Source organism: Arachis ipaensis, chromosome B3, assembly GCF_059453495.1.
Source record: "Arachis ipaensis isolate K30076 ecotype BB chromosome B3, ASM5945349v1, whole genome shotgun sequence".
Classification (NCBI taxonomy): domain Eukaryota; kingdom Viridiplantae; phylum Streptophyta; class Magnoliopsida; order Fabales; family Fabaceae; genus Arachis; species Arachis ipaensis.
The window spans coordinates 27554022-27613184 of record NC_142438.1 but is presented as its reverse complement, the minus strand read 5'-3'; the positions used below and the strand labels follow the sequence as shown (position 1 = coordinate 27613184).

At 34.4% G+C, this 59163-nt stretch overlaps 4 protein-coding genes, 1 long non-coding RNA gene and 1 pseudogene across 8 annotated transcripts; 2 read left to right on the top strand and 4 right to left on the bottom strand.

Annotated features, from left to right (window-relative positions):
• The first annotated feature begins 18687 nt into the window (after positions 1-18687).
• LOC107630133 (putative histone H2A.1) lies at positions 18688-19859 on the top strand. Its single transcript, XM_016333188.3, has 2 exons — positions 18688-18939; positions 19436-19859. The coding sequence occupies exons 1-2, from the start codon at positions 18751-18753 to the stop codon at positions 19649-19651; spliced, it is 405 nt and encodes a 134-aa protein (XP_016188674.1). The 5' UTR covers positions 18688-18750; the 3' UTR covers positions 19652-19859.
• A 723-nt stretch (positions 19860-20582) lies between these two features.
• On the bottom strand, positions 20583-22421 carry LOC107632841 (putative CCR4-associated factor 1 homolog 11 pseudogene; annotated as a pseudogene).
• A 1062-nt stretch (positions 22422-23483) lies between these two features.
• Positions 23484-24078, bottom strand: LOC110270062 (uncharacterized). The gene is made up of 2 exons (XR_002359068.2): positions 23957-24078; positions 23484-23873 (listed from the first exon to the last, which is right to left on the bottom strand). It is a non-coding gene; the product is annotated as an uncharacterized LOC110270062 (long non-coding RNA).
• On the top strand, positions 23816-28278 carry LOC107630132 (uncharacterized). The gene is made up of 7 exons (XM_016333187.3): positions 23816-24459; positions 24549-24625; positions 24971-25038; positions 25997-26082; positions 26387-26544; positions 26644-27606; positions 27731-28278. Exons 1-6 carry the CDS (start codon positions 24348-24350, stop codon positions 26788-26790), a joined length of 648 nt encoding a protein of 215 aa, XP_016188673.1. The 5' UTR covers positions 23816-24347; the 3' UTR covers positions 26791-27606; positions 27731-28278.
• A 488-nt stretch (positions 28279-28766) lies between these two features.
• Positions 28767-42391, bottom strand: LOC107630135 (putative CCR4-associated factor 1 homolog 9). Of its 4 annotated transcripts, none has more exons than XM_088509793.1 (7): positions 41423-42391; positions 39650-40424; positions 38771-39563; positions 38480-38682; positions 37796-38031; positions 36138-36972; positions 35745-36034 (listed from the first exon to the last, which is right to left on the bottom strand). In XM_088509793.1, exons 1-6 carry the CDS (start codon positions 41585-41587, stop codon positions 36154-36156), a joined length of 2991 nt encoding a protein of 996 aa, XP_088365919.1. In that variant the 5' UTR covers positions 41588-42391; the 3' UTR covers positions 35745-36034; positions 36138-36153. The 4 variants fall into 4 exon arrangements, with proteins under 4 accessions (XP_016191972.3, XP_088365921.1, XP_088365919.1 ...); XM_088509794.1 differs by having other exon boundaries at positions 35745-35954; XM_016336486.3 differs by lacking the exons at positions 35745-36034; positions 36138-36972; positions 37796-38031; ... (2 more) ...; positions 39650-40424; positions 41423-42391 and adding exons at positions 28767-29679; positions 34373-34594.
• An 8816-nt stretch (positions 42392-51207) lies between these two features.
• LOC148570136 (uncharacterized) lies at positions 51208-54632 on the bottom strand. Its single transcript, XM_088506863.1, has 2 exons — positions 54408-54632; positions 51208-51612 (listed from the first exon to the last, which is right to left on the bottom strand). Exons 1-2 carry the CDS (start codon positions 54630-54632, stop codon positions 51208-51210), a joined length of 630 nt encoding a protein of 209 aa, XP_088362989.1.
• Positions 54633-59163: the final 4531 nt, after the last annotated feature.

Here is a 59163-nt window from a genome sequence, read left to right as displayed (position 1 = left end):
TGCACGATGTATCCAGTTTGGACCCGGTTGTAATTGAAGCATACTTATATCATATCGCCGAAAGCAAGAAAGGTGGGAGGTTAGGAGATACACTGGTCCTCATACTTGCATGCAAACTTTGATGGGGCAAGATCATCGTAGGTTGGATTCAAAAGTGATTGCACAACACATTATCACGATGGTCAAGGCCGATCCGACAATCAGCATCAGGGTTTTACAAGGAGGTGTGGAGAATCACTTTGGTTACAAGGTGTCGTACAGAAAGGTTTGGCTTGCAAAACAGAGAGTCATCACTAGAATATATGACGATTGGGAGGAGTCATACAACGAGCTTCCTCGGTGGTTATTCGCTATACAGATGTACTTGCCAGGTAAGATTTATTTTCGGTTTATTTATTCGCTATTAAATAATTCAGCCATGTACAAAAAGCTGAGTAATGTATGTCCATTTAGGTACTTGGGTGCAACTAGTGACATAGCCTTGGCCTACCTCCACCGACACTGTGATGTTTCATCGGGTCTTTTGGACGTTTCCACCGTGTGTTGAGGCCTTCAAGCATTGCAAGCCACTTATCTCTATTGATGGCACCCACCTATATGGTAAATACGGTGGAACTTTTTTGATGGCCATAGCGCAAGACGGGAATGCAAACATTCTGCTCGTTGCATTCGCAGTTGTTGAGGGTGAGACAAAGGAGGCGTGGTTGTTCTTTCTTTCGTACTTACGGGAGCATGTTACACCACAACCAGGGGTGTTAGTGATTTCAGACAAACACAAGTCCATTGATGAAGCACTAAATGCCGAAGGGAGTTTATGGAAACCGCCGCATGCCTTCCAAGCATTTTGTACAAGACACATTGCAGCGAATTTCATGACCCAAGAACAAAGACTTGAAGAAGGTTCTTATTAATGCAGCGTACTCGAAGTCGCATCATGAGTTCGCTCATTATTATGGCCGTCTGAGGGGAAAAAACGTAGCTATTACAAACTGGCTTGAAGAAATGCCACGGTCACAGTGGGCACAGTATGCTGATGACCAGGGAAAAGCGACGAGCATCAAACCCATCGGGCCGTACTAACGGAATACGGTGGTAGGCCCAAGAAAGCATCAAGCTGACGCATCCTCCCAAGTTGCGCTGACCATGCTCCGTGGCCTGGCACATCTGGCGGTACAGCCATGCCAACACAGCCGAACTCCACGACAACCTGCCACACGCATCAAGGTCCTCCAGCAGGGGAAGCCACCTGATATGCACCTGAGAGTCAGATGCATCGGAGAAGAGGATACCACCTATCAACGACATGATGTATCCTCTCGTATACCTCATCAACCGATCCTCTTTGGCATCTTGCTCTACCTCTCCACAAACTGTGTTGTGGAACCAAGTAAGCTTCACAGTCCACTTCGTCTGTGACTGCCTGTCCTCTGGGCTGGGAACAACACCTAGTATTTGCTCACATAACACCTCAATGGTCCATCCCTGGTAGTGTTGCTCCCACCCATCTATACATCCACTAACAGGATCACCGTCAATCCTAAGGCCCAACTGATAGGCCACGTCCTGCAGGGTGATAGTCATCTCTCCGCACGGTAAATGAAATGTGTGGGACTCAGGCCTCCACCTCTCTATCAACGCCGAGGCAAGCGACCAATCATGCTCAAACTCGACCATATATGCGACGTACTCAAACCCGGCTCGTCTCAGATATGGCCTAATCTGCTTTGGCGGCCGTGTCATCAAGTTCTGTCTGGTGCGCAAGATCCGAGGCGCCTACGAAACAGAAAATTTTTTTTAATAAAAAATGGTACAGTGAATAAATACAATAGCAAGTTCACTTTTTATTCAATACAATAAAAAAAGGTTAAAAAATCATACCACTCGATCAAGCCTCCCAGCGATGTGCTCAGCGTGATCCAATCTATACATCTCATGCTCATAACCCAATAACTGATGCTCCATCGAAACACAATCTAGTAAAATAAAATCACATACTATATTATTAAAAATAAAATAAATGAAAAATAGCTTATAAACCTACTAATTTTAAGCTTACTCTATCTAAATGACGTCGTCATGTAACTAATTAATTTATAACTAACTCAACCCTAAATTTTATTGCTCACGTTTCTTTCTTATCTTACTTAACCTAATTGATTATTCGATTAATTACCTTCTAATTCACAACGCTATCTAATACCTCTGACTAAATTATCTGATAATATACTTTTCTATATTCTTTAATATGTTGATAGACACCCACTATACTAAAAAATGGCGACATAAAATAATATACCTAACATAACAACACTATAAAGTACGTCTAACTAACTAACATGTAAACAATAAATCTGTTATTCTAACTAACAAACGATCTATACCTAACAATTTTATCTAACATGTAAACAGTAAACCAAATAATTCTAGTTAACATAAAAAAAATAGACTATTATTTACTAACCTGGAACTGAGAAAGTCGCTCGCACTAAACTTCACAAATGTCGAAAAGGCACAAAAAAAGTAAAAGAGAAAATTTGAAAGAAAGAATTGATGAAGAAAGCGACAAACCAAAATGGTCCCACTAGTATATATAGTCTGTCGAACTCATCATAGAGTTCGCCGGGGGGCGAACTTACTCTTAATCCAAAAAAAAATCGTATTCCTGAAAATAAAGATGGAAAATCTTTTCTGGAGAAATAATTATTTATTTTATTTTATAAAAGAAAAAAATCCTAGAAATTTGTTATATAAAACATAAAAATGTTACCATAATAAACACATTTGAATTTATCTCCCTGTCATATTTTAAGACAATTTATTGTTTAGGACTTAGGAGTATACAATTCAATTTTAGAATAATTTTGTTTTAATAAAATTCTCTATTTTTGAAGTAAAACATAAGAAGATACCAAAAAAATATTTGTACCAATAACAAAACATAAAAACAAGGAGAAGAACATGTTTGGAGATAAAAAAAAAAAAAAGAAGACAAAACATAAAGAAAAAGTAGAAGAATAAGATATGTTGGGAGAAATTTTGGTACTATGCTTGAGAAGTTTTAATGATATTTTAAAAAAATTTCGGTGCAAATTTTGTTTTTAATAATTTTTAAGTAGTTAAGAATTTTTTGTCATTGTTAAAAAATTTTGGTATCAAAATTCAAAAATTTCTTATGTCAAGCTTAAAAAATATCGGTGTTATTTTTCTGATAAATTTAGACAATTCAAAATTTTTCTTTTCCTCGCCTTATCGTTATCATCATCTTTTTTTTCTTCTTCTTCTCTTTTTTGTTTTTTCTTTTTATAATTTTTCTTTTTTTAAATAAGAATAAAAATAAAAAAAAAACATCAAACAAAAAATAATAATAAAAATATTGCAATAATATCATAAAGAAGAGAAGAAATAAAAAAATCGCAACAACAATAATAAAAAATAAAACAAAAAAGAGAAAACACGTGAAGGAATGCAAAAAAAGAAATGTATGATTCACATACACTTTATGAGATTAATAATTTTTTATAAGATGATAATTATAATTTTATTAAAAAAAATATGATATTCATATTTCAACTCATACATAAAACAAAAAGAAAATATAAAGTTATGTATTATTCTTTGGTCTACTTACAAAACTTATATTTTTAAGGATTTCTAAATCTAATGCCAATCTAAATCAACGCTAATTCATTCATAATAGAAAAAATAGCTTTTTTATATAAAGAGAGCTCAATATTACCATATTTTCTTAAACCAATGTTTAAAATATGAATCTCCTATTCTTATTAATATATAAATCGTCCCAAGACTATATATATTAGATAATATATTAAACGCTACACCTTAGGATGATTTATGCATGGAAGTCTTAAAAAAAGTGCACATAAATCGTCCCAATGTACTGAGCTTCCCAAAATGAACATAAATTGTCCTAAGGTAAGTAGGTTTACACGTTTTTACCCTAAAATACATTAGGGTAGGATGATTTATGTGCATCCACAATACACAACATCCTACTACAATTTATGTGCAATAAGCTAATGCATAATAGGCTGTGACGATTTATGCATATAATCAAACTCTCAATAGCTTCCCATGAGCAACATTTGCCAAAGAGAACCTCCATTGACGGCGAGGAAAGTCTTGGAAGGAAGGAAAGTTAAGGAAGAAGACGGTCCACAGCAAAGGAGGAAGAAGAATCCTTGGAGTCAACGGCAGAGCAAGGCAGGGGCAAGTGGGTACCAGTGCATGGCGCAGCCCGAGGCAGAGGACGGCAACGGCAGCTACAAATCGTTGTGGCGGAAGCGTCGGTGGGCGGCGGAGGGAGAAGTTTGCGGTAGTGCCAGGCAGGGCAAGGGGATAAGCAGTTTTGGTGAAAGATGGTAGGAAATGAGGGAGACATGTACCGATTAAACGGTATTGCGCACTGAAGGTTCCAAAAGGCTTAGAGAGAGGGGGTCGAATCTATGGCCTTCTTTAACTTTGATTAGTTAAGCCGTAAAACCAAAAATTAATCTTGGCTTTTGTTTGGTCTGCACAGCAGATTATGCAGGAGAAAATTTTGTTTTGTCTCATAAAAACTAGAAAAAACAGAACTAAAGCAAAGAAGAAGAAGGTGACACAACCATATATCCTGATTCAGTTGCCTTGTGCAATGCAACCTACATCCAATCTCCACCACAACCTTGGTAGAATTTTTACTATCTTTTAAGTATTACATACACCAATTCTCTAGGAGTCAACGTAATCCTATATGAGACACATCAAGTTTCAAGATAAACTTGATTTGGTAATGCAACTAACATAAGTAGACACATCCATATCAAGACACTTCCATCAGAAGACAATTCCATTATTTCTCGACTCCTACGAACAATACATGACTAATACATGACTAACATAAGTAGACACATCCAAAAATAATACCTTGAAACCTCAACATGTTTCACCACTGAAAATAAAAATACTTCAAAACGTCGCAATCATGTGCCAAAAAAGACAAACCAATATCTAAAAGACAAGATTCACATCCACATTACATGCATTCTCGTTGAATTGACCAACAAAGCTCAACAAGGTTCATAGAACAAGTAAACACTAACAACATAAGAATCCAAAACATACAGTTAATGTGTGTAAGACGAGAAAAATATCAAGTCCCAACAAAACATAGATAAACATGTGAGTGTATCCCTGGCCTAGGTAAACAAAAATGTAATAGACATCTCTTTTTTTTGCAAGTTTAGCTCCTTTTGATGGGCTTTTTCTTTAGTAATCCTGCAGCTAGGGGTGGAAACAGGTCAGGCCAGGCCAGGCTTTGCTCTTAACAGGCCTGCCCTATCATGTAGTCAATTAGCCTGAGTCTGGCCTGCAGCCTGCTATAGACTTTTTTTAAAGTACTAAACCTGACATGTTATTCAGTCTAGCCTGACCTGAAGCCTGTTAAAAGGCCTAATAATTTTTTTTTACAAAAATAAAAATAATATTTAAAAAATTTATTTTTCAATAAACATATTTATATGTAATATGTTATATTTAATATTTATAAAAAAATTTTAAATTTTAAAGTATTTAAAATATCTCATAATTTTGTTAATAATAAAAAATTATTTATATATGTAATTATGTATTAACAGGCCCAGGCAGGCCTGACAGGCCAATAAGGCTAATTAGTGAGTTTGGACCTGGCCTATTAACATAATAAGGCTTTTATAAGAGTCTGAACATGTGCCTATTTTATAACAGGTCAGGCCAGGCCAAGTCAAACACAGGCCAGGCTACAGGCCCCTGGGAGACTGCCTGACCTTTTTCCATCCTTACCTACAACTCGCTGAAGCATGCTCTTTGTGCTAGGTGCTGTGAATAGTGTCCTAACATCCTTACGTTTGTTCATTGGTTGGTTCCGGCGGCATTCAAAGCATCTCCAATGGCTAAATTTTTATGACATAGAAAGATGTCAAGCATTATTTCCAACCTATATTATTTGATGGTGTCCTGCATGTGAAAATCAATGTTGAATCACTGCATTTAAGAACAGAAAGTGATGTGTGTTTAAATAATTAGTTAGTTAGCTATAGAATTTGGAAGCTCACATAATTCCAGTCATTCAGATTCCCACTGTCGATCCAGTACTCCATGAATTTTATGGCGTATACACCACAATCAAAACTATGTGAATGGAAACAACAGGCTGTATTAGGAGAACTGGTATGCATCTCAATGAAACTTACCAACTAAGATATTGCAAGAATTTGAGGGGGACTCACCTATTTGGTTGTATTGAAATAGAGGCATATGTGCAAGGCAGGCCTTTTTTATTGGGCTTATAAGTGGGGATGACCACCTTTGCGATGTCTTCAATGAGCCTTCCCTTAAAACACATTCAAAATTTAACCGGAATTCAATAATAAGGGTTAAATAGAGCAACAGAGTCACGAGATATTGTGGTACCACATATGCATCTTATAATACCGTCACTATCAGAATGTTATGCTTCCGCCTGCGTCACTCTAATAGCTTGGATATTACGACGACTCTAATTATATTTAATACTAAAATAGGAGCTTGTTTAAAACTTAAAACTCGCATAACCTTTCGAAAGACTTTTTTGTTGAAAACATATATATACATACTTACAAAGAATACATATATACATATAGTATCAATATACAAACTTTACATATCATAAATCCTATCCTTCTTACAAAATTGGTAAAGATAAAGGCGAGAAAAAAATATAACATCTAAAACAATACAAAAATATCGTATAACAAAACTAGAAATAAAGTCTTCATAACTTCTTCGTCCATGTCCTGAAAAAGGGAAAATCTGTAGGGGAGTGAGAACATCGTCCTCGCTGGTTCTCACTATAGGGTTACAGAATTGCTATAATAAGAGACGTAAAATAAAACTGTTTTCAGAGTACAGTGATCGTTGCTCGCCTTATGTATCTTTTCAAAAACCGAATGTTTACATTCAAAAATCCAAAAAAATCCTCTTTAAAAGAGAACTTAGTTAATTCCTCAAAATCCAAAACCTTTGTCCTTTCTTGTAAAATCTTAAAAAATTTTCTAAACAATATGAATGACCAACCTATTTCAATCATAGGTATCTTAAGTCTATACTAAACCAATTTGATTTTTCATACAGAACTAGACATCAAACACAAACCAATCATGGCATCAGACCCAAACAACTCAATCAGCATCCAATCCATCATAATTCAACCAATTTCAGTCAAAATACACAAGTAAAGAGGTTCAAACACAATATAAGCAGTTACATCAAGTATAGCAATTAGTAATTAAACATAATTATTCACATAGGTAAACCAATTACAATATGCACATCAAAACAATGTCACATAGATGCATATGATGAATGTCTATCCTACTGGCTGTGATATCACATTGTCGGTTCAATTGTCAACCCGACAGATTCCCATGAGAATGTTGCCATTCGGTCACGAATAAAATAGGTACCCCCAGGGATATTGTGCCCGGCACATGGTCCAAAGATATAATGTCCGCACATACTCTTATAATTTCGAAAGGATGTGAGTGGGATAATCTGCCTCCGACCTCACATAACCCACGGATATAGTGTCGGGCACACTCTTGCAGCAGAAGATCTGCTACACCAGGGATATAGTGTCCTACACACTCTTTCAATAACCAACAAGTCCTTCATTACTCATCATTAATTTCCAATTTCTCAAATCAATTTCCTTTAAAACCAAAATCCATTTCTTTGGTAACATTTTTTGAAAATTCCAAACCTTTCAAAATCATATCAATTGTAATTTTCTTTCAAAAGTCATGAAAAATTGTTCATTCTAAATCAGAATTTGGTGACAAAATTTTTCAGTAGAGTCTCAAGACTTTAGGGTAGAATAACCTATCTCATTTCTTTAAATTCATTGAAAATCTCTAAAATTTTAGCTTCTTATTTTGAATAAATAAAAATAGAATTTAAACCAAAACCAAGTTATTTAAACTGAAAGCCAAAGATTATTACTAGAATACTAATTCCAACAAGATTATTTAGATTATAAAATAATGTTTTAGCTTAACCACTTTAATTTATAAACACCAGACTAAAGATTATTTAGACCAGTTTAACCTTTAAATGAAAAGTAATTTTAATGGTATCAATTAGGGGTGTAAGTTATCGAACCAAACCGAAATTTATCGCAAAACCGAACCGAAATTTACAACAACTGAATAAAAACCGAAAAAATTTGGTTTTTTTGGTTTTTTTCCGATGTAAACCGATCGGTTTGGTTCGGTTTTCGATTGGCTCGACAGAAACCGAACCGAACCGAACTGAACCACAGAAGTGGTTAGTAATACATTGAAATGGAAATTTTAGACTTAACAAATGTGTTTGTTTTATGTTTAGTTGTTGGAATGAGTTGAAATTGTGTTGAATTTGAATGTAATGTAATATTATTTTAATTTATTGATTGTTTTGAACATCATTTTACTAAGATTAATTTTCTATTAGTTAGGATTTAAAACCGAAAACCGACCGAACTAAACCGTTTTTGGTTCGATTCGGTTCGGTTGGTTTTTGATCCAAAATCGAACCAAACCGAACCGATAACACCCCTAGTATCAATGAAGTCCAAAATGATCTTGAGGATGAAATTTCACCAGACTTTATTACTGGGATACTAGTTTCAACAAGTGTATTAAAATCCCACCAAAGTTAGATCCAAAGATATAATCCTCCTCCTTCAAATTAATCTGATGGATCAAATGGTGCATATCATCCGAGACTGGTAAAGCACACAGGCCAGGAATGAAAACAAAGTTGAAAATTATTAGAAAGTGATATATTTTGTGAAAGTCCATAAACTAAATATCAACTAAGGAATAAAAATTTTCAACATCCAACTACTAATTTTTGCTTAATCAACACAATCAAAGTTCGAATGATTAATTAGATTTCTACATGTAATCATTTGAAAGCAACATCCATTAACCATATTCACATCAATAACACCTAACGTATCAAAACAAACACTAATCAGTGATAATCATACATATTAGTTGAATCAAGGAACGATCTATGAAAATTAGCTCTTACTCAGCAATACAAATCATCACACTCCATCACTCTGAAGACACATCTGAAGTAACGTTCAATAGCTGCGATTAAAACTACTATTTTTCATTTTCCTTTTAACTCAGCAATACAAAATATCACTCCTAATTTACAGTGCGGTAACGACCAGAAATGATCATGACCCAATTATACGTTGACCACATTCAAATCATTTTCAACCCGGACATATAGACACATACGAATTAATTCACCTTTTTTCCTTTTCTAAAAGAATCCACACACTCAAGGAACCATGTTGTGTCAATCTTAAACCCTATGAAATACTGACAAATGAAACCCAGTACCAGCAATTAATGGAAATCTTGAAGAACCACTTACCTGTTAGTGCAGCGTCAGCACCGGAGGGAAGACACGCTGCGCGGTGGGCTCGGACGCGAGACAGGTAGCGGCGGTGGGAGGGGATGTAGAGGCCGATTAGCAACGGGCTTGCTAGTGACTCCACGACGCCGGAAGAGTTCAGTCGTGGCATGTGTTAAGGCGAAGCAAGGAGGCGGCATCGGGTTGGAAGCCGGACGATTGGACGCGTCTTCAAACATGCAGTAGAGGCGGCGACGCTTGGGCGACTGCGGAAAGGTACTCACGAGTGGCGTTGTTTGGTTTTCCGGCGGCGTTGACTCCCGTTGATGGTGACGACCGTTGAAGACTGCAACGAGGATGGGTTGTGCGGCGCTGAAAGTGGAGAGGGAGGGGGGAGTGGCTGCACAGTAACAAGATGTGGGTAAAGGGAAATTAGGTTTACAATAGTAAATTCGTGACATTAGGATTAACTTAAGTTAATTGGGAGGCGAATGCTAGTGTGTAGATGTTAAATTTTTTTTATATGTATAAATATATAGGTATCAAGATTTTAGAGTGCTGGGGTATGTGAATTGTTACCGTGACTAATAAAATCCACATTCTTAAAAATTTGTTTTTCTTGGCGCCATATTTAACTTTGCTTATTGTTAATTATCAGCTAACAAAAATTAATCACTAAGATTAGTAAAAAAAAATAAATATTTTTAAATTTTATTTATGTTTTTATTGTCATTATTTTTTATTTCTTTAATAATTAATTAATAAAAACATTCCTTTAAAAAAAATCACTTGATAGAGGCACAAATATTTTTTTAAAATAATGAAATCACTTTTAAAAGTTATATAATTTCTAACAAAAATAACTAATTAAACATTTTAATGTACATGTATTTATACTAAAAAAATAATTAAAATTATGTCTGGAAATTATCTACGAAATCACTTTATACTAGTTTAATATGTATAATAATATTACATAAAAAAAAATAAATAAACGATATATAAGTATACTATCTTAACTAATTTAAAAAAAAAACTATTTAATACTTTATATATTATCTCAATTAATTTTTAATAAAAAATTAAAAACTAAAAAACACTAATAACTTCATTCATATTTGATAAATTAAATAAACTTGTCTTTGAGTAATTACCTATTATTATTATTATTATTATTATTATTATTATTATTATTATTATTATTATAGCAAAAAAACTAATATTAATAGCAAAAAAAACATTAAAAAAGACACATGACATCTTTTTATAATCATCTAATTAAAGTATGTTAAATTACTTCAAAATCTTTATTATTAAATAACTAACTAATACTATAAATATCTAAATGTCTTGATTCGCTACTCTAACTCTTTTTTACAAAATAAATTTTTGAATGTGTGGGTCCCAATGCTATAAAAAATGTTGTCTTTGATTTCTGTGCATTGTAACAAATTGTATTATAAGTTTGACACCTGTTATCTATATGTAGAAAAAATTTAACATCTATACGCTAGCATTTGCCTAATTGAGAATGTGGCTTTTTGAATGAAATGAGTTTTGGGTCCATCCCAATAAAAGTTGACAAGACCACTGTTGATAATGTAGCAGAATTGTTATTATTATTATTATTATTAACCAAAGAGAATGTCGAAACAGAAATCAGTTCCGATATTTACAAGAAGATACATATGCAACTATGTATGACATTTTTAATAATAATAATAATAATAAGATAAATTTTATTCAATTTTCTCTAAAATAAAGAATAAATTACGTCTTGTGATATGATTAATATTTATTAGATAAAATTAGTTAGTTTATTATGTAATAATAAACAAATTAAATAAGAAATAGGATAAATTTAGAAAAAAATAAAAATATTTAATAGTCAGCAAATATATATTTTGGTAAATTTTTTTTAGTTATTGATTGAATTTGACCATTTCTTACTAAATAGAACCGTATAAATAAAAAAATAAAAATCACATTATCAAATAATGAGAAAAAGGTAGGTATTCAGATACGATTGAAATATTTCTTTTAGGTTAAAATCATATTATCAAAATTTAAGTTAGATAAAAATTCGTTCATAAAATATATAAGAATGACTTTATCAAATGATGTACTTCGATATAAGAATGATTTTGTCCTTCACATTCACATTCTCTTCAACTTCATTCTCCTCATTTGTATCCTTTCCACTTGCATCTTTCACATTTTTTTCCTTTTGTTTCTTTGACTTCCTGGATTTCTTAATCCTCACAACAACATGCTTACAATCACACCTGATTCTTCTTTGGTCATTCTCTATGTATCTTATTTCTCCCTTCATATATAACATGGTCCTTCAAAGTATTCTTGAATGTTTCAATGGTTGAAAATTCCATCCCCAACTCAAAATAAACTTTACCAAACCCAGCCCCCTCATTGATGCTGGTTCCTCTACCTCCTCATCGCACTCCTCATCTTCTTCATTATTTTCATCAACATTAATACCAGCGGCTCCAAAATGTGGTCCATCAACACCAGCAGATTTTATTGTTGTATTTGTAGGCCCTACGACACTAATAGGCCTGGCAACAACACTAAGCCTAACAACACCACTTGGGCCATAACCTATTGGCCCATCTTTATTCCTCACATTCACATATGTTGGCCCGCCAACCTTCTTGCTACTCAATGGAATCTTCCTTATTGTGGTGCTACTTTTAAATTCTTTATTTAACTTCCTTAACACATTTCATTGAGTTTTTGTTTTTTTTTCACTCCTAATAATCTTTTTTTCATCACCACACATTCATCTTCACTACTATCATCACTAATCTTAGGGGTCTATACGACTCATCCTCTATGATCTCATAGTCAGCATCACTAGAAGAACTGTTGGATTGATCACCATCAAAATCAAACTCTTCATCATCAAGTAGAGATAACATTATTTGGTGATCAAAGTACAAATAAAATTTTAGAGTCTTCTTGTTTTTTTCTTTGTATGCTCGTAACTCATTGATCTCAGCATCTCCATAGTATTTTGTTCAAATTTGAGGTCAGAAGCCGTAGAATCAAACTAGTACATAGCTTTGTAATCATGATGCCTAAGTCTTTTGAACATGGTTTTTAAATTAAAGAAACACAGCAAGTCAATATCCATTTTGGAAAACTTGTGCACTTTTCCATTAATATACAGCATCATATCCTTATTATTTCGCACAAAATGATATAGAGGGAGATAAGGTTGTAGTGGTATAAGGTTTTTATGTAAAAACGAGTGAATTGTGGAGTTTGGTGTCTTTTCGAATTTAATTTCGTTGATATAGAGGAAACTAGTGGGTGTTAAACGTAGCGCTTCATACAAATTCATGGACTGTTTTATCCTTTTGAACACGTCGATACTTAACTGTCACGTGTGCGAATTTATGTGCCAACTTAGCATTCTTCGTTAGTGAGTTACGCCAGAAAATAGAGAAAAGATTATTATGTATGACAAAAAAAAACTAGAGATTAAAATAGAATATTTTAAAATATCCAATTTTTGTTGTAAAATAAATAAATAAAGAAGAGAAAATAAATATAAAATAAAAAATATAAATAGAAAACTTTAATATTAATTTTCATTAATATAATTATCTCAATATAATAAAAGTGAATAATATATATTTACTAATATTATATATGTTGCAGCTTAGACTTAGAGAAAGAGAGATAGTTTATTGTAGCATATATATAAAAAAAAAGAAGAATATTTTTGTTGTATATCTTTTGTCTGAGACCTCCTCACAATTTATACACGCATAATATTTATTTTTTAATTTTATTTAAGTTCAGTTGAACTTGGAAGTTTCATTCTCTTATCATAAAAAAATTAAGGTAAATTTTAAGGTATAGATTCAGATTGTCTATATGTATAGATTTTTAGTGTCTCATTTAGATAGGAGTACGTATTGCTCTGCTATTTTTGTATTTATCAGGTGAAGCAGTTGTTATTATGATGAGTATCAAAAATAGCATAAATTTGTTTCCACTAATTAGAAATAATATAATGTGATGTGATGTTAATTACCTTGTTAAATTTCGTTGAGATTATTGGTTTTTTGGACAAAAAAATGTATGTCCGATGATGTTAATTATATATTTTTTCTTAAGATCTTTTTTATCTGGCTTTCTTTTAAGATTAAAAAACGGTTATTATAAATAAATCATAAAAAAATGTTTTATGATCAGATAATAAAAAAAATGACATATAATATTTTTTTATTGTTGATCAAACTTCGTTTGTCTAACTTTAAAACAAAAAGGTACAAATTTAATTATTTTTATTTTATTTTTAAAAAATTAATTGATTCAATATGCTTAATTATTTTTTATTTGACCATTTCGATGTTAAAAAAAAGTTGAATTTGAATTACTATGTCAGTTAGTCGGTTACTAATATTTAAATCAACAAATTTTAATTATTATATGTCAATTACTAATATTTAATTTTATTTTGTCAAAAAAATTAATTATGATGTAATTTTTTAAAATTTATCAAACTAATTTCGGTTGTTATTTAATAAAATTATGAATTTCTATATAAATAAATAATTTAAAATAAAGATTAATTTTATAACAAAATAAAAATTTAAAGAATAATTTAATAATCAAAATTTATTGAAAACTAAAATATTTAAAAAAGAAATTCTTAAACATTGATGTGGATAATTCTCGTGAATTAATTAACACTACTTTTTTTATGACTAGGAATAGTAATTTTATTCAGATAATCTTAAATTCAAAATTAAACTACTACAGTCAACTAATATTAGACTATGGCCATAAAAATGAACAATGTTGCATTATCAATTAGAAGTAGATTTAAATTCTTATTTCAATTCATATACTAATCAAAATTTAGCCCTGATCGAATAGAATTTTAGATTAGACCAATCCTCTTCGTTTGTGACTCGAAAAAACAAAATCCACTAACAAGGGACAGACCTAGATTAGAGAGAGAGAGGACACTTGCCTCCTAAGTAATGAAAAATTAATAATAATTATATAAAGGAACAGACTTAGATTAGAGAGAGAGAGAACACTTGCCTCCTGAGTAATAAAAAATTAATAATAATTATATATAAATGAATATATTTGATTTTATTACTATATTATCTTTGTTTTTATATTAAATTATAAATTATTTTTTTGAGAATTATGTTAAAAAAATATTTTGTTAAATTTAATATGCAATTATATATATCGCATTAAATTTAATTTAGTATCAAAACTTAAAAAAAATAAAAAATAGTGATAATGTTCTTTTTAAAATAGTCAATTAATTAATTACTAAACTGATGCTTAGTTTTTTAAATATAAATAAAATTATTATTTTTATCTTCAAAAATTGGTTGAGATAAAATAATATTATTTATATATTAAATAATAAAAAATTAATTTTTAGTTATCTAACATTAATTATTTTTTAATTATAAAATTCTCAATTTTTTTAGAGACTTAAGGGTTTAACTTTTAAGATAAATAATATAATTTTAAAAAAAATGGCTGATATTGATTGAAATTAGTTGAAAAAAATTAACTTTTTAATTGAATTTTGTACAAGATGTCTCTGGTACGGGTTGAGAGATGGATCGAGAACTTGCGGGTTGAAGCAGATGCCGGATTATTTGACTGGAGCAAGGGGGTGGTACCTGCAAAGACACTCCGACGCTCAAGTCATAATGGATCTAAGAGGTAGAAGGTGTGAGGAATGAATGAATACCTGGAGAGAGTTGGATCCTCTATTTATAGGTGATGGTGAATATCTTATCTTATCTTATTTGGCTAAGATAAGGGAGACGTTTGAAGGCTTTTTTACCTAAATACGCATGGAAAAATGATTTATTCCCTAAATGCGCATGGTTTAAAATTCTGCTCAAAATACGCATACCCATTTCACTTCTGTCGACCACAAAATGGTTTCTTACTCCATTTCACAAGAAGCGCCCACGAAATGGGCCTGCTGCGTGTCAGAGAGCAACTCAAGCCCGCCTTCCACAAAATGAAACATATCACAGGGGGCATCCACAAAATAGAGGAGTGAGATATTAGAACTGAATATGAATCAAAACAAACAGATAATAGACATCAAACTTGGAAGAACAATGGAATATATATATATATATATATATATATATATATATATATATATATATATTTAAAAATTTAATTTTGATGCATGAAAGTGTAAAATTTTTTTCACGAATATCCAATTAAATTTATATGTTTAGATAATATATAAAAATATTTATCATAGTAAAATAAATATAATAAAAAATAAAAATATGAAAGAGAGTACTATCAATTTTATAATTTTAAACAAAAATAAAATATTCTATAATTTTTCTAGCACTGTCAGTATTCTTTAATTTAGTATTATTTTAAACTATAAATTTTCATTATTTATGGCTATATTGTTACTTATGATTAATTTTTTATTTATTTTGTCTTTTTTATAGAGTACATCAAAGAAATAAAAAAAATTATACAGATAAAAAATAAGAAAAATTTCATAAAACCAACAACATATATCATATGAAAAAAATACAATAAAAAATAAATAAAATTCATATGAATAAAATCAAATAAAAAATTTCATACACAACATAAATATAATGTAGTAAAAGATAAAAAAAAAGTTATATTAACAAAAAATAATAAAAATATCATAAAAATTAATAAAATACTTGAAAAATTAGAGCACTATAAAAAAAATCAACAACATTTGTCATATAAAAAGATGCATTTGCATCTTCATATTTCAAAAGTTGTATTTGCATAAAATTAGAATCCAAACATTTTATTTACGTAAATTGCTCTATTATTTTATAGTAACAAACACTACAAATTAAGATGACTATAATTACAGAAATTTTGATATTACTTGAAAAATATAATTAAAATTAAGATGACTTTTTATTACTGCTTTAACTGATAAATGGCTAAAATACTAGCAAATAATTTTTTTCTCTTCTATATATTGAAGTGCCTTCTAAAAATAATTAAACTCGCTTATTATAAGAACATAGTATATAAAAGCATTTCGTTGTTAGCTCAGCTAATGTCCACCAATTCGTTTGTGCCAGGGACGGCTTGGCCATTTCGTGGATGCCCCTGTGATATGTTCCATTTCGTGGAAGGTGGGCTTGAGTTGTTTTCTGACATACACCAGGTCCATTTCGTGGGTGCTTCTTGTGAAATGGAGTTAGAATCCATTTCGTGGTCGGCAGAGATGAAATGGATGTGCGTATTTTGAGCACAATTTCAAACCATGCGTATTTAGGGAATAAATCATTTTTTCATGCGTATTTAGATAAAAAAGCCGACGTTTGAATTCGAAAGTTGGTTAGGAGCTCTAGTGGGTCGGTTTCGGGCCTTCTGAAAGGGCGAAGCGGGTCGGACCCGGGTAATCGGGTTCGGGGACCGTTCCGGGTATAGGATCCGTGGGCCGAATCCGTAACAAATTCTAATTCATATTCTTTATTTTAACTTTTATACGTAATTATTATAAATATAAGTAAAATTATTAGTTTATATATATATATATATATATATATATATAATATTTTAGTTTTTAAATTATAAATATTTTTTTGGGTATTTCAAATTATAAATATATTGATGTTTAACAAAATTTATTTTAGTGTATTTTTGCCAAAGTATTAATCCCATATAGGACTGACAATGAGTAGATTAAACAAGGGTTTGGACTCTATCTTAATTCTATCTGCAGGTTGAAAACTTTTTAAAAATTTTACTCTATTTTACTTGTGGATCGAGAATCTCTCAACTCCAACTCTACTCGCACCCTAAAGTTCTAAACCCTATTTTATCCTGCCAACAAAAAAATTAAATTTTTTCAAGCAAATATAAATTTCAATCATTCCAAATCTTATACATATTAATAAAATAAAAAATAAAAAATAAAGTTTAAATTAAAATTAATAATAATAAAATCTTAAAAAAATCCAACATAAAATTTCAAATACCATAATCATCAGGTTCTTAAGAAACGACACTTAGGTCTTAAGATTTTTGAATGATATATGAATTTTATTTTTATTTTATGTTAATTTTATAAATATACAAATGGTTTAAATTACTAATTTAACTAACTAGCTTAGTGGTTACTCATTTACTCTAAGCTATTATATGAGAGAGGTTATGGATTCAACTCGTACTTCTTTTATTGGTGCAGATAAAATAAGGTAGGGTACACCCAATCATACCCACAAGCAAACCCGAACCTATCTCTACTCTATTCGCAACGGGTCAAGTAGTCAGGTCAAGTAGCCTACCTTATTCGATTAGGTCAGGTCGAATTGGTCAAATAAAAAAATAATTAAACATATTAAATTAATTATTTTTTAAAAAATAAAATAAAAATAATTAAATTGGTAACTTTTTGTTTAAATATTTAAAGTTAGACAAAGTAATTTGACTAACAAAAAAAATATTATATGTCATTTTTTTTTATTATTTGATCATAAAACTTTTTTATAATTTATTTATAATAACCGTTTTTTAATCTTAAACAAAAGCCAGATAAAAAAAATCTAATAAAAAAATAATTAACATTAAAAGATATACATTATTTGTCCAAAAAGACAACAATCTCAACGAAATTTAATAAGATAATTCACATCACATTACATTACATTATTTTTAATTAGTGAAAATAAATTTATGCTATTTTTGATACTCATCATAATGACAACTGTTTTACTTAACAAATACAGAAATAACAGAATAATATATGTCTTCCTATCTAAATTATACACGAAAAATCTATATATTTAGATAATTTTTTGAATTTATACCTTAGAATTTGCCAAAAATTAATCTGTCCATATAATAAATCAAAGTCACATTTCATTAATTGAATGAACATCCATATCTGTATCATATTAATTTTAAAATTTTTAGGATTGATTTGAGTGATTATTTTATATTTTTTTAAAAAAAATTTCAAACTTTCACCTTCTAAGAAAAAAATTTAAAAGTTTGGCGGCATTTTCGTCAATTCAGTCACTGCCCAAAACGAACGTAAGTCATAAGTCATAACACGGATCTATGATTCCAACCCTATCCCGACCGTCCACGTTGCACCCATCTGACAGTGAAAAAGCACGATCCGCGTCGTTCAATTTGATTGGCCACAAGTTCAGTCGCACACAACATGCTATATATAAATGTTGCAACCGCCTGAGCCTTCATTCATCCATTAATATTCTCTCGCTAACCGCTCAAAGGATCACTCTCTCTCCGTTAAACCGAAGCATTAAACATTCGTCAATGGCGGGTCGAGGCAAAACATTAGGATCTGGCAACGCCAAGAAGGCCACCTCTCGGAGCAGCAAGGCCGGTCTTCAATTCCCCGTTGGTCGTATTGCCCGTTTCCTGAAGGCTGGAAAATACGCCGAACGGGTCGGTGCCGGCGCCCCCGTTTACCTCGCCGCCGTCCTTGAATACCTAGCCGCCGAGGTAATTTTGCCTTTGCTTGGTTTCAATTATTCCTTAATCTCTTTGCTTTCCTTTTTGTTAATTTCTAGGGTTTTGAGATTTCTCGAAATTTCCAGTATATTGGATTTCCGTTGATATGAATTTAAGAATTGTAGATTTTTATCCTTTCAATTCTTCCTGATCGGGTTTTTCCTTTTATTTAATGTGTTTGCATCTTCGATGTTGAATCTAGGGTTTCATGATTCAATGTTAATATTCTAATTGGGGGTTAAGACATTTTCTTCTCTGCAATGTTTAACGTGTAGGATATTTTTTAGTTGTCAATTTTTTGGGCTAAAATAACGTCCTTTTTTTATTTATAAATTATAAACAATGTTGTATAGTTACAGATTTAGGCTTAATGTTAAATATTAAGTTTACTTTTAAATTAGGCTTAATGTTTCTGATTTAGGACTGAGCTCGAATTTTATGTATATTTGTGTTTCTGAAGTTGTTAATATTATTATGGCATTTTCAGGTTCTTGAGTTAGCTGGGAACGCTGCGAGAGATAACAAGAAGACCAGAATTGTGCCACGTCACATTCAATTGGCGGTTAGAAATGACGAAGAGTTAAGCAAGCTTCTTGGAGATGTAACAATTGCCAACGGTGGTGTGATGCCCAACATTCACAACCTCTTGCTTCCTAAGAAGACCGGAACCTCGTCCAAGGCTGCTGGCGATGATGATTCTTAGAAACATTTTTGTTGCATTGTGTTATTGCTTAAAAGATTAAGTTCTATGTTCCACTTATTTTTACTTTAAAATAGGATTTTAAGGCATATTCCTGGTGGTGGTTTCATTAGTTGTAGCATGTAGTTAGATTTTTGGTAGGTATGTGAATATTTATCATCTCTCACATGTTTCAATTTGATAATAGATTGTTGAAAATTTTAAATTCTTATGTGGCAGTCTTAAACTTTACCATAAATATTGTCACTTGTTACTTACGAACCACTATCTAGTGTTAGCTTCATCCTTGAAGTTGCAGTGAAATAACCACTATCGATTTCACATCTTGGAGTGTGCTTACACTATCGTATGTAAGGTTTATCTGGGAGCCATTGTGGTTGTGATGTTTATTTATTGCTTTTTTTTTTTTTTTGTGTCAAAGAACAAGAGTTGGACAAAGCTCAGCTCAGGACATGCTCCAAGCGCCTTTCTTTGAAATGAGCTTCCTATCTTTGACTTAGGACCTAACCACCAAATTGATGTCTTATTTTGTGGCGAAAGCAGTCTTGTTTTGCACAAAGAGGAACACGTGTGTGGAATATATTTCAGGGTTACACCAGTGTCTTTAAATAGTGGTTTGTTGATTCTCGAGAATATGCAACTATTTAGGTTTTTATGCTTAGTGAGCAAGATTGTTATAGGCTGCAATTTTTCAATGATCAAGACAGGCCAATTTCTGATTTGGGAGTAAGTGCGTCGGACCCTGGAGGATGCTTTATGACTGGGAGCTCTCTTATGTGTTGTTGAGCTATGTCATTCAGTTAAGGAGTATGGATTAACATTGACAACTCCCTCATTTGTTATTGAAAATGGCAGTAACTATTGGGTTCTTGACATTGAGGACCTGCAACTCACGTTAAAAAATAAATATGCTGTAATACTGCACTCCTTTAGTAACTCTCATAAGATGATGAAGCCAATAATAAAATCTTAACATGTTTGCTAAAAATTCAAAGGCAAATAATAATGAAAGTCTATTGAAAGCTGTTTGTAAACTTAAATATAAACTTGGTCACCGTAGAAGAGAGTCAAAGACAACCATGAAACAACCATTGAAGTGTTATAAAAGAACTTTGTCATATCCAAAAAACAACCAATTCAAGTGCTATAAACAATTGTCATAGAAAAAAAAACCAGTAGTATCAACTTTGTAATTCATAGACAAAATGTTGTTAAATGAATAATTTAATGATGATAATTTCTTTCAACTTAAGAGTATTAAGCTTTAGCAATTTCCAACCCAAAAAATACATTAACATATTTCCTAAACCCATTATCATTAGTTAAAAAATAAGTTCCTCTAATCTTGTGAAAGGTGTGGCAGGTGAGCAAGCTGTCCGATCCAACCTGATGGCACTTCCCAACAACTCGGTCCACTTGAAGTGTGTCAGCCACCTTCTCCAAACCGCCATAGAGGCCATTGCAGTACCTCATCACATGCTTCACATCATAAGCATTTCCCCCAAACAGCTCTTTTACAAGCACCAAGAACTCCTCCAAGCTTGTTGGAAGAACACCCCACGTCAGAATTTTCACCAAATATCCGATATCATAAGCACCATGGAATGTGACCCATGTCAGTGCTTTGTTGAACAGCAGCCCGGATGCTGCTGCCAACTTTGCAAAATGCACCGAAGAAACTCCAGCCACTGCATTGCATGCAAAGTCGATGCCCTGGCTGCGTAACACTGCCAGAGTCCTTTGCGTGGATGTCACGCATGAGGTTGAAGTCTCGGAAATTGAACTGACAGATGTAGTGAGTTATGTTGTTGGTTTCTAGGTCAGGGAGGTTGCCGTGCTCGTCTGACAGAGTGAGTCCAAGCTGAATGATTTTGAGTGCGTCCACATTGGCCTTCATGACTTGGTAAGTTTCTTCTGGGACAAGATTCCGGTAATTCTTGTTGCGGGGCAGGATGACTACACCGGGGAATTCAGTGTCAATGGAGACAAATCGATATTTGTCAATCAGGCTGCTTATGATTTGGAACTCAGAATCAGCGTTGGCAGCCCACACTTGCCTGATCACAACCGAACTGTTGGGACTAGGTTCTAGAAGGGGCAGCCGTTCCACAAACCTTGGCTGAGCAGCGTGATAAAATGGTGGAAAACCAATAACCATGGGTGGTGGCATCAGAAAAACTCTCGGTGGCATCACTTCTCGTTCATCATCGATCCTCGTCATTCTTGTATATATGGTCATCATGCTCTTTGTAACTTAACCCTGGAAAGCAACTCTGTTAAATTCTTAGAAACCGAAAAAAAAAGATAGAACAAAGGAATGCAAATTGTGTGCTGTGTATGGGTGAACTGGAAACCGTGCACTACCTTTTCTTTGGCAGGGTTCCTCTAAGGAATGCTTTGACGCTTGGGTAGATAGTGGTATGAGTAAGAAAAGGAGTTTCTTGCGGTGATGTGGTTTGTGTGGAAGGGTAGGAATGAGATGATTTTCAACAATGTTAGGTTTGATGAAGAAAGAATGACACTTGAATCTTGATATAGCTGTTTCCTGTTTGTGCTTCAAACTGGAACCGGGAGAGGGAGCAAAGAAGAACAGATGCAGGTGTGGCGCCACAACTGGTTGAGGAATGTTTAGAGTCCATGGGAGGAGTACTAAGTTTCTAAGTTATTCAATGATGAATTTAAGTTTTTGATTTTCTGTTCCTATGGTTTCTTTAGGTGCTGCCTTTTACAGTTCTACTAGTTCTTGTTTAGGATTTTGCTATGCGCCTGGAACGCTGTATTCATTTAAGGAAAGTGTAGCCGTGTAGGTGATCAATTAATGGTCCAGTTAACTAGAGTCAATTAGAATAACAATAGTTCCAAAAATAAAAACTAATGTAATGTACATTACACTTCAGACTGCACCAAGGTCAATTGTTTACTGTGATCAATGACAATATTAAATATTTAGATTTATTAATTGTAAATTGATTTCTTTTTAGATTTTATAGTTACTAGATTTGATTTGTTCTCATTTAATTTAACACAAATATAATTATTTGATCTATTCTATTATTAAAAACGATTGTAAAAAAAATATTTGAGTGATTATTATTCCATTTATTAAATTTAAGTTAACATAAAGATTTATTTTTACTGCAAAAAATTTGTGTATGGCTTCTCCTAATTTTTAAAGTGTATGATTTTGACGCCATCATCTAAATTGTAAAATAAAAAGAAGATAAGTTTTTTTTTAATATATACTAATTAATAAATATAATTTAAAATAAGAGTCTATTTTATTTCACTAAATGAGATTCAAGAACTCAAAAGACAAAAGTATCAATCTATTTTATTTATCATCCCCACTAGCCCATTTTTTGTATCTTGCTGAAAGTTTCTGAGAAATCTTGTTGTAGAGTGATGCTTTTTTCTCTTTAGCTAGTAAGTTTTTTATACTATTGTATGCAGCATCACGCCATCAAGTGCCTCTTCAAAGGGTAGTGGTTATGGTTTTGCTGATAAGGTTTGACACTATCATTACTAAGATTATGTTGTTATGTGTGGCTGAGTAACATCTACCATTAGTATTTTACTAGTTATCTGATGCTTGTAGTTGTTAAACTTTATAATGGATGTACACAATTGAAAATGAAAATGAAGACAGAAAACTATTGTTTAACAGAGTTGGGAAATTTGAATTGATTCACTTCATGCCTTAGCTGGACTCCACATTTTTCTATCTTTCTCCAGCCTTTCAACTTTAACATTGTTGCTGTTGATTGTTGAGAGATCCTTATGCATCATAAAAATAAAGATCTATGAAGAGATACTAGTTTAGGATATGGATTAATAGTTTGTTGCAAATAGAAATCATTTGTCTGATGTGCATGTTCAATTTGAATGTTCCTCATTGCCACTGACTGTGGACTTCCATCCGATTTCATGGAAGATGGAGTAGGGAGTAGTGGAGTAACATACAGAGATAAGCAACCATGGGTTGCGTCTTTTCGACCTCATTGGAAACACGGAGGATGGGAGCTATCTCCACAAGAGAGGAGGGCACCGCCTCACTGTCGAATATCGACTCCCCGAGGTTCTCCGCCGTCTGTGTCCGCATGATCCGCCTCTGTGGCGCCTCCGAGGAGGGCCCCGCCCCTCGGGACGATATCCTACTCCTCTGATCTCCTCTCCTATTTTCTCTTCTTCACTTCACAAACAATGAGCCTAGAGATTCCAGCAGAATCTGCAGTGCAGAGGACAGTGTGTGAGAAACTTAACTGAAATGACATTGAATGCTTGTGGAAAAGACAAGAGCTGGATGGTTACCTTATGAAGCACAAGAGAGAAAGCCTAGAAGAGCAAAACACACAGAAGAAGAGAGAATGAGCCGTTTGGGTGAGGATGGGGATTCAAAGAGAGCAAGCTAAAGCTACTTCGAAGCAAAGGAAAAGGGGAAAAAGAAACTACATCACACACACAGCTTTATATTATAGTAAAAATAAAAATTTTCAAATAAATACTAATTGAGAAAGGTTACCAAGTGCAGTAGTGGTGCCTGATTTGTTTGGTAAATAGCAGGGTAGGCAGGGTTGCGGAGAGATGCAGCACAAACAATCAGATGGAAGGAATATCGGGAGAAGCATATATACAATTCCTCTAATTATTGTAATCTACTTTCTTCTAAAAGGCCAAGATTCTTGACTCATGATATGTTATTATGTTTGCTATCCCCCAGATCACAATTAAGAGAACAGTCTCCAACAGTCCACTTGGGCTTGAGTTTCAGTTGGACATCACAGAAGTTCTTTGCCCTGCATTAAGTGAGCCAGGTAATTAAAAGGACACTTTTTACATGTATCCATATTGAATTGATACAAGTGCCACAAATGTTGTATGAGTTAATATATCATGTGTGCAGGACTTTGTGCACTTCTCCGCTTTATGACAGGATTATCTGTCTGTCTAAACAGGGGAGATGTAAATTTGAAGGCCCAGGTTTCAATTGCCTTAACTTTTCCCACCTTTGAGAAAATCAGTTTCAGATTTATGCTGGAAGTATTACACAGTAAATTTGGAAAATGTATTTCAATTTGGCTTGATGAGGTTAAAAATCTTTAGTTATTATCTCAGTATTCATATTCCAGAGATGAGAAACTCCCTCTACATGTTTATCTTGGATGATCTTATTCAGCATTTGCTGATTTTAAATACATTAATGAAAAATGTTTATCTAGTTCTCTCTGCATTGGCAAGTTGCTGTGCCTATTGGTCCTTTGATGTGCCATAATATTTCTGGCATCCCCTGGAGAACAATTAATTGTTTATATATTTTACTTGCAGGCAAGTCTTTCGGAGGGAGAAAATGACAGTAGTTTGACCAGGATTACCATTGCAGATCTATGTTTAAGGTTTGTGTTATATGCTCTGCCCGAATAACTACTATTGAAAGGATTAAGTAATTAACTAATCTTGTTTTGCTCATGGGTCTTTGGTATTGTTTATCGGTGTTAATAGGACTTTGAGTGGAAAATATATACAAACTAATCTAAAAGGATTTAAATTAATATAGGGTGTTTTGGTTTTAGTCCCTCAAAAAACATGTCTTGGCGTTTGTCAGCAGGCTTTTCCAATATTTAGTTCTTAGTCCTGCTGTTCTAAACTTTGATCATTGTAAGTCTAAACTCTCCAATATTTAGTCCTTACATATATTGGAAGTTTCTTTTTGGGGTCCTTGTAAATATTTTATATACCTTCTTTTGGATTTTATAATATCACCGCTGAATGGTGCTGGTCTAATAATAGAGACCAAAAACATAATGTTGGAACAAAACTCAGACCCAAAGAAAGAAAAGATTGAGGGACAAAGGCCAAAATGACTTATAGATATTAAAAATATCTTTAAGCCATCTGGGACAGGGTTGGGTGTCTTGCTTCTACTTGGTGCATCTTGGAGAGATTGGAAAGTTTTTATTGTTCTAAAGAATATTTTGTCATGCTAATCTTTGTATTGAGGATCTCTTGTCCTCCTCCTTGTTTGCATTATCCTTCTTCCCTGACATTAATATTTCTTCCTTTAACAAGGAAAAAAACGAAAAAGAAAAGGAAAAACATATTAGCCAATGTGAAAAATATTGGGAATGGGTGGTGGCCTGTGTGGCACCTATAACTTTTGTTGTTAGATATCCTTGGTTGGCTCTTGAGCAAATAATTTCATTTAGAGTGGGAAACAAGAAAGCAAACTATTAGCAATGTGCCCTACCTGGTTTTTTTAGTCTGCTATAGTCATAATGATGGTTTCGATTTTCCATGCTGACTGTTGAAATAGTTTTCACTATTACTGAATTGTATATGTTTCTTGAAATGCAGTGACAAGTTTTCACACCTGCCATGTACGTTAGTGCAGCCATCTATGCATTCTGTTAAAAGAGAGTCTTTTCATGTGCCAGAATTTGGTAATGCTTTATTAATTTAATTTTGCAATACTAATAAGGATAATTTTGTTTCGGTGTTGTCCAGTAATGTGTTGTAAATTTATTGAAAAAGTTAGACAATGATGGCATAACATTTATTTAATATAACATACCTTCGCATTAACGATAACAACGACAACAACAACAACAAAACCTTGTCCTACTAAATGGGGATTACTACAAGGATCAAATGACACCATTGTGCCTGTCACAAATGATGCCTAAACTCATGCATATATTCCTTGCTTGATTAAATTTATTCAATCTTATTTTCTCCCTCTTGTAGCTAGAAGCTTTTGCCATCCAATATATCCACTTGGAGAACAACAGTGGCAATTGATTGAGGGAACTCCTCTAATCTGCCTCCATTCCCTTCAGATTGTGCCTTCTCCACTTCCACCATTTTTTGCTTCTCAAACTGTTATTAACTGTCAGCCTCTTATGGTATGTGCAATTTATTTCAACAAGTAACTTGCCTGCTATGCCTATATATTTGCTACGGTCATAGATTATGTTCTTTATTGATCTTTCATTATTTTCCAGATTCATCTTCAGGAAGAAGCTTGCCTTAGAATATCTTTTTTCTTAGCTGATAGAATTGTTGTCAATTCTGGTGATATTTTACCAGATTCCTCAGTAAACTCTCTTTTCTTCACTCTGAGTGGACAAGGCCCAGTTGGATATTTCTAAATGCAACACAGATAATATAGTCCAAACCTTCATATTGAAGACTTCTCATATATAGATTCACCCTCAATGAAACTAAGAATACTGAAACTGGATAAGGATCCTGCTTGTTTCTGTCTTTAGGAAGGTCAACCAATTGATGCTAGCCAGAGAAAGTGGAGTGCCAAAGCAGCCCAGATTACTTTATCTCTGGAAGCATGTACTGGCCCACCTGCACTTCACAATTCTCTTGCATCCCTGATTACTTTAATAAATTTCTGTTTCTGTCTTTTTACGTGTATTTTGGGAGAGTTGGTGAGAAAATAGCAGTGGCTGGAAAAAGTAAACAATTGGAGGTCATTAAGAGCAAATCTTCTAGCGAAGTGACAGTGCTGCAAGTTTGGCAGTTAAAGACCTTCAACTTCGATTTCTTGAGTCTTCACCATTGAATGTCGAGGGAATGCCTCTAGTGTAGTTTGTTGGAAATGATTTGTTCATTAGTGCCACTCATAGAACCTTTGGTGGTGTTATTGTTATTTTGTCCACCACACGAACTGAAATGCTCCTTCAATCCCTTTTCTGGATGTAAACATGGTACATGTCATACCATTGGGGGAACAAGATACAGAGTCTCATTGTTTGAACGGCTCAGCTTCTGTATCTGGTATTCGTCTTGGTGGGGAATGAACTATGCTGAAGTCCTCCTACATCGATTTGGAATAATTGGTCCTGATGGTGGTCGTGGGAAGGGTCTTTGTAAAGGCTTAGAAAAGTTACAAGCAGGACTATTGGCAACAATTTTCAAGACAACACCTCCCGATGTTGATAATTCAGAAGATGGTATGAAACAGTGTTACCTGATTTTTCATAGCCAATATATTTGCTATATGTTGTGATTTCATCTTTGTTCATGTTTTGTGTTTGTTTTTATAAATTGTTTGCTTATTAGTCAATTTTATGCCAGTTGGAAGTTTGAGCAAAGGGAAAGAAACCAGTTTTCCAAAATTGAAGAAGCCAGATAATGTGGATATAACCATAGAATTGAAGGGGCACAAGAGATGGCTGAAAGGTGGTGGATATCTAGCCCAGAAAATGTAAGTAGAGAAGAGAGGTGTTGACACACAACTTTCCAAAGTTTACAAGTAATTACAAAAAGCAGCCCAAAGAATGTTCAGGGTATTTCAGAGTCCTCTGGGCAGCAACTTACCATTGCTAAAGAACTCAGTCAAAAGATTGAATCAATGGAGGGTTTATTGAAGCAATTACGGAATAAAACTTAAGACCCATTCATATTTGTATGTAATTAGAATTTATGATTGTACTTTTTCTTTATTAATATATTTTACATAAGTCACAATTCATTTTGTATATAGCAAAGAAGATCATATTGCTGAGTGTTGTATAAAATAGTTAGAAATTAGGACTCTTCATTATTGTAAGAAAAATTTTGTTCGGTTGAGCTTATACTGCTGCGAAATAACAATTTTGGTAGCTTGCCTTTATCTCATGAAATTTTCTTTTGGGTGTTTTAACTTGTTCATGTGTAATACTGTATTCAGGAAATGTTTAATTAATATTTATCAAGTTAAAATTGCTTTAGATAATGGATAGCATGTTCATTGTGTTCAGTTATATTGTGTGAATATGTGCCCTACAATAATACAGAGGATTCTAGTTTTTGGCAAGTACATGCCAATTTTGAGTTTTGTGTCACCGTAAAGAGTAAAGAATATGCTGTAATACTGCTTTCCTTCACTGAGTCTCACTAAGATGATGAAGCCAATAATAAGATTAACATGTTTGCTAAAACTTCAAAGGCAAATAATAATCAAAGGCAAATAATATTGAAAATCTGTTAAAAGCTGTTTCTAAACTCAAATATAAACATGGTCACTGGAGAACAAATTCGAAGACAGAACCATGAAACAACCATTGAAGTGTTATAAAACAGCCAATTCAAGTGTTGTAAAACAATTGTCATATCCAAAAAATAATCTGTTGATACTACTTTATAATTCACAGACAAAATGTTGTTACATGAATAATCTAATGTATGATAATTTCTTTCAACTTAAGAGTATTAACTTTTTGCAATTTCTAACCCAAAAAATACATTAACATATTCCCTAAACCCATCCTCATTAGCCAAAAAATAAATTTCTCTAATCTTGTGAAAGATGTGGCAGGTGAGCAAGCTGTCAGACCCGGCCTGATGACACTTCCCAGCAACTCGGTCCACGTGAAGTGTGTCAGCCACCTTCTCCAAACCGCCATAGAGGCGATTGCAGAACCTCATCACATGCTTCACATCATAAGCATTTCCCCCAAACAGCTCTTTTACAAGCACCAAGAACTCCTCCAAGCTTGTTGGAAGAACACCCCACGTCAGAATTTTCACCAAATATCCAATATCATAAGCACCATGGAATGTGACCCATGTAAGTGCTTTGTTGAACAGCAGCCCAGATGCTGCTGCCAACTTCGCAAAATGCACCGAAGAAACTCCAGCCACTGCATTGCGTGCAAAGTCGATGCCCTGGCTGCGTAGGAGTGCCACAGAGTCCTTTGCGTGGATGTCACGCATGAGGTTGAAGTCTCGGAAATTGAACTGCCAGATGTAGTGAGTTCTGTTGTTGGTTCCTAGGTCAGGGAGGTTGCCGTGCTGGTCTGACAGAGTGAGTCCAAGCTGAATGATTTTGAGGGCATCCACGTTGGCCTTCATGACTTGGTAAGTTTCCTCTGGGATAAGATTCCGGTAGTTCTTGTTGCGGGGCAGGATGACTACGCCGGGGAATTCAGTGTCAACGGAGACAAATCGATATTTGTCAATCAGGCTGCTTATGATTTGGAACTCGGAATCAGCATTGGCAGCCCACACTTGCCTAATGACAACCGAACTATTGGGACTAGGCTCTAGAAGCGGCAGTCGCTCCACAAACCTTGGCTGAACAGCACGATAAAATGGCGGAAAACCAACAACCATGGGCGGTGCCATCAGAAAAACTCTCCGTGGTTGTTGAAGTCGTTCTCGTTCATCATCGATCGTCATTCTTGTATACATGGTCGTCATGCTCTTCCTAGAAAGCAACTCTGTTAAATTCTTAGAAACTGAAAGAAAAGATAGAACAAAGGAATGCAAATTGTGTGCTGCTTATGAGTGAATTGGAAACGGTGCAGTACCTTTTCTTTGGGCGGGTTCCTCTAAGGAATGCTTTGAGGCTTGAGTGGACAGGGGCATGAGTAAGAAAAGGAGTTTCTTGCGGTGATGTGGTATGTGCGGAAGGGTAGGAATGAGATGATCTTCAACAATGTTATGTTTGATGAAGAAAGAATGAAACTTGATATATAGCTGTTTCCTGTTTGTGCTTCAAACTGGAACCGGGAGAGGGAGCAAAGAACCTTTCATGCAGGTGTGGACGTTGTTGTTTAGGTGCTGTCTTCTACTAGTTATTTAGGATTTTGTACGTGCGTGAAATATTGAAAACTAAAATTTGATAATCAATTCAAAGACAACCAATTGTGAAGATAGATTAGAGGGTGCGTTTTGGTTTTTTAGTCTTTAGTGTTTACCTACGTCCTGTGTCAAAGATATGTATGATTTATAGGGGAATATATATACTTTTACTTTGAAAAAAAAATATATATAAAATAAATCTGCAACACATCACTTAATAATTAAATCCTAACCTCTTATACGCGCAATCTTAATTATAAACCCATACTTAATTGAGAAATCAAACATTCGCAAGGAAGATATAGGATTTAATATGAATTTAATGAATGAATGAATGAATAATATTGAACATACATCTTATGAAATTCAAGATTCAAATCAGGACTTGAAAACTCATGTTACCCCGAGTGGTTGACTTAAAAAGTCTAGAAATAAAGAGACAAACTAATGGTCCAGTAACTAGAGTCAATTATGACAAAAATAGTTCCAAAAATAAAAACTAATATAATGTATATTACACTACATCAAGGTCCAATTGTTTAACGTAAACAATGACAACAATAAATATTCAAATTTATTAATTGTAAACTGAATCTTTTAGATTTGGGATGCTCCAAAAAGATACAGAAAACCTAAAAAAAATATTTTTTAATAATTAAAATTTAACACATATAATAACTTAAATTATGTTATTTTTGTCAAAATTAGATCAGACATATTAATTTGATCGAAAATAGTAAATCAAATTTTGAATCGATCTAAATTAATATTATTTTTTATAAAAAAATGACTACAATACCCTTATTATATAAAATGACTAAAATACTCTTATTATATATATTAATTTTGAGAATTTTAAATTCTAGCCCTTTTCTTCTCTATCGTTATAGGGTTAGAATTTAAAGTTTTCAAAATTAATATATATATATATATATATATATTAGAGATATTTTAGTTATGTTTTATAATAGGGATATTGTAGTAATTTTTTATAAAAAATATTAATTTATATCGATTTAAAATTTAATTTATTAATTTTTTTACTAAACTAATTTGTCTAGTCTAATTTTAATAAAAATAATACAATTTAATTGATTATATATGTCAAATTTTAATTTTTAAAAAACAACTTTAAAAAAAAGACATTTTTGACATCGTTATCTAAGTGGCCCCCTTTAGATTTTATAGTTACTAAACTTGATTTGTTTTGGTTTAATTTAATATAAATATAATTATTTGATCTATTCTATTATTAAAAACGATTGTGTAAAAATATTTGAGTGATTATTATTCTATTTCTTAAATTTAATTTCATTGCAAGAAATTTATGGATGGTTTCTCTAAATTTTTAAAGTGTATAATTTTGACACCACTATCTAAATTGTGAAATAAAAAAGATTAATTTTTTAATATATATTAATTAATAAATATAATTTAAAATAAGAGTCTATTTTATTTCGCTAAATGAGATCAGGAATTCAAAAGACAAAAGTATCAATCTATTTTATTTATCAGCCCCACTACCCCATTTTTGTATCTTGCTGAAAGTTTCTGAGAAATCTTGTTGTAGAGCGATGTTTTTTTCTCTTTAACTAGTAAGTTTTTTATACTATTGTATGCAGAATCACGCCATCAAGTGTCTCTTCAAACAGTTAATTTATTACTTGAAACTCATGGGGGAGCAGCATGGTAAGTTCTTCTTACCAGTATTCTGAATTGGTTATCTACTTTAGTTTATTTATGCTCTGCAGTCATTGTCATGTATCAATAAACTGAATTGAAATCAATATTTATATCTTCTTTGCTGGGTTTGGTCATTAGTGCAGTATTTGGTCTGCATTCATTGCAATAGAGTTTAATGATAGTGCATGTTTTTATGGGGTAGCTTGACAGATAAACTTGATGGACTGTTAGTCCTCTTTGACCGAAAAACTATGTTAAATTTATCCGAAACTTATCCATAATTATCCCTATATCTCTGGCTGTAGGGCACCGCCTATGGCATCTGTCACCATACGCAATTTGTTGCTGTATACCACAAATGAAAGCTGGGAGGTAATTATGTTTCAGGTCGTGCTTATAATTAATTTGGGACCCTTGGTATAAATATTATTGAAGATTTTTTTCCGTTTGCATTATCGTGCTTACAATAGAGGATTTTGTCCATCACCGAAGCTGGTAAACAAAAGTTTGCACAAATCGACGATGGAACCGACATTAACTTTGTTCGAGGAAGCAGTTGCAGATTCACAGGAAAAGATCAATGCCTTAATCAGCGATTTTGGTATTTCAGAGTTTTCTGGGCAGCAACTTACCATTGCTAAAGAACTCAGTCAAAAGATTGAATCAATGGAGGGTTTATTGAAGCAATTATGGAATAAAACCTAGTCCCATTCATATTTGTATGTAATTAGAATTTAAAATTGTCCTTTTTCTTTATTGATATATTTTACATAGATCACAATTCTTTGTATATAGCAAAGATCATATTGCCGAGTGTTGTATAAAATAGTTAGAAATTAGGATTCTTCATTATTGTAAGAAAAATTTTGTTCGGTTGAGCCTGTACTGCTACGAAATAACAATTTTGGTAGCTTGCTTTTATCTCATGAAATTTTCTTTTGGGTGTTTTAATTTGTTCACGTGTAGTACTGTATTAAGAAAATGGCTGATTTTTTTGGTTATGGAGGGGGTGTAGGTGTTTTGCAGGATTATGGAAGATGGAAGTTTTACACCGTTATGTGGGACAGCTTTTTTATCAGAGTTGGTATGGAGAAATCGGACTCTCCGTGTTCTTTGTTTCCAAAAATTTATATGCAAATCGGATGGTCCGTTTTGCTTAAAGGAGATGAAACTCACATAATGGAAATCGGACCCTGTAATTTCTCATTGAACAAATCGGACCCTGCGATTTCTTTGACATTTGAGTTTTTTAGTTCAAACAGATGAAATAGAAATGGTTGAGGGAGGAAGAAGATGAAGGCTTCGAAGCTGGCTGGGGAAGAAAGAGAAAATGAAATTCCTGGGTACGCATGCAATAGAGGAGGTTGGCTGTGTTAAATAGGCACCGGGTGCACCTGGACAACGACACGTGGATAGGAGTAACAACAAATTGAACGGTCCGCTTTGCCAGCAGGAACTCACACGGTCCGAATTGCGTCCACGGTCCAAGTTCTATTTTTTCTGACACCACCCCAATGTTAAGCACCCCTCCTCCCCATATCAGCATCTAGCACCAGCTATGCCTCCATATTAAAATTCAAAAGCGTCAGAAAATGTTTAATTAATATTTATCAAGTTAAAGTTGCTTTAGATAATGGATAGTGGAAATCCTCATTCCGTACATCTCCTCGTCAATTTGGGCATGAGCTCGCAGCCTAAATTATGAGGGAGAATGAATGGCTCTGTGACTCCATATTTCGCCTTGAAGGGAAAGCAAAGCTACATCTCGTCAAAGCAAAGGGCTTACCCCAAAAAAAGCCCTTTCTCGTTTATGGAGCGACCTGTGCGCAGATTTAAATGACAGGATTTGATAGTTTTCTCATTAATTCGGGATCCTTACCACAGCGGTGCCGAAGTTTGGTTACGCCTCAGGCTCGGGGGTCTATCCCGCGTCCCAAAATAAGGGTTCCCAGAAATGGAATTTCGCACCATGCTAAATCTGGGGGTGGCATAATAGCCGCGGAGTTGCTTATGATTTTTGATAGGAGTTGTGGCCGACCTGGGTTCCATTCATGGGGAAAGTAGCCCAGCCGATTACTATGTATTACTATTATATATTATCTGATAGGGATGTCACTTCAGCTAATAAATATTTATTTTAGCAAGTTCTGATTAACGTGCACCAGCCCCTCCTGATGCGTCCCCTTCTTATACTATTCTTTCTCTTTCGAGTATGAGAAATTCCTCCCCCTCGTAGATTTAATGTTCTGTACGAAGAAGGCTAAACCTATTCATTTCGGGATAAAACCATGGGCAAAGCACAATGGATTTCTTTCTTCCAAAACTTGACTGATGATCAAATAGTCTGGAGAGCACCATGGCTGGCACAAGTACCAATCCTGTACCGTTGCGGGGATTACCCCTGGGTCATATTATTATTAGGGCTTTGGGGCGGCATCAGTTATGCACCAGCAATGCTTCGGCGGCAGCTGGGGTTGGGGTCATTAGAGTTCATCATCCCCATGACGCATGGTCTAAGAAAGTGGGAATTCACTTTCGGGGACCCAAAGACGGCTGATATAGTCAGAATGGTAATCGACTTTTGGAAGGAAACTCAGCGGATCAAGACAAGTCGATACACAAAGCAGACAACTCCAGCCTCTATGGCAAGCCACTCGTGGTAAAGGTTTTCTAGCCCCGATGGTGTTCAGACCAGAGTTATCAGCGCCTATGAAATTGGAAGCCCAATCTTATGTGGTCAAAACCAAAGCCGGGAATGAAGTGTCACACTCAGGATGGTCGACCAAGACTGCCTCCTTAGCAGCCGTCAATTAAAGGCTTCGGTACTAAGCTCACTGCTCCGGGAACCCTCTTCCATTCGGAGCACGCATCGTAATCGTACAGTAATATGTGCCCTACAGTAATACAGACGACTCTAGTTTTTGGTAAGTACATGCCAATTTTGAGTTTTGTGAATGTTAGTCACCGTCCTGCATAGTTGTGATAAACTCTCAGAGAAGTAGTTGTTCTTCAACAAATGGGACCCTGGTGGACATTAGTGCAATACAAGCATAGTTTCTTTCACCTAAAATGTTGCCAGACCTCTCAAATATCTGATACCTTTGTTATGTTTTCCTTCTACTAAATAACAATAACGAATACTGTTGCATTTTTCTAGTTGCTCTAGATGTTAAATTCAAGGTTTTTACCATTTTAGTCTTTCAAATTCAAAAATCATTATACTGATTTTCAAGATCCAATTTTGAGTACCATATTATTTACTTGAGTTAGCAAAGAAAGTACTAAGTTGCCTCTAATTTGTCGCGATGGATATAGGGTTAAACGGTGTCATTTCATTTTGTTTAAATAAGACAAAAATAAAAAGACAAAAAAAAAAAATTACATGATACACATTATTTTATCTCCTCATTCTCTAAAACGATATCGTTTTTGCCTTGTTTAAGTTCCAAAACGAAACATCATTTAGTCCTGTGTCTAGTGTGATAAGTCAAAACTAGCTCATTATTCGGTTCAAGTTCAAAGGACCATATAGTACCTGTAGCTGAATTTCAGAAACCAGAATAATAAATTTTGAATCTAAAAAACTAAACTGCTAAAGACTATAAATCTCAAAAACCATTATAAAAATTTAGTCTATAAAGTGCATGTAATTCTTTAATTAATATAGTATACATATTACACTTTCGGAGGGTTAGAAATCCATATTATACTTTAACTGGCTCATGTTAAATTAAGCCTAAACTTCACTCTATGACTAATAAAGATGAAACCTTTTTCCTAGATGGTTAGAAATTATTTCTCAAGGCAGAAAAAAGAATGTAAAGTGCTACACATTAAACTCTTTCACGACATAAATATACATCAACATAAAGTAAATTGAATAAAGAATATTGAGGGGGAAAGAATGTTAAAATCAATATTTTACAACTGCTGCTCTAGAAATGACTCAAAGTAGGAATCAAATTCTAAATGGGATACAACAATAAAGATAGTACAAAAGATATTTCTTATAACAACATTGCTTCGTGAAAGCTCCAGCCTCCAGACAAGTCTGTACAGAAATATTTGTTCGAGGATTGTTAGTACCAAGCCACTTCCACGATCAATGAAGAAACACATTCAATCATCCATCTGCAAATTTAAGTAAAAAAAAAAAAATCCACGACTCTAAGTTCAAATCTTAATTATGCTATGCTATCTAAGGGCATGTTAGTAAGGAATATAGTTTCAGTACCGCTTCCAACTTGAATCTATGGACTCTCTTCATCCGAACTACTGTCACCTATCCTCCTTTCAGCAATTGCTGGAAAGAGCCGCTGACGAAAATCAGAAGGTGGCGGACGAGTCTCTGAGGAAGATGATCCTTGAGATGTCTCTTGTTTTTGAGATTTCGCAGGCTTCTTCTGTGCATCTCTCACCTGCTTGCATGCCTTGTCCACCATTATTAAGAAGTCTCTTACTATTACAAACAACCGTAAGCCTTCGTCCTTGCCGGCCTTCCCATGAAAGTAATCACCAGTGCTCTTTACCAGAGCCATGACTCTCTTCTCTTCTTCCAGAAGTCTCACGACATCAGTCTCAGCATTCTGCACGAAACGTCTAATTGTGTCACTAAACCCTCTATCTTCCTCCACATTCTTCAGATCTTTGTTTAACAACTCTTTGGTTTTCATGAGACCATGGCCAAGTTTGGCAGTAGTTCCAGTTAAGGTGTCAGCATCTAGAATTGCTGCTCTCTTGACATTCTCAAGTTCGCTACTCAAGTGCGAAACCACCTGAAGGCCAATGTCACGGTAGCGATCTCCAGTTTCACTATCTTTAAGATCACTCACATTTGCCAGCCTGGCAGCTTTTATGCCTTCAGAACGGATAATCTCTTGAACCACAAAGTGTAAGAGTGTGGTCTTGCCATCTGTTCCTTTTACATCAGATAGTTTCAGGAGTGTATCAAGCTTAAATGCTTGTGCACCACCACGGAATGTTCCATCATTCATACGGTTGCCAGTTTTGAGAACAGCTTCAAGAAGCTTGAGGAACAGCCGGCTGTTTCTTAGTTCCTTACAAGCAACCTGACATATCGGATGAAGGTGCAAGAAGAATCAGATTTCAGGACAAGAAAGGAAGGGGTCACACAAAAGAACCAGATGTGAGGGCATCAATTTGAGAAACAGCCGGGTTAGTGAGTGCGTGGCAATCGCAGAACACACTCTTGTTTATGTCTCTGTATAATTCACACACAGCATAAATCTAACTCCTAACTTCTAACTTGATATAGTTAAACAGAACACTAAAAGTTTATATCTCCTAGATACCACATTTTAAAGGATGCATATTCTTTATGGGATTAGTAACTGGAAACATACTCAAAAAATGATAAAAATTGCGTACGAAGTTATCAGACTTTATTTTGTACTGCATGAGTATTTCATATGAAGGGGAGAAAAATGTACTTGAAAATGTGAAACTATGAACTAATTAATGCCCACAAATTATAGGTCTAACCACTGAAAGAAAAATAATCAGCATATTAACTAATAATTCAACAACTGGATTATAGAAATAAAAATATGTAGGACATAAATGAGTCAGTTTAAGGACTCACTATCCCAGCTACTCAAAGTTTACATTGTTACTTTTGCCAGTCTAATCTAAGATTGACAGAATGATATATCTTGATGATACAACACAACGACCTTAACAACTAAGCCTTGTCTTACTAGGTGGAGTTTGCTACATGAACTAAACAGCACCATAGTTTTCTACAATATAACAATATATCATGTTTATTGGGGTGATATTCCCTCTCAAATCAGTTTATCATCTTATTTGGGAAAATCAAACACTTCAAAACTACAAAATTTTAATGCCATGATCATGATTTAGATATTGTACCTCTAGAACTGCAAAAGACTCGATAGTAGAATTGAGCTCCTCTTTAAGTGTACTCATGAAAAGAAGTGCTTCCATTCGCTTGAAAGCAAATGGAATGTCAACCATCGCTTTCAAGAACTGATCAGCAGGGCCAAGTTGAGATAGCTCACCAGTAAAAAGTCTAAGCTTAAGTTGTTCATCAGTCGTCGGTGCCATCTTCAGCAAGGTTTGGAGGAACTCAGCAGGCAGCTCATTTCCTATCAAACCAAAGACAAATTTCAAAGCTATTATACAAGTGGAACCAGAGACAAGTGAACATTTCTATATGATAAACAGATTTCATCATGATTTACCAAGCAAGCATCAGAAAGTGATCAATTCACTTGTTCAGAAAACAGTTGTCTGTACACTAACAAAGACTACCACGATCTATGCTCCTCCATACTCAACCATGATAGCATAAATCAAATAATTTCAGAACAATAATAAAACCTAACAACAGCACTACCACAATCTATGCTCCCCAAGTGCAGCAAAACGGTGCTAGATTCAAATAATCAACATGATACGGGTTGTCTATAATGTTTTAGGGCAGCAGTGTGACCATGCAAGGTTTTGTGTAACTTGTGTTCCCTACAAAATCTAATATTACTATCACAATAATCAACAGTTTCTTACAAAAAATTGAAGGACCAAGAAAATCACCTTCATAAAGTGCATCACATACTTCTTCCATTGTCACGTTCAATGCTCGCAACAGAATTAATAAATTCTGTGCTTTCTTCTTGTCAATGATCTGGATATACTGAGGTGAAGGGTCTTGGGCGGAAGACTCTTTCCCTCGTTGACCATTGTTTTTATCCACAGCGTTATAACCAAAAAGTGTTTCTATCATCTCCTCATTAAACCTGCAATTTTTTTCATCAGAAATATTACCAGCTAGTGATAAACTACTATCTTTGTCCAACAAAAAAAGCCTTTGGATTAATTTCTTACTGGAATGATCCAGACTTGATTTGATTCCAAACCATTGATTGATCAGAGTTGGCTTGAACCTTATCCCAGAAAAATGGCTTTAGCTTGGCTTTAGGAGCATCAGCTTCACTTGTGCCAGCTTCAACGTTCTCTGTAGCTTTTGGTTTGCTAGCCCCGATTGGAGGTGGGCGAGGAGGAGGTATACCACCCTTCGGAGGTGGCGGAGGGCGAGGACCAGGTTTGGCACCAGCTGGAGCTGGGGGCGGTGGAGGAGGACTAGGTTTCGCACCTGTTGATGCAGGGGGCAGTGGTGGTGGAGGACTAGGTCTGGCCCCAACTGGTGCAGGAGGTGGTGGTGGAGGATGAGCTCTGGCAGCAGCCAATGCTGGGGGTGGTGGGAAGGGAGGAGAATGTTGGGCACCAACTGGTGCTGGGTGTGGTGGTGGTGGAGGTCCAGGACGTGGAGCACCACCAACACCAACCTGTTGTGGTCCATGAGTAGCCAGGGCAGGGGCAGGGGCAGGGGCAGCGGCAGCAGCAGCATTACCGGAAGGCCTAAACGAAGGAGGCTCAGGGGGGAGAGGATTCAGCCTGCCAGGTGGAGGCTTTAAAGGAGGCATTCCAGAAGGCATGGTTCCTGTCCACTGGGAATGAGTTTTTACTTCAAATGGTGATCCCAAAGCAGCACTAAAAGCTCCTATTGATTGACTTTCTTGAACCTGGGGCTTCTTGTTGTCAACCAAATTATTACTTGATGATTGGAACCCAAGTTTCTCCCCTTTCATTGAATTTCCAAATCCATAACTGGAAGGACCTGTGAGATAAAAAATCAATTTCGCCAAGATTAGTACAATTCTTTAAAAATAAATAAATGAATGCCAGTATGAATATGATACACACCAACAGAGTAGTCACTCATGCTCAAGCTGAGAAGTGGCCTCTCATCATTTTTTCTACCTTGGCCAATCTTCGAAAACCGACCACAGAACATAAAGAGCAGTGCTGCTCCTATCAATGTCACCAGTGCAGTTATAACTACAGCAATAACAACTGTTTTCTTATTACTATGCTTATCTTCGGTTTTATTAGCGTCCGATGATGGAGGAGCAGAAACATCTGCATTTGATGTTGTTGGTGGTGTCAGTTTAGGAAAAAATGGTGACAAAGGAGGATGCAGAGGTCTAGAATCAACAGGTACCGGAGCAGAAGATGGGGCCAGACCAGGTCCAGGGGATGGTGCTGGACTAGGTCCGGATGAGGGTGCTAAATTGGGTCCAGGGGATGGTGCAAGACTTGGTGTTGGTGATCCAACAGCAGGTCCTGGACTAGGTGCTTCTGATATCTGCTGAAGCAAAACTCGACCCGAGTTTTGTCTGGAAGCACTAGATCCAGAAAAATGCAGTCCCCTATATGCAGCATGCCAAATCTTGGAATCATCATCATCTTCCCTCGATGGCAGTAATAGAAGATTATTTTTTCTCAAACAATAGACGCACTTTTCCTTGAAATGATAATGGCAAAGATTAATCAAATTTTTTATGTCTGCTTGTGTTAATGGTCGAATATCTGAACCAATTGTATTGAAGTTAACAGGCAATTCTTGTCGAACGCATAGATGGAGATCTTCTGCCTCTTTATTTAAATGAATTACATTTTTTGTTAATAGTACCTTTGCCTGCAGTAATTAAACATAACAAGTTTTAGTTCAAGTCATCATAGCAAATAGCAACAATTGAAGTTGAACACATATCATAACCTTTCTACATTCACAAATCTAATAAATAATCATAAAGCAACCAAAGCCGAGTCATTTACTGATGCGTGACCTTAACAAAACATTTTACATGAGAATTTAGAAAGTTAAAAAAGTCAATCAATCGTATCACAAAGTTAAACATTGAAAATGTATGACCTCTGGTGCTCCTCAAGAGACTTGGAAGACTAGACTCTACAACTAATATCTAGGAATACAAGCGAAAGCTACAACAAGAATGCCAAGGTGATTCACTTTGATAACAGAAATCAACGATGTGCAGGAAAATAGTGAGAAATGAAAACTCTTGTTCTCTTTTCTGTTCTTGAACACTTTCCCACACATGGCCACACAGGAAAGAGTTATGCAGAATATAAAGATTTAACAGTACAATCTTTACTAGATACCAAGCTGCTTAGTTTTGGATTAAAAGTGTGAACTTATATTTAGCTCGGTGAACAGGAAAGGTACTAGATGGCGTCTACTTGATAGATATTACTGATTAATGATTTTGAGATTGATATTATAGTCCGCAAAAGGAGTAAGCAGAGTTTGGTGCAGTTTCTAGCGGCTCTAGCCCCCAAAATCCACTCAAAATGTAACTTCCCGCTTTGCGAAGCAATCACAGATTTAGGCATAGATTGTAGCTGCCTATATGAGAATGAAACCGTGATCAGGTTAATCAGAGACTATCATTGGCAATTCACTTAGGACAAAGCAGCAGAGTCATGCCGCCCCAAATTGATGTCAACTCTTAACAGCTAACATCATAATTCGAATTGTCAAACTAACAAAATAGACAGGGTTAATACAATCAAGGTAAGAAACACATGAACCACTGAAAACCTCAAAATTTCGGAAATATGCTGTGTCCGCTTCAAAATTCTAAATATATATGTTAACCAAAAATAAAATCTCACCGTGTTGTCATCTAGCAATTCAGATGCTGGATCAAGCAATTGTCTAATAACACCTTGTGTTCCCTTCTTATCTATAAAGTTAACTGTTCCTACAACAAGAAGAACCAAAAGTACACAAAAGCTAACTGTCGCTGCGGCGGCAACCATATATCTCTGACTTCCCATTCCAAGCGCTTGATATGCTTCTCATTTCATCAAGGGCACAACACTACTGCACCTTCTTCAACCATAAATAGCCCAAAATAATAATTACAAAAAATAACAATAATTCTTCACTAGCCACTGCCAACGCAGTTCAACTCTTCACCCCCAAAATTACCAGCACCACCAAGGGTCTTGGACCAAAACAAGAGTTCCTAGATCAAGCACAATGATAAATAAGCAAAATCCCAATCTTGTCGTCTTCTTTTTTTTTTTTTTTTTAAATCGGAATTTGCCTCTCCAAAAATTTTCAACTTATTTTGATTCAGAACTTCAATCAAAACCTCACCAGAAATAAATAAATGAAACGGAGGCAAAAGCGTCTACAATGAGAAACTGTAGCAGAATCAAAACAATCCCAACAAAACCGTTGCAAGCAAGTGTTCGTTGCTAATACCAACTCAAACTTTTGAGAGATTCAAGAAGAAGGAGTTTTATGACAGGATCCAAAAGAGAAGCAGCTCAAAAGACCAAAAAATTGTTGACCGTGAAACGTTGACGGTGAAAATGTCGTGTTTTCCTTTTCTCCCCCTCCTTTTTTTTATATATATATTTTTTAAGGGAAAGAGAAAAGGTGTAGAAATGGTAAAGAATATTGAGAATGAATGCTCATTAAAGTCTAAAGAAGTTTCTTAAGAGCAAGAGGGTAGTCGGACGAGACGCGTAAAAGAGCCGTCCTTCAGGGTGTAAAAGTAGGTAATATGACTATATGAGTATGATTCTGGATGCTGGCTACTACTATTCTACCTCGACTCTTCTTCTCATGGGTATGCTATTTCTTGGCTAATTTTTTTTTTTTATATAAAAAAATATTGATATTTTTGTTGAAAATAAGATTATTTAGTGTAATTATAAATAGATAAATTTTATAAATGGAATATTAATACCCAATATGCTATCTTTTGTAATATATTTATAATACTATAATATATTTTAAATATTAATATTCAATTAAAACATTATGATCATTTCTATATTAAAAATAATTTATGCTATTTCTTGTTTCAATTTCAAATGTTATTTTTTAGGTCATCGCCTACTTCTCATAATCTCATAGGTAGACAATCCTTGCCTTTTTTTTTTATATCAAGGTTATAAAAACCGAATGGATTATGAGCTATTTTAATTATTGATTTATTGGTTTAAAAATTTAATCAATTTAATTATTTATTTGGTTGAAATAATTAAATTATAATAAAATAATATATAAAATTATTTTATCTTAAAAATAATTATATCTTAATTTTTAAATTTTTTTATTTAAAAAGTAAATATATTCTGTCTTTTAATTTTTTATATATATTTATTTTAAACTAAATATATTATATTAATATTTTAAAAATAAATATAATTTAGAAAAAAGAACAAATTGGTTTTTGAATTTTTATTTTGTGAACAAATTCGTTCCTTAAGATTTAAAAATATAAAAACGTCTTTCACTGTTCAAAACGCATGACAGATAGTTCTTCCGTGCAAAATACTCCCTCAGAGGTAACAAAGACAACATATGTGGCACTTATTTGGCATGCTATATGCCTATGTGTCGAAATGGTATCGTTGAAGAAGCTTTGTGTGTCCGTTGTGAAAAAGGTCTAGGACAAATAGGTCTCTATCACTTAAAACGACACCGTTTTAGCACATTGATTGTGGTCCTTGCATTTAAACATAATTTCAAAGAAGCCCATATGAACCCCACACAATTACCTGATACCCTAGCATACATATGTATGATCTTTTTCCTCCAAAAAACACAACAATTGATCTTTTCCATTTCTTCGTTTTTGTGGAAGGTTGCACTAGTAAAGCTTCGTAGGTGTAGTTTAGGTGTCGTGTATACTGGTAATAAGTACTTTTATTGCGAAACTCATTTTATTTGTGCTTTCTAACATTATTTGCTATGCATATCGTTAGTTGAGGTTTCTGAGTAATGTAGTTAGTGAGGGACATGAAAGATGGGTTATGTAGGGTTTAGGGTTTAGGTAGGTGCTGATTTAATGATGTTTAGGACTAATCCTGGTAGATAAGTTTGGTTCGGTGTTCACTATCTGAGTATTTTGTGACGAACAACATTGCAGATGGACAATATTTTTGTGGTTCCTATTTTTCATCATGGAGGTTACTTTTCAAGGGTTCCTACTGGTGAGTTAGTTTATCTACATGATAAAGTTGAGAGGTTCTCACCGATGGACTTGGATTTTGTAAATTTCGGTGATTTGATAACATTGTTCAAAAGACTGGATATCAAGCATACAAGGAGGCATACTGGTAGGATCCAAAGAGTAAGGATATAGAGTCAGGGCTGCATGTACTAAGGGGAGATGCAATAATCAACCAGATGCGGCAAGCTAAGATGAAAAACAAAGACATTGATGAGTTTTATATATTTTTCGATCATCCTATTGATGATCCTGGGCTTGCAGAGGGTGCTGGTAAGGAAAATGCTGAGGTAGAAGAAGATATCATTCGAATTGAAGTGGAGGAATTGGATCAGTCGTCGACTGAGCATGATAGTTATGAGAGTGCAGAGGATGAGCTGTATGCACCTCCACCTCTCGGTTATGAAACTAACAGTGAGAGTGGTGAAGATGGTGTCAGTAGGACTATAGCTGGCAAAGGAAAGAGGAAACAAGTGCCTGAGAGGTCTAAGAGAACGACTCAGCCTAAGAAACAATCCAAAAAACAAGCAAGACGTGTGTCTCAGAGAACAAAGTCTAATGCAAGAAAGAATGGCCCTACTCATGAGTCCGACACAGGTGGGCCTGTAAGACAGCCCAATAGAGCTAAGCCTGCAGGAGAGCCCAATGGAACTAGGGTTGTAAGGCGAGCACTTCTAGACTATATCAGTGATGTAGATACAGATGATGATGACATTGTTTGGGAGTATGAATCTGAAGAGTTGTATACACCCATTTCATCTGAGGATGAGGTAAACAAACATCATTGGCCTAAGTTCAATGGCCAGTATAGTTTCGGAGAAGGAAGATTTGAACTTGGAACAAGATTTGTTACAATTGAGAGGTTCAAAGAGGTTGTAAAGGATACCTTTATTACTGAAGCCAGGGAGTTGGCTTAGATTAAGAATGACAGAGAAAGAGTTAGGATTGGTTGCAAGGATGAAGAGTGTCCTTGAATTTCCCACTTGTCTTACAATAAGCAATTACAATGCTTCCAAGTCAAGACTTATAGAAATGAGCACACTTGTGAATTTTCATGTTTATATGTCTTTTTGATTGGTTCATTGCTTATGCCATTTTATTGTTGTCTTGTTTTTGTCTTGATGTAAAGAAATACCGTGCATTCATGCTATAGTTGCAGTTAAAAAAAAAGACATGATAACCCTGAGGATTATGCGCATCCATGGCTATGTATGGAGTCTATTAAAAAGACTTACAAACACTTCATCTAGCTAGTAACCAGTGAGGAATACTGGATAAGGTCTGAGTTTACTAGACCTGCTCCACCCCTATTAAAAAGGCCAATTGGTCGTCCCAAGGTCCATAACAGACAGAAAGATCCAGTTGAGGCTGTCATTGATGGTGACAAGTTAAAGAGGAGTTTCTATGTCACGTGTAGCAAGTGCGGTGAGAGGGGACATAACTACAAGACGTGCAAAGGGGCCCATCTAACCCAAACTGAAAGTCAAAGAAGAATGCCAATGAATGCCTCTCACTTGTGGTGCTTCTATTGTCACAGTCAGCTCCCCAGACAGAGGTAGTTCATAGTTACTCAGGGATGTTACTGTCCTCCCGATAATAACTTAAATGGTTTAGTTGTCGATTTAAAATATACTTAAGATTTTATATGTCTTAACAGTAATTCATTAGGGATTTATACGTCAAAATTTATTATATGCTTCATTAAGACTCTTAACGCTAAATGGCATTTCAGACTGGGGAGCAGAGTAACCCTGATGCAACCAACCCTCCTCATGTTGAATAGCATTCTACTGACTATTTGTTTGCTAATGAGTTATCCTCTCATAGACTTTGTTGGCTTTTATTTGTTGTTTTCGAGACATTCACAATTCTTTTAAACTTGCTGCAGGGTAATCCGAATACAACCTCTGTCCCAATGTCTGAGCAAGCATCTGGACCATTAGTAGTAGTGTTTGTGACACCATCAAGGCCTTCGCAAGCACCATTTAGGCCGCCAGCCCAGTCTCCATCACGGCCAACTCCTAAGCCATTTAGACTTAAACAATCCATAAAGAGAAAGCCTGTGACAATCAAACCCTCTCCATCTGGACCACTTACCCAGCCTGAATAGCATCCACCCTCTCCACAACAACCAACTACATCAGGAGCCTCTTCACAGACTTTGACATCAGAAGGCAAAGCAACTCAACGGCTGTTTAAGTTCATCCTCACTCCAGGACTCAACAAGCCTAGTAGTTAACACTACATGTTTAGACTTCAATTATGACATTAACATCTTTTTGAAAATAGTGTGATTTATCAAGCAACTATTTTTGGAAACAATGTGATTGTATGATTCGCAGGCTTAAGTTATGCTTTATTTTGGCAAACTACATGTTTAGACTTCTTTTATAACATTAACATCTCTTTCATGAGATTAATATATGCTTTACTTATTTAATCATATCTCTGCAGATTATGCCATTAACTTGCTTAGGACAATAGCTTCATCTACATTTTTCATCACTTTGCTAAATATAACATTGTTTAATACATTACTTTTGTCTGAAAAAAATACAACTCATGGTAACTAATCCCATACCTTATTACAGCATTTTTTCTTATCTACTTTTTCACTTTTCAACCGATTTTGACAATAATGGAAGCAAAAATTACACTAACCACTACAACAACAACCCAATATACATTAACATTTTTCTTTCTCTCTAGATGCAATAGCTTCTTCTCCAAATCAGTTAGTCTCTATTCTACTATTTTCTTCCCAAGATACATTTTCATATCATCAACATCATTCTTAGTCATAAATTTGTCTTTGGCTCCTATAATTGCAACATGGTCATCCAGCCATAAGAAGAACTTGCAATGACTGAAAATTTTCATCTGCATGTTCATCATCAAAACAAAAATCATATAAAAAAAATCTGTATAATCAAACTCAATAAAACAAAATCGTCAACTTACCTTAAAGAATGGACATCCAAAGAACAATCTATTGGGGTTTGTCACCGTCCTCAATTTGTACAATATAGTATACACTTCACATTTACACTGGGATATACCACCACTCGCAAGCTTTCGCAGAAACTACAACGGCAATGGCGACTGGATTCAATTTGAAGACATAGGGCACATAAGCAAAACGACGTCATTTTTTCATCTAGGAACGAATTTGTCTCTAACATCAATCGACCTTTACACCTATACAACGTTACGGTAGTGGTCTCCTGTCAACGCAAAATAAGTGCCACAAGCTGTCTCCATTATCTCTGAGGGAGTATTTTGTACGGAAAGACCCATTCGTCATGCGTTTTAGTGAGGGGCGTTTTTGTATTTTTAAATCCTAAGAGACGAAGTTGTCCACGAAATAAAAGTTCAGGGACTAATTTATCTTTTTTTCTATAATTTATTATATAGTTAAAAGAATTATTATATAATATTTATTAGTTTAATAATATTGTTATTCTTTTTGTATTTTGAACACAAATATCTTTATAGTATATATATTTTTCTAGTGTACATCTTTATAGTATATATTTAATTTAGATTGGATATGTTATATAAATAGTTTGAACTTTGAATATATAGGTATTTTTTATTTTCTTTTATTTTTTATTTTTTATTTTTGGTATATAGGTATTTTTTTATTTTTGGAACAACTTTAAACTTTTGAATATTATTATGATCCCGGTTCTAACACTTTGTTTGGATGTTTGATGGAAAAAGAGAGGAAAGAAAATGGGAGGAAAGAAAATGAGAGGAAAGAAAATGAAAGGAAAATTAGATTTCTTTGCATATTATTTGGATGTAGAGAAAATGAATGGAAAGAAAATAAGAAAAAAATTTTCTCTTGTTTGGATAAGAAGAAAAGTAGGAAGAGAGAAAATTATAATAGTGTAAAATTACCTTATTACCCTTACATATTTAAAAATAAATGATACTTTATTAATGTATTTAAATTTTTTTAATAAGAAAAATCTTTCAAATATTTTTTTAAAATTTTAAACGTGATAAAAGAAAAAATATATATTTGTTTTCCAAACAAATACATGTAATAACTGTGTAAAAGAATAATAAAAATTACACATAGGTTACGTCATTAATTTCTTAAACTATATTGCAAGAAAAATGTCACTAAATCGTCTTTAAAAAAATAAAATAGTTAAAAGTTGCTAGCATTTTTTTCTTACTACAAGCAACGAAAAACCATATACAATTCTTATAAACATATAATAAAACACCAAAAAAATAACAAAGAACAGGTCTCCAGGAGAGTAGTACTTTAACCACACACACCAATTTTTAAAAAAGGTAATACTTCATATTAAACATCATCATTATATGCCCACTTCCAAAAAAATTAATTCCACATAACTAGAGCCATATATACACATCTATTTCCAAAGAAGAAATTTTTTTTTTCAGTTAAAGATATTAACACATGATCTATTTCTATTTGTACTAAGTAGAATATTCATTCACAAACATCTTCAAGTATTACGATTCCTGCACAAGCATACACAACAAATATAAATTACTTAACACAAGGAGTTGATCATGATAAATTATTTTTTCAACATTTTTCTATTCAAAAAATTAGTGGACTTAGCAACTGAAAGTATTTAATAATATGGTCATAAACTAATTTAACCAATGCAGAAGAAATCATGTTATTTTTGTCCTAAACTATAAAAACTCTATTTACTTATTATTAAAATTATTATTTTTTTTGTACAAGTTTGTACGCGCAAATATATTTATATTAATTATGTCATGAGGTATTTATTAAACGGATCAAAATTAATAAGTACATATACTACATAAACATGATAATCACATGCGTGGACATGATACAAATATGTAGATATGTGTTTATTAAAGGCTCAAGGTACTAGTGAGAAAGTTCAATTAGGGAGGAGATAGTTTAACAGCAAATATAACCTTAGCACAAAAGCTTCCAAGTTCTTCAATGACCTTGGATCAACTTCAAGCACTCTTTGCACAGGGACTCAACACTACTGATGTAGTTGCACTCTCAGGTATAATAATCTAGCAATTGCTTTTTGACCAATAAATAATTAGCTTTTTACCACTACACTTGGTTGCAATTTAAGCATATAATTAAAAAATCAAATCAATACAAAAAGGGAAACAAATAAAAAAGAAAATTTAGAAAACAAACATGTATAAATGATACTGATAGAAATTCTTCCTATGACATAAACAATTGACAAATAAATTAGAAGAAGCAACTTTTATCTTATCACCACTTTAATATCTACCATGTAAAATATCGGTCATTTGTCATAAATTTTTCACCACCAATCTTTCATTAAAGTAAATTAATTAAGATTCATTTTAAATTATTTAAATATACAACAACACTCAAGAGGTATAACTTTTGGCATTTTTTACTTATTTTTCAGACACCCACTTTTCATAGCATTATTAATCATGATGTAGATAGAGTTCATAATCACTGGTGAAACATTTTCTTTCATATTTGAACCACTCCATGAGATTTAAAAGAACTTGTGTATTTATCCAATAGTAAATTATTATGATGCAGTTCTTGTGACAATTAGAGCATAAAACTGAATTGGATAAGAACCTCCCCTAACTTTGGACTTAGTTACTTTAGTTGTATAATATTATCAAAAATCATATTTAAAAAGGAAGACATTATGATCTTCATCTTGTGATATACTTACTGTATTAAGCTATTACTCTGTTATTACTAGCACACTAATGTGAATTATAATACTGAACAAAATATGAGAAATATGACATGGTTAGTATTTGTTACTAAAATTAATTAATATTTTAAATTAATATTTTTTATCAACTTCTAATGCATTAAAATTATTTCTTTGTGGACCAAACATAAACTGGCAGTGAAATATAAGGTTGAATGCAGTTGGGTTTTTGAATTAGGATGAAAGACCCAATCGAAAACAATGAAGAATGCATGAATTAATTTTCGACTATAAAAATTAGAATCATACATAGAACCTAAAATCAGAACAACATCTCAGTTGAAAAACAAAAGAAGAATACAAAATATGTGCTGTGATGATTTTTGCATTTCATTTTTGGAAAAAACTACGACTACAACAGAAAAAGAACGCACCTTTGGCTTGAGGATGCAGGAATGAAGATGCGGTGGAGCTGTCCCGAAGATGATGAAGCTGCTGCAGCGATGCCGACAGCGTTAGAAAGCTCTGGCGTCGCTGTTGAAGATGACGGGGAAACAGGGAAGATGGAGATACGTGTTTTCCTTTTCAGAAGAATTAGGGATTTTGATTTGTTATTAATGAAAGGGTATATATATACTTTTACACATTTTTACACTTTCATCCCAGTTTTCTTGGTAAGTTTGGGCAGAAAAATTTTAACTGGGCCCCACGTAGGCTTTTTTATTTTCCATGCAAGTTCCCTGCTAATCCAAACAGGGAAAAAATAAGTTTTCCATCGGTTTTCATCTTCTCCTTTTCTTTCCTCACAAATTCCTTTATACCAAACAAAGTGTAAGTATAAAACTATCATAACAATAAAAAAATTAAAGACATGCCAGAAAAATACTTTTAAGAAGGTATAAAACAAAAAAATAGGAAGAGGCCCAAATGAAACGCCAGCTAGGCCCAATATATCTTGTAAAACAGATATCTCTAACCCTAACTTACACTCGTATATAAGATAATGTTGTTAAGCGAGATTAGAGGATTGAGATTTAATAATATACTAATGTTAAATCCGTGTGATGCACGAGCTTATATTTAAATTTGACATTTTAAATCGAAAATAATATTTTATAATCATAAATTTTCGAGTTTAGTATAACACTATCATCTTCATTATATAATAAATGTACTGAATATGGTATTTTATCTTTATTCAAAGTAAAATGCAATTGGATGAGTTTGAAGTTTATAATATTTTTGAACCATAAGGAGGAAGACATGAAAAATAAGAATATATATAACTGCAATAATAGCATGTTAATTTTATACTAAACTTTATATCAAAAGGCTAATAAAAAATTATCGACAACCTAGTATCTTACTAACTTCAACTTCTGATTCATCACCAACAACAGAACTAAAATTTTTATTTCCAACATCAAGTATCCAATTAACAAATCTATTCATTTCACCTTCATCTTGATATGAAGAAGACATTCGAACCCTCATGTTCGTATGCAGTTTCAGAACCTTACAAAATGATCACATATGGGATGAGTTAATAGCTGATGACAATATATCGTGTCTACTCCCTTTCGGAATCACCGGAAGTATCTGTCTGAAATCATCTCCTAGAACAACAACCTTACCACCAAATAGTTGATGTGTCTTACGTTGATCGGTAACTGACATAAGATCCCTGAGCGTCCGATCAAGTGCTTCAAAGCACATTTTATTGAGCATTGGAGATTCATCCCAAATTATATATTAAGCTACTTTGGATGAGCAGCTCAGCCTTCAAACTTCCATTCTTGATGTTACAAGTAGATTCATCAGTAATTGTAATGAGTATTAAAAACCTAGAATTAGTCGTTCTGCCACCAGGTAGGAGTAAAGATGCAATTTCACTGGATGCGACATTTAAAACAATCTTTTCTCTAGATCGAATAGCAGAAGAAAGTCCATTCCAAATAAATGTGTTATCACACCCACCATGTCCATAAAAGAAGTAAAAACCACCAGAGTCTGTAATAACAGCATTGAGTATCTCATCGAATACTAACCTTTGCTCATGAGTCATCTTTTGTTCCGTATACAAGTATGTATGAGTCAACTCATTTATGTTATATGCTAACTCCTCCTCTATTAGCTTATTCTGAAAAAGTCGAACATCGAATATGGCTAGGTATTCAATTTGTATAGAATTATCTAATACAGTTGTGTTTTCAATAATATCCTCAACTTCTTCAAAAAATTTTGAAAGATTTATAGCCAATTCCTTTAAAAATATTTTTTTGTCTTAGGTGTCTTCCTTTTTCAGCCATGCACACTTCTTCTAATTCTTTAGTATCTAAATTTGAATTAGATGTACTTGTCCCTATAATCATTAGAGATAATACATCAATTATTTTATATTATAAAAAAATTAATATATCCTTAGATTCAAAAGCAAACTACATTATATTACCATTATTACTGACTATGTTAGTAATATTGCTATATGTTATCATCATCTCTGTAAAATGTCTTTGCATTGATGTATTACCTACTGAAAGCATCGTGATTTAATTAAATTTTTGAATTCTATTATTTTTTTAGTTTCGTCATAAATAATAGCAATCCTACTATTTATAGATATGTGCAAAAGTATAGGTGTATCTGATAGATCTCCTTTCTCCAGGGTATCATATAATATATTAATAATAAAAAATAAAAAAATTACTGTTCTTGCTGAGTTTGGCCGGTGTATAGCTCGTCCGTCGATGAATGTCTTCAAGCTTCTCGTTGGGATGAGTTATACGTCGGCAAGGAGTGAACAATGGGGTGAATACCTGCAAAAGATACTCCGACGCTCAAGTCACTAAATGTTTAAGAGGTATAAGAATAATTCTATGAATATAGAATGTATATAGAATATATCTAGAATGTATCTAAAATCTATCTAGAATGTCCAGTGTATATAGAAATTGGTGCCTTTTATAGGCATAGAGTTGATGAATAGAGTGATGGTATGACCGTTGATCATTAAGTCAGAATAATGGTCATTAAGTAGGTAATGAAGGTGTTGGTTACAGAATGAATGATAATTAAGGCCGAGTTATAACTTATAATGCACAATAAAGACCGAGTTATAAGGTGACGGGTTATAGTCCCCAAGCTTTGTCTGCCGATCAAATAATCCAGGCTAAGCTTAGAAAGTAAAATGATTTATAACTCGATTTAAAGATAAGTGAATAATGATATGGTGAGCCCCAAGCTTAGTCGGGTTATTATGTCGGCACTTATTCAAAAAATAATTGAGTGATAAGAGTCATTCAATCAAGATAGTTGTGTGGGGGATACTTTTCTGCTTAAGAACAATTTTAGCATTTGATTATATGTGAACTGAAAAGTTCAGAGATAGATATCCATTGACAGAATCGATTGTATGATCCGAAGATATAATGGTTAATTGTCTTAGAAATTTTTCCGGCCCACAACAACTTATTGATAAATTTCTCGCTCAAAGCAATTAGTTATTGAATATTTACAATTTATAGTGAAGATCTGACATGAATAAGATAAATTGAGAAAATGAATAGGTATAAAGTCGCAACATATATTAAATAATATATATTGTAAAAGTAAAATAGTTCAAAGTAAAAAAAAATATACCTTGAAAGTTGATAATTGTAGAGAAGAAGACGACATATATGAATGTCATGCATGCCAAATGTGAATACCTGAATTTTGTTTTGTAGGACATGCTTTAATTTGATAATAAAGCAATAAGATAGCATAAAGTGAATAGTATAACAGTTATATACAATTGATATACAATTGATTTTTGATGAAATCCAATTTTAAGATTTGAACTCATTATTACCTTCATTTAATTGTATAAATGAAATCATTAAGCAATAAGAATATAGCACATAATGAAATAAAAATTCAATTGACATGATTGTTATATGTCATTATTGTATAGAGCATATATTGAGGTTTGAATATAACTAATAAATCAGTAAATATTAGTTACACAAAATATAAATGCAAAAATATATGTGAATAAAATATATAATTTTATTTGTGTAAGTAGTGAACTTTGAAAAAGTTAGCAAAATTGATATGTGAGTTTGTACTTGGATTGATTGAAAACCGAGTTTTTTTTTCCGGATTGGTTGAAAGCGGAGTTTGTTTTCGGATTGATTCATTGATCGATTATGACATGTGAAATAATATGATACGTTAGACTAAAATTTGATAAAATGTATTAAATAAAATCTTAAATAAGATTGTTGAAATTGGTTAAAAAATTTGAATGTAATTCAAGTTTTATGAATATGAGGGGAGTAGGAATTATTTTACTCGCTCCCCACAGACGGCGCCAATTGTTCTATTATATTTTTTAAGTCGTAACAATCATTGGTAGAGTGCCCATATAATTTGTGATATTCAAAATATTCGATACGACTCCCCCCTTCTTGCTTTTAATAGGCCGAGGGGGAGGTAGCTTTTCAGTGTGGCAAATTTCCCTGTAAATGTCAACTACGAAAACTCATAGGGCAGTGTAAGAATGATATCTTCTGGGCCTTTCAGGCCCGACTTCCTCTTTCTTCTTGGGCTCCCTCTCCTTTTTTCTTGATAGATGAGGATGCCCGAATCGCCATCTTGGCTCACATAATCTGGCGTTCTCCTCCATGTTGATGTACTTTTCGGCTCTTTCTTGTACATCACTCCAAGAAGTCGGATGCCTTTTAGAGATGGACTGAGAGAAGGGTCCTTCTCGGGGTCCATTTACTAGGCCCATGATTACTGCTTTTGTGGGCAGATCTTGAATTTCCAAGCATGCTTTATTGAACCTCTCCATGTAATCTCTCAAGGGTTCTCTAACCTCCTATTTTACTCCTAATAGGCTAGGTGCATGCTTAACTTTATCTTTCTAGATTGAAAACCGCATAAGGAACTTACGCGAGAGGTCTTCGAAGCTGGTGACCGACCTGGGGGGAGGCTATCGAACCACTTCATCGCCGCCTTTGTCAAAGTCGTTGGAAAGGCTTTGCAGCGGGTAGCATCAGAGGCGTCGGCTAAATACATCCGACTCTTAAAGTTTCTGAGGTGGTGTTTCGAGTCGATAGTCCCGTCGTACAGATCCATGTCAGGGCTTTTGAAGTTCTTTGGAACTTTTGCCCTCATGATGTCTTCAGTGAACAGATCTTCTACCCCCAATGGGGTATCTTCTCGGTCAACGCGAGAGCTCCTACCTCGAAGATTGGATTCTAATCTTAAGAGCTTTTCTTCAATCTCTTTTCGTCGTTCAACCTCTCTCCTTAGGTTTCTCTCCGCTTCTCACTGTCGTTCCAGTTCTTGTTCCAGTTGTTCTAGCCGCCCAGCACCATGAGATCAGCGGAGTGAGGTTGTCCCTCCTTCTCTGGTTCGTGCACTTCAGAGGAGATTCTTTTTGAGTCTTGCACACCTGATGGACCTTCTCTATGTTGTCTATCCGCTCCTTGCAGAGATATTATGGCTCTGTCATTGTTGACTGCATCTTGATGCTCTTGTTCAGACTCCACTGCAATATGTCCGTTGTCGTTCTGGTCGTCCGCCATGATGAGTTGATCTTCCGGGTCCCCGGCAACGGCGCCAATGTTACGGGGGTTGGTACACAAAATTGTGATCGCACACTTTTCACACAACTCCGTGCAGCTGACCAGCAAGTGCATTGGGTCGTCCAAGTAATACCTTACGTGAGTAAGGGTCGATCCCACGGAGATTGTCGGCTCGAAGCAAGCTATGGTCATCTTGTAAATCTCAGTCAGGCGGATTCAAATGGTTATGGAGAATTGATAATTAAAAGATAAATAAAACATAAAATAGGATAGAGATACTTATGCAATTCATTGGTAGGAATTTCAGATAAGCGTATGAAGATGCTTTGTTCCTCCTGAACCTCTGCTTTCCTATTGCCTTCATCCAATCATTCATACTCCTTTCCATGGCAAGCTGTATGTTGGAGGATCACCGTTGTCAATGGCTACTGTCCGTTCTCTCAGTGAAAATGGTCCAAAATGCGCTGTCACCGCACGGCTAATCATCTGTCGGTTCTCACTTATGCCAAAATAGGATCCATTGATCCTTTTGCATCTATCACTACGCCCAGCACTCGCGAGTTTGAAGCTCGTCACAATCATCCCATCCCAGATCTTACTCAGAATACCACATACAAGGTTTAGACGTTTCGGATCTCAAGAATGCTGCCAATTGATCTAGCTTATACCACGAAGACTCTAATATCTCGGACTTGGTCCCCTGTATTAGATATCCAAAAGATATGCATTCAAGCTTGTTTTCATGTAGAACGGAAGTGTTTGTCAGGCACGCATTCATAAGGTGAGAATGGTGATGAGTGTCACTTGATCATCACATTCTTGGGTGCTAATGAATATCTTAGAACAAGAATACGCATGAATTGAATAGAAAAACAGTAGTACTTTGTATTAATTCATGAGGAACAGCAGAGCTCCACACCTTAATCTATGGTGTGTAGAAACTCCACTGTGGAAAATACATAAGAACAAGGTCTAGGCATGGCCGTGAGGCCATCCCCTATGGTCTAAGATAGCATAAGACTAATCAAAGATTCTTTGATAAAAATACAATAGTAAAAGATCCTATTTATAGAGAACTAGTAGCCTAGGGTTTACAGAAATGGGTAAATGACGTAGAAATCCACTTCCAGGGCCCACTTGGTGTGTGCTTGGACTGAGCATTGAAGCATTTTCGTGCATAGGCTTCTCTTGGAGTTAAACGCCAGCTCTGGTGCCAGTTTGGGCGTTTTACGCCATAATTTTTATGCTGACTTAGAACGCTAGTTTGGGCCATTAAATCTCGAGCAAATGATAAACTATTATATATTGTTGGAAAGCCCAGGATGTCTACTTTCCAACGCAATTGAGAGCGTGTCAATTGGGCTTCTGTAGCTCCATAAAATCTACTTCGAGTGCAGGAAGGTCAGAATCCAACAGCATCTATAGTTCTTTTTCAGCCTCTGAATCAGATTTTTGCTCAAGTCCCTCAATTTCAGCCAGAAAATACCTGAAATCATAGAAAAACACACAAACTCATAGTAAAGTCCATAAATGTGATTTTTGAATAAAAACTAATAAAAATATAATAAAAACTAACTAAAACATACTAAAAACTATATAAAAACAGTGCTAAAAAGCGTATAAATTATCCGCTCATCACAACACCAAACTTAAATTGTTGCTTGTCCCCAAGCAACTAAAAACAAAATAGGATAAAAATAAAAGAATATATAATAAATTCCGAAAACATCTATGAAGATCAGTCTTAATTAGATGAGCGGGGCTTTTAGCTTTTTGCTTCTGAACAGTTTTGACATCTATAGGAACTCAGAATTCAGATAGTGTTATTGATTCTCCTAGTTAAGTATGTTTATTCTTGAACACAGTTACTTTATGAGTCTTGGCCGTGACCCTAAGCATTTTGTTTTCCAGTATTACCACCAGATACATAAATGCCACAGACACATAACTGGGTGAACCTTTTCAGATTGTGACTCAGCTTTGCTAGAGTCCCCAATTAGAGGTGTCCAGAGCTCTTAAGCACACTCTTTTTGTTTTGGACCATGACATTAACCGCTCAGTCTCAAGCTTTTCACTTGACACCTTCACGCCACAAGCACATGGTTAGGGACAGCTTGGTTTAGCCGCTTAGGCCAGGATCTTATTCCTGTGGGCCCTCCTATCCATTAATGCTCAAAGCCTTGGGTCCTTTTTACCTTTGTCTTTTGGTTTAAAGGGCTATTGGCTTTTTCTGCTTGCTTTTTCTTTTTTTCTTTTTCACCATTTTTTTCTGCAAGCTTTGCTTTTCACTGCTTTTTCTTGCTTTGAGAATCAATTTTATGATTTTTTAGATCATCAATAACATGTCTCCTTTTTCATTATTCTTTCAAGAGCCAACAAATTTAACATTCATAAAAAACAAATTCAAAAATATGCATTGTTCAAGCATACATTCAGAAAATAAAAGTATTGCCACCACATCAAAATAATTAAACTATTTTAAAATTCGAAATTCATGTACTTCTTTTTCTTTTTCAATTAAGACATTTTTCATTTAAGAAAGGTGAATGATTCATAGGACATTCATAACTTTAAGGCATAGACACTTAGACACTAGTGATCATGTAATAAGACACAAACATAAATAAAACATAAAGCATAATTTTCGAAAAACAGAAAAATAAGAACAAGGAAATTAAAGAACGGGTCCACCTTAGTGATGGAGGCTTGTTCTTCCTCTTGAAGATCTTATGGAGTGTTTAAGCTCCTCAATGTATCTTCCTTGCCTTTGTTACTCCTCCCTCATGGCTCTTTGGTCTTCTCTAATTTCATGGAGGAGGATGGAATGCTCTTGGTGCTCCACCCTTAGTTGTCCCATATTGGAACTTAATTCTCCTAGGGAGGTGTTAATTTGCTCCCAATAGTTTTGTGGAGGAAAGTGCATCCCTTGAGGTATCTCAGGGATTTCATGATGAGGAATTTCCTCATGCTCTTGTTGAGGTCCATGAGTGGGCTCTCTTGTTTGCTCCATCCTTTTCTTAGTGATGGGCTTGTCCTCATCAATGAGGATGTCATCCTTTATGTCAATTCCAGCTGAATTGCAGAGGTGACAAATGAGATGAGGGAAGGCTAACCTTGCCAAAGTAGAGGACCCGCCACCTTGTAGAGTTCTAGGGATATAACCTCATGAACTTCTACTTCCTCTCCAATCATGATGCTATGTATCATGATAGCCCGGTCTACAGTAACTTTAGACCGGTTGCTAGTAGGAATGATTGAGCGTTGGATGAACTCCAACCATCCCCTAGCCACTGGCTTGAGGTTATGCCTTCTTAGTTGAACCGGCTTCCCTCTTGAATCTCTCCTCCATTGAGTGCCCTCCTCACAAATGTCTATGAGGACTTGGTCCAACCTTTGATCAAAGTTGACCCTTCTAGTGTAGGAGCGTGCATCTCCTTGCATCATTGGCAAGTTGATTGCTAACCTCACATTTTCCGGACTAAAATCTAAGTATTTTTCACGGACCATTGTAAGCCAATTCTTTGGGTCCGGGTTCACACTTTGATCATGGTTTTTGGTGATCCATGCATTAGCATAGAACTCTTGAACTATTAAGATTCTGACTTGTTGAATGGGGTTGGTGAGAATTTCCCAACCTCTTCTTCAAATCTCATGTCAGATCTCCAAATATTCACTCTTTTTGAGCTTGAAGGGGACCTTGGGGATCACCCTCTTCTTTGCCACAACTTCATAGAAGTTCTTGATGCACCTTTGAGATGAATCTCTCCATCTCGCATGACTCGGAGGTGGAAGCAATTGCCTTTCCTTTCCTCTTTCTAGAGATTTTTCCGGCCTTTGGTGCCATAAATGGTTATAGAAAAATAAAAAGCTTTAGCTTTTCCCACACCAAACTTAGAATGGTTGCTCGTCCTCGAGCAAAAGAAGGAAGAAAAGAGTAGAAGAAGAAGAAGAAATAGAGGAGATGGAGGGGGTTTAGTGGTTCGGCCAAGGGTGAGAAGTAGTGTTTGTGATATGTGGAAATGAGGGAGTGAAGAGGGGTTTATATAGGAGTGGAGAGAGATGGGTTTCGGCCATGTGTGGGTGGGTTTGGGAGGGAAGTGGTTTGAATTTGAATGGTG

Bases quoted from the DNA above. Each gene is read 5' to 3' on its own strand.
- LOC107630135 (XM_088509793.1), bottom strand. From the start codon at position 41,587: ATGGGAAGTCAGAGATATATGGTTGCCGCCGCAGCGACAGTTAGCTTT. The intron at 38,032-38,479 runs GTGATTTTCTTG...TTGGTTTGATAG, and splicing joins ATGTGATGCACTTTATGAAG to GAAATGAGCTGCCTGCTGAG. The intron at 36,973-37,795 runs GTACAATATCTA...CCGATATGTCAG, and splicing joins AGTCTTTTGCAGTTCTAGAG to GTTGCTTGTAAGGAACTAAG.
- LOC107630132 (XM_016333187.3), top strand. From the start codon at position 24,348: ATGTTTGCTATCCCCCAGATCACAATTAAGAGAACAGTCTCCAACAGT. The intron at 25,039-25,996 runs GTTTGTGTTATA...CTTGAAATGCAG, and splicing joins ATTGCAGATCTATGTTTAAG to TGACAAGTTTTCACACCTGC. The intron at 26,083-26,386 runs GTAATGCTTTAT...TCCCTCTTGTAG, and splicing joins TTTTCATGTGCCAGAATTTG to CTAGAAGCTTTTGCCATCCA.
- LOC107630133 (XM_016333188.3), top strand. From the start codon at position 18,751: ATGGCGGGTCGAGGCAAAACATTAGGATCTGGCAACGCCAAGAAGGCC. The intron at 18,940-19,435 runs GTAATTTTGCCT...TGGCATTTTCAG, and splicing joins TTGAATACCTAGCCGCCGAG to GTTCTTGAGTTAGCTGGGAA.
- LOC148570136 (XM_088506863.1), bottom strand. From the start codon at position 54,632: ATGAGGGCAAAAGTTCCAAAGAACTTCAAAAGCCCTGACATGGATCTG. The intron at 51,613-54,407 runs GTAAGTTCCTTA...CGACTTTTTCAG, and splicing joins CAGCTTCGAAGACCTCTCGC to AATAAGCTAATAGAGGAGGA.